The following is a 60,948-nucleotide window of genomic DNA, read 5'->3' as shown; positions in this document are numbered from 1 at the left end:
ACACATTTTTTTTTTCCCCTTTGAAGGGGGCAAAAGAACTTTAATCTAGATGATTTTACTGCAGTCTGCTTACTCTGAAGATTTTCCAACATGGTTACTATTATTTTGACCCCACCCCCCCTCAAAAAAAACCCAAAATTCAGAAATGAGCTGTCAATAGACTATCAAAATAATTAGTGCCAAAATAAAAAGTTTCCTACCAGATTCCAGTGCAGGAATTCAGTGAGATGAGAAACACACACAAAAAATTATCTAGTAGTGCTATCATCACTCTTCTACTGGAAGATAACAAATACAATTATAAATGAAAAGAAATGAAGTAAGCAGAAAAGCTACATGTATAGCAGCACAGTGACTTGAAAGTGTACTCCATTTATGGTTTCCATAGTTCCACTGAGTATATTTACATACTGATATTTTCATGATACCACATACTGTATGAAATGACTGGATTTCTAAGTAACTTTAAAATGGTTACTGTACAAATCACTTGTAAAACTGAGCGATATTCACGGTTTTATTCATCTGTGTAAAAAGCACAATCAGTGCCCTGTGACGTTAAAGATACAGTCAATTGCTCAATTAATCATCACCATTTGGCAAACCGTATACAAAAATGTGCAATCAATTGTAAATGATAAATTTATCTCTGTATGTTACACCACCTGAGCTACATTCTTAACCTTCTGAATTAACCGCCAAGCACGTTCTTCATTTACCATAAAACTAGGGCCCCGTCTTACAAAGAGTTACGATTGATCCGATCAATCTCAAGTATATGGAAATCCATCAATGTCCTAATTTTTTCTTTTGGAAATTTGCTCAATGTCCTTTGGAAACAGAGAGAAGCATACTGAATTGTCAAGAAAACAGTTAATGTATGAATATATGTCATTTCTAGAAAATATTTTGAACAAACATGTATTTCACATGTTGATGATGCTGACTTTTCATAGTTAAATGAAGAATTATAACATTGATGGATCTCAATTGTTGAGATTAATTAAATCAATAACAATTCTTTGTGAATGAAGGCCCTGAATATAAAGACTGTGTATTTGTGTGTACAGTTATCTCCTATCATTTCTATCAAATGATCATTCTACGTACAGGATGTTTCAAATACATCAGATCATATCAACCTAAAATGTAGAAGAGCTGACATTCTGGATTAAAGGTCTATATTTAGATCGACTGGATCAATAATAACTTTCGAGAAACAAGGCCCTAAACATTAAGTCCACTTACCTAGAGGAAACATGATCTCCTGTGCAAAATACTTTAATTGAATAATGATAAAATTCTGTATCTATAAAGTGCTTAATACATCAAGACAATGTCTAAAAGCACTATACAGATATAATATTACTTCAGTCATTGGATCTTTCTATATGTACAGGCTTCACTGTTTCAAATAAATCAAAACATATTAACCTTCAGGGTGCTACATAACTTTTTAGAAGCGCTTGCCCAGTCGGGCAAGTAAACTTTTAAATAGTTGGAATATACTTGCCCAAAAATCTATTTCACTTGCCCGAAAAAATCCTTGAAAAAAAAAGTTTTACCTCTTCAAAAAAAAGTTTTGCAGTTTTATAAACCATTGACCTTTTTCTTTCTTTTGACATCAACTGATCTACCTTGTTACTGCATTTCTTTTTCCAAAGTGATTTTATCTTGCCTGCCATGACCAAAATTAGGGTCAATATCAATATCATATCGACCCTAATTTTGGTCATTCTAATGTGAGAATTTTGCTTTCTACTGGGTGAATTTTGCTTGCCCCATTCTAGAAAGTAGTTTTGGGTTTTTACTTCAAAACACTTGCCCGACTCTTAACTCTTACTTGCCCCTGGCAATCAGTCAAGTGCTTATGTAGCACCCTGACCTTGAAGATATGGTAAAGTTGAAGAACTGATATTCTGGAGTAGTGGTCTATCTTACAAAGTCCATTCTGAAGCATAGGCCAGGAGCAGAGCTCCATCTTATGAAGTCCACATTATTGTCCATCAAGTTTGAAATCTTCCATGGTTGCAATGCTCCATCTGATCGCCTCTCAGAGCACATAATCTAATTCATATCGTAGGTATTGGTTCTTCTCATCGTTAGGAACCCTGGGGAAGCCAGCAACCAGCGAGTCCTGTGCACCGATGTACAGCGTGTTGTATATTCTCCAGTATGTGTCTCGGACCTTACGGGCTGGGTGGAACAATCCCTGAGGGAAAGACAAAAAAACAGAACAGATGGAATTTTAAAGTTCATGTTGTTGCAAACTTACATACTTGGGTTATACCAGACCTGCCAACCAGTACGTTTTATGCATATTTAATACGTTTTTGCAACCAAAATACGACAGTACGTTTTTTTCTTTAAAAATATGTTGGTTTTTTTTTTTTTTTTTTTTTTACAAAATTGTAATTTATTGAGAAAAATCATATTTATATGCCTATTTTTCATAAAACGTACACAAATATGGTTATTGTCACTTTGGTATTGTCACTTGGTATTTTTTCAATCATTTTTTTAAAACCAGGGTGAGATATACACATGTTTCAATGTTTTATTTCCATCTGCAAGAGCAGTGTGCGTTTTAGCATGCATCTTGAGTGCTGCGATGGGCGAGTGCACCAAGCATTTTATTATGAAATACACTTTTTTGGGGAAAAATACATTTTTTTGTATCACAAAATACAGTTTTTCATTCATAGAGGTTGGCAGGTCTGTTATACTATCAAACAAATCAACTTTGTGGTATAGTAGACCTCAACCTTTCCCCATTTTAATTCATTCATTATGTTTGTATTTTCATGATCCACTTCTATTTCTTTATTTCATTATTTATTGTAATTACTTTGTATTGTATTACATGTCAGGGCCAATATTATACAAGCTTCAGCTTCTTTTTTTGGTCCAAACCATTTTGATATATATTATAGTTTTGTGATCGATATATATTTTATATTGGTTGAATAAAATGAATTGAATTGAACTAAAGAGCTATAATATTTAAAATGATCAACTATAATACATACATATTGTGTAAGAATGGTCTGGCTCTCAGCAGCCCCCCTCCCCCCTTCACCAATAAAAGCAAAATAAATATAAAAAGAATAGAAAAGTTTAAGTCTTTTGTTACTCTGATATAAATCTTCATATCTTGACAGAAGGTAGATTACTATTTCATAAGCACAAATTACTATTTGGCTTATAACAAGGACCCATATATTATTAACCCTGAAAGACCAAGTAATTTCAGAGGAGTATGATGACCCCCCCCCCCCCATAATCTCTCCAACACTTCTTTCAGGGTTTAAGTATGGGAAGCCAAAGGTATCAATTTTTTTTTATTAAGTTGTATGTTTCTTATGTTTACCGTGCTCTTTCCTGATTCATCGATGGTGAAGACAATAATCTTTTTTTCCCTAGACAATTATAAATGATTTGAGAGTCAAATGAGATGAAATATTATATCTTTAATGTTAGTGATTTATGTCACAATTGGCTGTACATACTTAAATCACAACTTTAAACCTGAGTTTAAGTTAAACCCGACTTCAGAATACGGGCCATAGTGTTGGCTTTGAGCTTGGCACAAAGAACCACATGTTCTTACCTGTAATGCATACTGTAACATCTTGATAGACCCCACGCCGACCCTTAGACCTTCAATGGCCTCCATGACGGCCTGGATGACATGGGGAGACGTCTCAAAGATGTTTGGCCACACAAAGTTAAGGAGATGTATGAGGGCGTCCTCACAGCCGAACCCAAAGACTCCAAGCGACATGTGCTTGATGGCTGCACAGGCAGTCTGTCGATGGACAAGATCCCTGAGGTAAACAAAAAACAATTGAACAAACAGATGTCAGTTTCACGGTATAGAGTGCATCATGAGTAAATTGGCTTTTGATAGAAATTAAAAGTCTAATTCAAGAAGTTCCAGAGAGCAATAATATAAAGAGAAAGTTCTATACTAATCCTGTACGAATCAAGCATCAGGGATTTGAATTCTTGCATATTCTAGTAACAGATAGACTGGCCCTTTGTGTTGTTTATGGTCTCTTCTTACCAGCTTGCTTTTCTTAACTTCACTTTGTATGTTTTTCATACTTATGTTTGTATCTTTGTTATAGGGCCTCCAAGGACTACAGTATGCAAATTACTCATCTAGCCGCGCTATTAAAACAAGACTTACAGATAAACAAGTGGAACGCCTCTGGCAGTCTCACCTGCATTATGCAATGTGATATAGCAGCAGTGCTTCCCTTGAAAATAGCTATTGAATATTATTCACAGAAGAAAACACTAATATTATAATAAAAAATTATGTCCATTGACTCAAAATGACCTTTGCCCATGATCATGTGACCTAAGACATGTGCAAAACAATTATTCATACTTTCCTTATGACAATATTTCATGAGCTAGATCCATAAACTTCCTTAGTTATGATGCCAATTTAACACATACTTCCAAGGCCAGAGTTCATTGACCTTTAAATGACCTTTGATCTTGGCCATGTTCCTGAAATGCACGCAGGGTATTCATGGATACATTGCTGCTCTTATGTCCAAGTTTCATGAACTAGATCCATAGACTTTTAAAGTTATGATGACAATGCCACAAATACCCCCAACAGTACCAAAGTTTGTTGACCCTAAATGACGTTTGACCTTGGTCATGTGACTTGAAACTCCACAGGATGTTCAAGGATACTTGATTGCTCTTATGTCCATGTTTCATGAACTAGATCCATAAAACTTCAAAGTTATGATGAGAATACTTCAAATAACCCCATCATGGCCAAAGTTTGTTAATCCTAAGTGACCTTTGACCTTGGTCATGTGACATGAAACTGGCACATGATATTCAGGGATACATACAACTTTCAATTATATTTCTATTTTATATGTCATAATGTGGATGTGGACAGGTATGAGGCAAAAATCACTGAAAGAATGACTGTTGCAAAATGAGGTATGACTGAAATCACATAAACCCATCCATTCTTGCTCACCTGTCCATTAGAGCATCTTCTAGCAGCGGTGTAACAGCGTAGATGTAATCCTTGCCCATCTCACCGATGTACTCAAAGAGGAAAGAGAGTGACTTGAGAACACCATTCTGTACGTTGAGTTCCGGTACCCTGTACTCGTTCATCAGGGCGGGGAGGACGGTGAAGGGGGAACAGGTCTCGGCTACGATGGCAATGGCTACGGTGGTACATACACGGTTCTGACGCTCCTGCACCTTGAGGTTGTTCAGAAGTGTGGCTAATACGTCGTGAGGTCTGGGAGGGCAAAAGAAAGATTAGATATATATTAACCTGCTCTGGTAACGAAGATCACATGGCAAAAGGTGAAAAGGGATACCGCCTTATGAACATTAACGCTAAATGAAAGTAGTTGCAGTAAACACTGATTTCAAGAGATAGTGTGTAAAACCAAGCTTAATTGTCACTTTATCGAGGATCTAGATCTGGTACAGTTACATAAACTGAACTTTGTGAAATCTTGAAATCTATGCTGAAAAATGTTTACACTGAAGATCACCAACACAGATAAGCGCACGTGGGACAGTGTATTATTATTGCTTTGAATGTCGGCCTGACGCTTGACCCGAATCCTGTGCTTATTTGTTAATTTCTCAGCAATTGCACAATTTCTTCCAGAATCCTTTCGCACATACTTTTTTATTTATACAGACACCTTGGTGGTCATTTCACTGGATTCTGTACGACTCATTTTGAAATTGATACCACAAGTGGAATTTATCTTTAAGACTGAACAATTTACAAGTTAAAACATACAACACAGAATAAACATTCGTGCGAGAGTGACTATGACTAACTCTGAGAGGAGCAAATGTCGCAGGAGCAAATCATGTTACCTACTATTTCAAGCCATTACAAGATGTCTATCATTAACAAAAAAGACAAACACATAGGATAGGTGTGTACATATGAGATAGGGCTTTTATCTTTGATGATTTGCTTATCTTGAGAACTAAGCAAAAATCAGGTAGCAGCATTCCGTATCATCATAATAGCATTATTATAGCATCATACCGATTTCCTTGCTGCTTTCAGAAAAAGCATACCTAATAATGACAATAATAGTGCCGAGGGTCGCCATTAAGCTGTTATAACAGTTATCCCAAGAAGCCCTGCATAAGTTAGTGTTATTATTACACCTCTATGTCAACGGGATGGTAAATGGAAACCTACTCACCCGATGGCCTTGGCGATGTACCCAAAGGTATTGACAGTAGCTCTCCTGATGGACTTCTTATGAGCTTTAAGAAGATCTAGAAGCTCGAAACAGATCCTCATCCATTCCCTGGCTGAGACATACTCCGCTCCACGGTCAGCGATGCGTCCTACCAAGTCTATGCAGTTCTCTTGTACTTTCTCATGCCTACAAACAAGAAAGACAGATGATGATAGAATTTATACAAGGGAATTACTTCATAAGTCAAAAAGGACTTGTGGTAGGCATGGAAGAGAAAACTCTAGTCAGGATTGTTCACTAGGACAGTTTCCTTTTACAATCAATATTGAACAACTATACAAAGTGAAATCATCTGGAGGGTTGCGTAATTCACTAGGGCTAAAACAACACCGATTGGAGCAAATTCACTCTAAGGCTCAATATCATTCCTAGAGTAAACATGCTTACAGGAATTTTAGGGAATTGAATGAAAAACACCAAACTGAAATACTTTAAAGGGGAAGTTCACCCTGACAAAAAGTTTATTGTAAAAATAGCAGAAAAATTAATAAAAAATATTGCCGAAGGTTTGAGAAAAATTCATCAAATAATTAAAAAGTTATTAGAATTTCAATTATTTGATTTGTGACGTCATATGCGAGCAGCATTCATACATAGCGAATGGTAAAAAATCAAAGAAATGTCATTTTCTCAGAAAATGGAAAATGGTTTTCACTGTACCTTTTGTATATCAATAGACAAATCATTTCACACCCGATCATGAATAGAACACAAAATTAAGTAATCAGGAACCATACAAACTTTGAAATTCATGCATTTTATATTACATAACACATGGGGCAGCTGCTCGTTTATGACGTCACAGATCCAAAACTTTGAACTCTAACAACTTTCTTACTTTTTAACGGATTTTCCTCAAACCTTCACCAATATTTTTTACTAATTTTTCTGCTATTTTTACAACAAAGTTTTCTTCAGGGTGAACTTCCCCTTTAAACCAACTTAAATACTTAAATAGACCAACTCGCCCTAATCTCCATTCATCTAAAGACCCATATTTGCTTGCCATACCCTAAACTCGTAAAAAACAGGTGATCGCACATTTAGTGTTACTGCTTCTAAAGAATGGAACAACATACCCCCTTTCATTAAATCATCAAACTCTTCAGACCAATTCAAGAAACTTCTAAAAACATACCTCTTTTCCGATTAATTTCTTTTCAATGTATTTTTATTGAAATTATTATGTACTCTTTTTTTTAAACTCGTTTGTAACCGCCGAGATATAGATAACTATGGAGAGCGTACTAAATGCTAGTTATTATTATTATTATTAAACGAGTATTTACAAACTGTCTGATAATAATTTAAAATAATGTGATTAAAACTTGGGCAGAGTGACTCAAATGATAGTATTTTTATGGAGTGGTGGGAACGAGTCTTATGTATTTTCATCTATGCTCTGACATGATGTATCACAGCCTTAAAAACAGTTAAGTGGAACAATAAGCTGGGACAATTACCAAACCCAGATATTGCTTTTAAGAATGAGAATTCTCCCAGTCAATGAATCACCCAGCCCCCTTCCCCCCCCCCACAATAAAGGAATAAAAGTCAACAGTAACAAATTATAAGTTGACGATGCACTCCATGATTACTCACCTGTTTTTGAGAATAGGCGTAATACGAGGCAGGAGATCCTTGATGGGTGGGGTCATCTTATGCATACCAATGACATTGACAATGCCTTTAAGAGCCCCTAGAATGCTGCCCAGTACCTCTGGGTATTCTTCTCCAAGATATTCATACAGCACAACACCCAAGTGACCCATTAGTTTCTCCTGTTTGAAACAAAATGAAGTAACGATTAAAAGGGGGTCTTTTTTAATGACACTACATATGTTTTGCAGAAATGAAGAGCTATTTCTAATAGTTGAACGCCATGTAAGGATAAATAAAATATTGTGGTTTACAAAAAAAAAAAGGTCCTACAGCAATGAATCTAGTCTTCATAATCTGCTTATCGTTTTATAATAAAAAATCACTTTATGAGCATAAAATAGAATTTGAAGATATCTCTTAACCTCCTTGTTTTTTATCATAGTTACACTTATATTTGCATATCCTGAAAGAGAAATACAATAATAATACATGTGCTCAAGGCACATAAAATAATTAAGAATTAAAAAGGAAAGGTTTTAAGAATATTTTTGAAAGACTCCACAGAGATGCAATTTTATAAGTTTATTCCATAGTATGGGACATGCATGAGCACAGGATCTCTCCCTTAAAGTGTTTGAAAGTCTCTGAACCGCAAGTGAACAAGATGTAGAAGAGTGTAGAGACCAGGTGGGTGTTTCATAAAGCTGTTCGTAAGTTAAGAGCGACTTTAAGAACGACTGGTGATCCTTTCTTGTGGTAAATGGTATATTTATTGGCGATGGTTTAGCGCGTAAGAAAGGTTCACCAGTCGTTCTTAAAGTCGCTCTTATCTTACGAACAGCTTTATGAAACGGCCACCTGGTTGGTATGTAATAATTGAATTTTTTTTTTTAATTACAGAAACATTACCTCCTGACATGTTCTCATGACGATAGCAATCCTTGAGATAAGATCAGCAGCTTGCTGTCTGACCTTGGCTGCTTTGTTATTAAGACGCCATAGGATAGTACCACAGATCTGAGGCAGGTACGCCTTCACTCGCTTACCAAGGGCATTCACTATGGTACCAAAACCATTCAGCATTACTGAGTCCTGTAGATGAGAAAAAAAAGTGATATTTCTAATTAGTGCAATGGTACATGAATGACAGTTAGTTGATAATATTGTATGGAAACAAGAGTTTTGCGAACTGGTTGTGTGTATTTGGGATGCAAGGGGCATGGATGAACGGGAGATGAATGCGTGGTTTGTAAGATATTACAACAGTTTTAATCTAATGTAACTTGTACCTCCGGATTTTCGGGGAGAAACACTGGGAAAATGGAGAATGTGGATAACAGAGAAAAGAAGAAAAAGAGCAGAAAGAGAAGGGGGAGGAAGAAAGAGGAGAAAGGGAGGACGAAGGAAGAGGAAGTATGAGATAAGAAGGAGGAAAGAGGGCAGAGGAAGGAAGGGATAGAAAGGAGGAATGGTAGGAGTAGGACGGTGGAAAAAAGGATGAGGAAGGAAGGAGCAAGGAAAGAACAGAAGGAAGAAACAGAAAGGGGGACTGGGGAAAGAAAAAGGAAAGAGGAGTATGAAGAGAACCAGGAGAAGAATGAGGAAAAAAAAAGAGACAGGTATGTATTTCACTATACATCTGGTCGAGTGCTACCCAGTTCTTGACTCACCTCTGTAGTCTGTTCCTGGAAGGCATAGAGGATACCATCAATCAGCTGTTCTTCTAACCTTGAATCAATGTCTGATGCACCAAGGTTATCCATCACCTTCTCAATGGTCTCCATCACCATCTTCCTGTACTGTTCAGCTTCGTCCTTGAGGTCGTCGACCACCCTCACGATGATCTCGGATGCTCCGACCTTGTTAGCGATCTCCACGGTGGTGTCTACGAGCTAAGAGAAAATGAACAACAGTGAAATATTGGGACATCCTTGCATAAATTATCATAATCATTCATTAGAAAAAAAGTTACACAGGGGCTTGGGCAATTTCATCCCTAAAATGCTCAAAAGAGCCCTGGAAACAAAAAAAAACCCCAAACTTCCCTATTCACCTCAATGTTCGTGGAGCGTTTTGGCCCAGTGGATTAGTCTTCTGACTCTGAAAACAGAGGGTCGTGGGTTCGAATCCCAGCCATGGCGTGATTTCCTTCAGCAAGAAATTCATCCACCCTGTGCTGCACTCAACCCAGGTGAGGTGAATGGGTACCCGGTAGGAAGAAATTCCTTGAAAGCTTTGAGCGCCTAGGCAGCCCAGCTAAAGCCGGGGTAATAATAATAGCAGGGCCCATTGGGAGAACAGTTTTCAGAACTGAAGTGGCTTCCCTGGGTAAATATACCTATATTATCATTATTATATTATTATGTTCAAGCTTATGTAATGTTGCAGATTTATGCAATCGGTTGTGAAAAGTAGCCCCTGAAATCAAACGATTGATTTTTGCCTTAATATTTTTTGTCTGTGTTTCCTAGGGGAGGGGATGGGGGTATTTTCAGTACTTAGGTTGTATACCACTATACCATAAATTGATCGTAAATTGAAGTAAATTCTTGTGAGACTGAAAATTTCAAGTGATTAAGGAGATGAACAAGCTCAAGAAAATATAATAACACAATCACATTGCTATTGTATGATGTGCTTATCTCCACTCAGTGCAGAAGAGTCACTAATTTTTCACCCCTCAGGTCTGCATTGGGTACAGATTTTGATGTTGATAAACTTGATATGGTATTGCTACAGTCAGAAAAGCAGTGCATATGTTATGATTATGCTACATGTATGTAAGCAGACCAAAACTTAGGAAAAATAGGGATGGACCTAAATACAGATTAGTATTCAATATGTCTGTTCTGTTTGTGGTAACTACCGTAGGAACTCGGCAGGACAGCATTTTGCTGGTAAATGCCAAGCTGGTATATAACCAATTACCTTGGAAACATTTTACGTCTAGGTTAATCAGTCATAGTGGCTGACGTATTAGACAACAGATATCACTCTTGGGCCTTTTTATCAAAGTGGAGACAATGGCAGAGTTTGGATTCGAACACACAACCTTGCGATTATGAGTCCAATGCTCTAACAACTGGACCACACGACCTTTGTCATGTGGTCCAGTATTCAAAGAATGTTTGAGATTAAATTACCTGTCTGTAGTTACGCCTGTCAAGGGCCATCCTGTGTTGCCAGAAATGCTTGAAGAATGATGGCAGAACTTCATCTCTAATGTAGTCCTCTTCTACACCATCAGTGGCACAACATTGTTTCACAACCTTTACAGGGATTACAAAAATAATGATACTAGAATAATTTTGATGGTACAACAATCAGTTCCTGCAGCTTTGGACATTTCATTTTCAAATCTATGTTTAAAATGTGTGTTTAGTCACATAAATGGAGCACATTGTTTCGCCACGGCTTCCACAGGGTCTCAAAAATGCAAATTCTGCAATTTCCTTACGAGCAACCTGAAGTCCTAGTTGTTTCACATGCATTTGAATGGCAATTCCCGATCTCTTGCTCTCTTTCTGTTGACGTAAAAAGGAACGTCATTTTCCCACTGGAGAGTGAATTAAAGTATCAAGAATAGGAATATTGTATCAAAAGAAAGGCATGGAATGTGGAAAATCTTGAATGTTTTCCTCAAAGCCAGAATGATTTGGAAATCAGGTAATTATCTCATTGACAATAAATAAAAGATTTTGTGTGTTTCATAATACATGCACGCAAGATGCACCATTATCTTGGCTCATTCTCCTTAATGTTGAAAGATGTTGGTCTACCACAATGTATCCAATAATCTGTGTTAATCAATGTTTCTCTTCCAATTAAAAGAGATTACAAACCTAACTTTCATGAAACACTCAGCAGTATAAAAACCTATACATGTATTTACCTTCAAGACAATCTTCTTCATTTCTTCATCAGGGGACTGGAATTCACGGATGAGGATCAACATGACTTCCTTGGTATAATAGTTAGCATACTCAGGGTCCATCAAAGGGATCAGGTATCCAATGGCTTTCAGGAAAGCAGCAAGACCCTGGAAAGAAGATTGATATTACGATCATTTATAATGGCAGTAGCAACTAGTGTATTCAATCTAATAATATAAGCTAGGAATGAAATAATAGATATAGTCAACATCTATCTGAATTGTTGTAGTTGATCACTGTTGAATACAATTGTTTTGAGGTTTTTTACAGGAAATCACAGAGGTCGCTTCTACATCTGGCAAAAATTGTAAATTACCACTTTTTTCAGATATAAGAATATTTAATGTGAGGGTCAATTCTGTTGGAAATGCACTTTGCATCAATGAGATACTATATCAAAAACACAAGATGGAGTCACTTAACTTCATATTCTGTATGAGTTATATTTACATGTAATTCTGAGTAAAACAACAATATCATTGTGTGCTTCAAGTAATTACTGCTGCCAAGATAAATTCGGGGTAATAATATCCTAGTACTTTGGAAGCGCATAGAGGCATTATATTCGTAATGTGATATGCACTATAAAAGAGCTGTTTATCATCATCCTCATCCTCCTCATCATCATCATCATCACCACCATCACCATCATTTCCACCACCACCATCATCATCATCATCATCATCATCACCATCAGCATCAGCATCATCATCAGCATCAACATCATCATCATCATCTTCATCATCATCATTGAAAGCAGTACTGTAATAAAAATGCCATCAGAAGCATTGTGTTGCCTATAGCATTTTTTACAGATGAATTATTGCAGCATCATCATAATCACCACCACAACCACCACCATCACATCATCATCAACACTGTCACCACCACCACCATCATCACATCATCATCATCACCACCACCACCATCACATCAACATCAACATCATCGTCATCATCACCACCACAACCACCACCAACCCAATCCCCCCCAAAAAAAACCCCTTATTCTTTGCTAACCTTTCCTCTGTGTTGTCTGATACCCTTCCAAAGAGGCTTGAGAACACTATCAAATGACTCAATACCGTATGGTGTAGCAGCTTCAGCCAGGGCAGCCAGGGCGAGGGCAGTGATGGTACGGACCTTCTGCTGTTCATCAACCAATCCTAGAGAACGGAAGAGAGATATTAAACAGTATAGAATAATCAGAATATCCAAAATCAATCTCCAACCTCTTTTTTCTACAGCTCGGGTCATTCCCCCACCCCCCCCCCTCAAAAAAAAATCAATTATCCCCTAGCGGCTCAATAAATTGATCAATGAAGTTGAGATTGTCTACCTTTCATTTTCCATTCACAAAGTAACCTACATATAGAAATTTGGGTTGAATAGGAGTGTTACCAGTTACATTAGAGAGTACTGAAGCAATGATATCACAAACAATTTTTTTTAGGGGGGATACCAAGTTTAAGGAGCATAAAGAGTTCATCCGGCCTCAAGATTTGGCCAAATGGATTCCTATTTAGCCACCATGAAATAAGTGTAGACTGGACTGGTTTCTTACAGCTGGGCCACCATGGACTGATTCACGCAGAATTTTTATATCATGTCTTCTCAAAATAAACCCATGAATTCATTCTCATTACATAGTTCCCCACAACTCCATTACCATCTTTCAACAAAGAACTAAAAATTTTCTTGAGACAATTTACAACATACTATTGGTTTACATACGTATTTAAGTCATATTGAAAAATGTTGACAACACTACAATATAGATGATTACCATGTTCAATGATTTCTACCAAGTTCCTAAGATGAGGTAGGATAGCACAACCCATGAGGATAGCGATCTGCTGGACGATCTTGATACCAGTATGACGAGCCTGCCAGGACTTCTTACTGCGGCACACAGCCTTCAGGAAGGGCAACAGGGAAGGGATACCCAAAGCCGAGGCTACCACCGCAAAGGCACGAGCTGTGGTGTTACGGACGTATTCGTCCAAGTTGTCGATATCGGGACGCATTGTGGAGATCATGGTGGCCAGACCGGCAGCCTTGGCGAGGTTGGAGATGATCTCACGACCCTCAACACGGGCGTAGTAGTCTTCGTCAATCAACAGGGGTTCAATCACAACCAGGATCTGTGAAAATAAAGAAAGAACAATATCTAAATTAAGGACAACATACCACAGACACTTTTGATAGTGCCATCTCAAGACATAAATTACTCACGAAAATCCTGGATTATTACCCAGGATGCAACAGTCTGATCTGATCATGCAGTTCTATAATATATACCTTACCACAAGGATGATAAATGACTTACCCTACTGTTTACAGCATCCATATAAATATCAGTCAAAAATACAAGATGTTTATATTATGCCTCCAAACATTCCCTTTCTTCACATAAAGATCAATAGTTCACAATTAAATTTCCACTTTTAGGAAAGGGTTTATAAATTAGGATCATCCTAATGCACATGGGCCTATGACAAGATATCCATGCATTCATTCAAAATTTTGTGAAAATATTGTTTTTCTGACAGTATGGAATCAATTATGGAATGGATCTGTTTGTAGATGACTAATTATGAAATTAAATTGCACACTTTACTTTGTTACAAGTTATAACGTAACCTGAACTGAGCATTCTGATGAAAACTTTTTGCTGTTGGCACCTGACAAATCAAAACAAAGAAATCTTACCTTGTGGACGTACGGTCTAACCAAGTCATCAAGTTTGTAGAGGATACGATCGATAACCTTGACCAAAAGATGGCGCTCTTGATCTTCCAGCGTCGGCGACATAAGAAGAGGTAGGATCTGATTGAAGAGAGGTCCAGCACCAAAGTCCCTGGCCTTGTCTGTGATCTGTCTTAGAGCAGCCTTCCTCATTGGTGGAGTACCGTTCTTGATCTTGAGCAGAAGCTTCATGATGCGACGCTCTTTGGCTTCTTCAGGGCTCAAGGTACTCTCATCAACATCATTCTGTGTGAAAAAATATATTACAAGTCATTAAGGGAGTGTTTCATGATCTTGATCACTTAGGAATTTCATCTGAACGAATCAGAAGCAAGAATTTTTTTTTAGCCAGCTTCAGGGGCGGAAATCTCTCCCAAAAGGTAGGGGGGGGACGAGGGGCTGGAAAATTTGACAAGCAAAAAAAAGGTTATAATTTAATTTAAGTTCATTTCGACAAAAATAAATTTGGCAAGCAAAAAAAAAAAAGGTTATCATCCCAAAAGTAAGGTCAACTCATCCTAAAATACATGTTTTATTTCGATTTTGAATGATATATTTCTTACCATCGTAAAAGACCACAAATAGTAGGGGGGACATTTGATATTGTGTCCCCTCTACAATTTTGAGTAGGGGGGACACGTCCCCCCTGGGATTTTCGCGCATGGCCAGCTTATGAAAATAGTGAGCGACATTCACTATTTGTTCATGAAATGTTCCAGGGTTGACACCAGTGGCTTTGCAGTGGTAGAAATTTTACTGCCTGAACACATCACCATGGGGGTTCAGGGAACATTAGAAATATAATTTACATATTATTGTCTATGTCAATAGGGGAAATCAGTGCCAGGCAGGCAGGGGTGATATTGCAATCAGAGTTGGTTGGACATTTCAAGCGATCTGATGGTAGGTTCCAATAAGTGCCTGCTACAGTAATGACAACACTGTAAGTCATCCATACTAAACAATTAGCAAGGAATTATCAAAGCTACACTGTGGTTTGGGTTTATTTCCATTTCATTCCAAATTCTGTTTCATGAAAGTTTGAAGTATGAATTCATTGTAAAAGAAAGATTATGATTATTTTCCACACACCCTAACCCAGATGATGAGAAAAAAATACAACTTTTTTTCATTGAACTATTTGCAACTTGTGGGAACTGTTTTTTTTTCAGATTTGGGTGAATCACTCCTTGCCGCTCTGTATTCCTTCCCATGCTTCGGATTGTGCATTAAAGGTCGGACTCAGATGTTAATATATAATAACAATAGGCATTTATATAGCACCATCTACGTACAAATAATCTATTCCAAGGCGCACAATTATCATCACCCTAGTTTTAGCGCTCAGTGCGTTTCAAGAAAGTAATCTAGCTGGGTACCCATTCACCTCACCTGGGTTGAGTGCAGCACAACGTAGGTTAATTTCTTGCTGAAGGAAAACACCCCATGTAAACCATCATATCTGATAAATACACATCTGTAAAACATCACACACTTACAAAGTACTTACCAGTAGTTTACCAAAGTACTGAGTATCATCTGGTTTGAGGACGGGGAGGTTGCCCGGTGGTTGGGCCAATCCAGCATCCACTAGCCCTCCGTCCTGCTGCATACTGAACCCGCTCATACCTCCCATGGGGGTGGGGGTGGCTGTCAGCTTACGGGCCGGGGTACGGATGGGTACGTAGCCGGCGGGCGGGGTCAAGACCTGGACAGAGAAGGGAGGAAATGACGATACTGTTTTGAAAAGCAAAGGTGGGTCAATGATGTGATCTGTGCATTGGTTTGAATCAACGCCTTGAATCAAAATGTGAATGGCAACAAATGCATTACTACACAAAGAAGATAACGCAGTAAAATGAAAATAGAGGACAGAGGTGAACAGCTCAGTGAAACAATTATTTGACATGGGCTTCCGATTCAAGAGGTTTAGTTGAAAATTTCATACAAATAAAGGAGTCAATATCTTAGTTTTTTGTTATGGGAGTAAGGTAGATGTAGTTGTGCACAATTTTTAGCATCATATCAAATGTTTTCTTTGCACGATCTCATCATTTTTACCATCAGAGTACAGGATAAATGCTTGATTAAATTTCTGTCAAGAATCAGAAAAAACTTTCAGTTTGTCAATAACAAACTATTCTTACAGGACCAGATGAATAATGTCATTTTGTGTAAAAAGTAATAACAGCATCGTTGTTGATTCTTGTTTCTGTTCCCATTGCTTCTGACTAACTGAAAGCAAGAGATCCAATGAAATCACTTTTGAATGGCTAATGAAACTGGAATTGCAATTCAACTTACTTTGTATCCTTCAGGGAAAAGTGTATCAAGTTCATCATCTGATAGAGGTCGGTTCCTCTCATCAATCTCTTTCTCCCAACGCCAAGCTTGCAACTGCTCCGGAGTCATGATGCGTAGAGCTGTACAATGAATAGAACAATAAATAGGATTAGAACTCATGATTGCTGCTTAGAGTCGCTTTGCGGAGTTTCATGAATCGCACGTCTTAAACAGAGAACAAGACCGCTGAAAGACCTTTGAAAGACCATGAATTTTGGTTGATCTTTCAGAGGTCTCTCAATGAACCTACAATGGTCTTTGAGGTCTTACAGAAGTCCTGACCAATCTTTCAGTGGTCTTTGTGGTCTTCATGGGCTCCAAATATTTTTGAAACGGTTCAAAACAGTCTTACAGGAAAATGGTCTTTCAGTGGTCTTTCAGCAGTCTTTCAGCAGTCTTTCAGCAGTCTTTCGATGAACTTTCAAACGTCTTCATAGTCTTTCAATGATTTTTCGGCAGTCTCTCAAGATTTTTGCGGAGATCACTGTAAGACTCATGAGAGATCATTTAAAGATCAATGAAAGACCATTGAAAGACCAGGCAAAGTCCATGGAAAGAATTCTGAAAGATCACTTGTTGCATAACAGATCTCTGAAAGACCATTGAAAGATCTCTATAGGACTAGTCTAAGACTAGTAAGACAAGACATATCCTTCAGTCTTTCAGAGTTCTTTGAGGGGTCTTTCTGAGCCATTCCACAGAGATGACAAATTTCAGTGATCTTGAAGACTGCAGTAAGATCTCACAAATTTTAAGTCTTTCAGTGGTCTTCAATGGTCTCTGTTCTGTGGAATGGGGACCTAATGCTCTTTTCTCCATGGTGTCTAACAGAAGCATACATTTGAATGTATTGTGGTAAAGATTAGAGCAATTGTGAGCTTTGGGATTCTTTTCATGTTATTCAGGAAGAACATTATAGTAATAAACTTCTAGATTGCTTCTAAGATGTCTTCACATTCAAACTAAGACACCAAAAGAGCCTGAACAACTATATGTAGTCCCATTCATGCATTTTGAGTGCTCTAATTGGTAGTAAAATCGCAATGAATTTCATTTCAATTATTTTCTTGGAAACATATGAAACACTTCTCAATCGCTTTTTTCATGAGCATTATTATATGCAGCATTATGATAAACGGCATTATGATCCCAATTTCAATAATGTTCAGGAGCATTATGAGCATAACTGTTTAATCACTAGGAGATATATCCTTTCCTGATTCAAATACATGACCTAAACATCACTTTAACCTTTACAAGAATAAATGAAAGGACCAGACCTGATGGTGTGGGTGTGTTCATGATAGCAGCCTTGGAGCCTACAGGGGTGATACCACTCTGCATCATAGGAGTAGCGGACGGTGTCTGGCTTCCAGCCGGGGTCTCATCCCATCGTGATCGACGTTTGCTGGCTGGGGTAGGAGTCTCCGACGGGGCCCCCTCACCACCACGGTCTGTGCGGGGTGTCTCGGCCCAACCGCTGCCATGGCCAGGGGTTTCTAGTGGGTGAGAGAAAAAAACATGGTTTAAAGAAATGCTTTGAAACCTACGAATCTAACAAAGAACTCCTACTATATTTTTTCATCATCTGAAAAGAAGAACATTAACAAAAAAAAATTGATTTTTTTTTAACAGAAAACATCTGTTGCACATTTCAAACATACAGATCAAACAAACTGTTATAACATTCTTTTTTTTCATACAAAGAAAAATTAATAGAAATTTTCATGACAAAGACATCTTTCATCCAACAAATTAATAGGTGTTCCAATTTTGTTCTCAAAGCAAAAGGAGTTAGTCAGTACAATGATCTTAACAAAATGAATTATCAATGCCTTCCCTATCAAAACACAAGCCCCCTAGAATAAATTCAGTTTTAAAGTTATAATGGAATAAAAATACATACTGACACTCAAAATTGTGTATACTTTATCTTATAACATTCAGTAAACACTTGGAGTGTTCATGAAACAAAGAATCAATAATTTCAACTATTATTAAAAGCTACTGTGATCCTAACATCTGATTGGCTCAGAGGATATTTGTCACTGTTTGTTCCATGAAACCCTCCCCCAATTGACTATTCAGTCATCATCATGCCTGCATTGCCGAATTTACCTCTTTCTGTGCGTGGGGTTTCATCCCATCGATTCCTCCTAGCACTGGGCGTGGCTCTACCAGGGGTGGCATGGCCAGGTGTAACATGTCCGGGTGTAGCGTGTCCAGGTGTGACATGACCAGGGGTGACATGACCGGGCGTGGCCTCCCAGATACGGGTACTAGCACTGGGTGTGGCACCCGGTGTAGCAGCACCAGGGGTTTCCCCTCCCTTATGTCTGCCTGGCGTCTCGTCCCAGCGGCTGATGGATGGAGTTTGAGACTGCAGAGAAAAGCAATACATGGATCAATAAAATAAGTATTAGATAAATGAAATATACACCTGTATAATGCACAAGTTTTCAATCTCTAGAAATCTGAATAAGGAATATGGTGATACACGTATATCCCTGTTCCATGTGAACATGAACATGCACCTAATTCAGACCTGCCAACCACTAGGAATGAAAAATTGTATTCTGTGATTAAAAAAAGTGTATTTTCCCCAAAAAAATGTATTTCATAATAATAATGTGTGGCGCGCATGCTCATTGCAGCGGTCAAGCTGCATGCAAGCTAAAATGCACACTGCTCTTGCAGATGGAAAAAAAAACACTGAAACTTGTGTATATCTCACCCTAGTCTTAACAAAAAAACAAGTTACCTGAAATTACATTGATCTAATAACCATATTTGTTTAAGTTTTATGAAATAGAGACATATAGAAATGATTTTTCTCAATAAATCACGATTTTGTAAAAAAAAATTGTATATATATATACATGCATATATATATTTTTTTATACAAAATTATATTTTTTTAAAGAAAAAACATAGTTACATTTTGGTTGCAAAAACGTACTTAATCACCCAAAACGTACTGGCTGGCAGCTCTGCCAATGGTAGTATGGTTCAACTTATCTTTCTTAGACTGATTTCATTCTTTGCTACAACTCTCTTGCTGGATTACCTTGTTAATACTCAACTACTTGCTTCATTTTCTTGCTATTTTTTTCAATGAAGGGGTGCATTTTTTAATTCTTTGAAATTCGATATAATTACATCTATTACAATATTTCTTTGTATATTTTTAATCTTTAACTTCACTATTTTCATTATATTCACTTTTCCGAATTCCTTTATTTTTCCCCCATTTTATCTTTTCTCTTATTTCTAACTGTAAGGTTCAAGTTTTATTTTTGTTCATTTTTATTATTTTTTTTTTTTACTTGCCTTATATAGCCAGACTCATGGTTTGACCATTCAGATTAGAGGGACACTTATTAATTAACTGAGCATGCTGTAGAAACCGTTTTCAATCCAACCCAATAATAAAACACTCAAGCTTTATGCATGCATATACAGAATACATCCTTTTTCATGCACATTTTATATTTTATAGCTAAATCTAACCTATGAAGACAGGAAGGCAAATACAGCTCCCCCAGTAATAATAATAACAATAATAGGCATCTGTATAGCACCATCTCTCTAGACACAATCTATTCTGAGGTGCGTTGTTCTAATTATTACCGCGGCCTTACCTCAAGCTGCCTTTCAGCGCTCGAGCATCAAGGAATTAATCCTGCCGGGTACCCATTCACCTCACCTGGGTCCAGTGCAGCCCAGAGTGGATGAATTTCTTGCTGAAGGAAAACATGCCATGGCTAGGATTCAAACCCACGACCCTCTGTTTGAATGGCGAGAGAGAGAACCACTAGACCACGACACGCCCACAGTCATTTTATTTATCAAAATAGCCGGGTCTTATCAGCAAAGAATCCCTGTTGAGTTGACTTACCTCTGCTTGGTCCCATGTACTAGCTTTCTTTCTTGGAGTAAGACCTGGTGTTGTACTTGGAGTCTCTGCACCATCTCCACCTCCCCTTGCCATGTCCCATCTACTTCTCTTGGCTATAATAAACATACATGTAAGAAACGTATTATTACCAGTGGCTAGTACACAACAAAAATCAATACAAGACCACGCGCCAACACAGACTCCTGGGGGGTGTTTCACAAAGATTTAAGTATGACTTAGGTCGCACTTAAATGTAGACGCGTACATGATATGCAACGCGCAATCTTATTGATCAATACGCAGTAGTGCGCGTCCCCTTGGCATGATCTGACCAATGCTGTCATGCCTTTTATACTGCGCGCAACAAGACATTTAAGTGCGACTCTAAGTCATACTTAAATCTTTGTGAAACACCCCCCTGGTGGGTGTTTCATAAAGCTGTTCGTAAGTTAAGAGCGACTTTAAGAACTGGTGATCCTTTCTTGTGGTAAATGGTATATACATTGGCGATGGTTAAGCGCGTAAGAAAGGTTCACCAGTCGTTCTTAAAGTCGCTCTTATCTTACAAACAGCTTTATGAAACAGCGCCCTGGGCCCTATCTTACAAAGAGTTGAGATTGATTTGATCAATCACAACTATGGACGGCCAGCAACGTCAACATCTACTATGCATGTGTGTTCAAAATATTTTCTAGCTTTGATGTATATTCATGCATTCATTGTTTTCTTGAAAATTCACTGTGCTTCTCTGTGTTTACAAAGGACAGTGTGCACATTTCCTGTAGAAAAAATTATGACACTGATGGATTTCCATAGAGTTATGACTGATTGGATCAATCATAACTCTTTGTAAGATGGGGCCCTGGGCCATGTATCACAAACTGGGTCCCATTGCATATAAAGAGATACCATTATGGTAACTTTGCCATCCAATGGTCACTCGCATGGAATCTTTGATTACGATTGGCTGTTGTTGAGCATTACCATGGTAGTTACAGTACCATTGGATGGTAAAGATACCGATAACCATAATAGTAAATTTATGCAATGAGGCCCAAGTGCGATTGATTCACATTAAACTAAAATGGTGGTTTATCTAAAAATTCCCATCCATTTCATTCAATTGCAAGTTTAATTTGAATTTACTGCAAATCTTCATCAGACAGGGCCATAATTGATTAAAGTCACAATTACAAATACACAGGTTTAAACAGACAACAGACCACAAACTGAAGATTCTAAAGATTATATTCTTCTTGCACAAAAAAGCAAGCCAAACAACTATAAGGTATGTTCCTATAATCTCGAGACATATGAACACAGAACACTACATTCTAATTCATTTTGTTCTTGCAATAGTGTACTAGTATAGCTTAGAATAAGACGAGTCAACCAGGAAGAATGCATTACTTGTTCTCCTTTGTTATTACTCAGCATTTCTTAGCAGAATATATTCACACATTCATTTTAACCGCTAATACAAACACGTAAGTGGTGATTTTATTCTAGGTCATTTTCTGATTGTTAACACAATCAGAAATACCATTAAATTTGACTCTTCTAATTACTTAATCTCATAATTTGGATAAACATGGAGCAATAATATTATTTAGATCTAACCTGGTTTGGGTTTCTCCACTTCTTTATTGATGAAGAGTTCGCCTGCCTTGCTCTTTTCTTGAATCTGATGCTTGTAGGCCGCCTGAAGAAAAAATATGTATATCAAATGTTACATAAACTATAACATTGAATGCTCAATGAATATAAAAATTAATAGACAAAAAATGCTACCTCTCAAGAAATATACACAAATAGGGTTTACAATATTTCAGACATAAAAAAACTAGATCAATTGCATTAAACTCAGTGATATTGAACAAAACATCCTATTAATCTTACTTTCAATGGTCAAAGGGGAATAGTTAAGTGATTGTCAACCTTTAGGAACGTTCGATGTGATTTAAAGGCTTTTAACTCTGATATGAATCCTTGTCCCTTTACATTATTTCACCATTGCAAAGGACTTTTTTTCTATGATGACATAACCCAAAGGTGACCCCAAATCATTTCATCGATGGCTTCAAAATAAAGGAATTTCACATTTGTTCAGAGCAAGAGAAATAGTTAACTGTCCAAAATATATGCATTTTCTCCTGCTCTCGCCTCTTCTTTGCTCATCATCTGTTGTTGTCCGATTTCAATATAGGTATTAAAGATAACCCCATTCAAGTAGAACAAAAAGCCCCTGTCAAACAATAATGGGGTCTTTAAAAATATAATTACTAATGAAAAGAAACAAACTCAAACTCATAAATATAAAGACTTTTGCTCTCACCTCTTCTTTGCTCATCATCTGCTGTTTTCTGATCTCGGCATAGGTTGCAAGGCTTGGGTCAGGTGTCTTACCGCCTGTAGTGAGTACATGGAAATGGTCACCATGGAAACAAGGAGACGGACGAAGAGGGACGACAGAGGGAGGAGGAGGGGATGAAAAGATGTAAATTGAGCCAAGCAAAAAAAGAGAAATAAAGAGGAAAAGAAATGGAGAACAGTCTGTTAGGAAGGGGACTTCTAAATTGTAAGGCAATTTTTTGAGATATTGCTTAGGAGTTACCAACTGGGCAGAGTAGGCAAAGAAAAGCAGAGGAAGTGTTTGGTTTTCTTTACTATCAATTTTGCACCTTCATGGAAGAACACAAACATTTTCCTTTCTTCACAAAAGAGAAGGACCAATTTGAGTTCATACTCGAATCAAATCCAAGAGCTTTGCCTACTCTGTGCATTGTACTGACAAACATATGACATATCCAAAGGAAAAACCACACCTCAAGTGTTATCTACACCAATATTTAATAGTATCTTTGGTGTTCGATGTTCTCTGTGGAGTAGTTGCTGACCCATGTACAATTGTTTTCTCTTTGTGTGTGACAATCTAGAAAATTGTTTGTTTTTTCACCTCCCAGTGATGATCTTAAGAAAATGATCTACCGGGGTAAATAAAAGAATATCAACCATTACAGATGCTCACATGGGCATTGCAAAGGAAAACATTTTAATGTGTTCACTGAAAAGATCATTCAAATTAAAAAATGGCATCTAATTTACTTGGTTTCACAGAATTATTTTTTCCTCCAGCTTTACACCTGTTAGTGTTTCAACAGCATCTTCTTACTGAGCAGAGTATGAGCACAGCGGTAATGTTGGAGGGGGCAGCAGGCAATTCTAAGGGTAACAACCCGCCAATCCCTTATGTTTCCTTTCATCACCCTGCATAACTCACACTATACAAAGAGAATCTGTCCTTTGAAACCACTTACACTTTTTTTTTCTTCAAAAACAGGATCACAATTGCTTTACAAACTTGAACAATTGAGATGTGGTTGGTTTATGTATTTCATTTCATTGAAAGTGATACATGTATAGTATATATAACATGATAGAACACATATGGGACACAGTATGGTTGGTAGTACATGTAAATGTATATAAATCTAGTGTGATGAAAGATATTACGGATGTCATTTATGTTAATTTTTGTCCGTACATCAATTGTATGTAACAAGACCAATATCTCTGAGAAATTTTAAATTATCGAAATAGATCAAATTTAATATTTTGGCGCCCATGTAGATTTCAATACACATACAGCTCTCGATTGCATTGGATTATGTCTTGGCTTTCAATATTAAAGGTATTCTATGAACTGAGAGAAAGTGATGGAAAGGTGAAGTGCTATGGAAATCCTTTGATAATTTTACAAACATGAAATCTTATAATATTCAGTTTTGCGGGTTAGGGATTTGAAGTGTGTATGAAAATTCAACAACCTCTCATATGTGTCCCATATCTGATCCCAAATCGACTTCAACATAACCACTCATTTTCGTACAGTATATAATAAAACCAAATACCCTTCCAGAAACTCTTTCTCGCTATGCACCTAGATGAACCATTTCTCATCTGAGGTGCATAACACCAAGAATTTACGCCATGTTCTCGAGTCTCTGGAGTCAAACCTTTATACGTACTCTAGCGCCAGGCCTGGTGTCGTTTTCACCTTCCGATGCCATCGCAAAAGAGATGCCGGGCTAAATGAAATCAATCTTTTGTAAGTCATTAGTACACTCCGGTAGCTGCTTAATCTACACATCTTACCGTACACTACCTACTGCTTCAGTCATACCAATGAAACCGGCTCCAAACCGACCGATGATATGCCATATGTAATAGCATTGTTCGGTCTGGGGTCGGTTTCATTAGTTTGACTGTCGCACGAACATATTGCATTCAATGTAATGAGGTACCTAGTCTTAAAATATCACACATTCTATTAGTTTATGAATAAGATGTTTCATCAGGAAGTACATATCAACTCCTTTTTTTAATAGACAAAGTAATTATGCAGGTCAATGCAGTACATGTTCATTTGCCTTTGTTTGCTTATCTTCTTCTCTTTTGACATGATGGGTTGTATCAAGGTAAAATTAATCATTCTAATTGGTTATCAAAGTCAATGATAAAAGTTAAATCTCTCTTGAGATGTTGCAACATCATTCCTACAAAATGCTGCATGCATTCAGCATTACTGACATACATAATCTCTGAATCTGACACCTTCAGAGTCACTAACAACAAGCGTGCTCTTAACCATGTCCATAGACACCTATTATTTACACTGTACCCTTGGTTTATTCATCAGATGACAGAAATGAGATGCGCTGTTTGGAAAAAAGGTAAGAGAGCAATATTAGTATGCGGTATCACAACTTAACTAATGTGATACACATACATCAAGTCAATACCAGTCAAGGGAAACTCCCTACAGACAATACCAGTCAAGGGGAATTCCCTTTCTTAAGTTGAAAAAAATGTTGTCTTCTTTATTTAAGTCAAGTACATAAGCAGGTGACAGGGAATTGCATGACCCTTCAGTGCCCCCTATTGCACAAAATTTGAAATCAATTACAAAATGGCAAAGATCAATTGAGATCACTGTAGCAGGCGTATTCTGGTCTACAGATTGGCCGGTAACAAATCAGAATTGATCTTGCAAAGTGGCAAATCAACTACAAGTACTTGTGTTATAGGAGCATAATAAGAACACACCAGATCCATTTTATACACACAGAGCTTATCAATTTTTTAATTGGCAGTTAATTCTTGGATATGGACTTGATTTTCTACTAAAATATATGTACATATATAGGAGAAGAGTTTAAACAACTGTTTTAATATCTTAATGCTGTCCTGTCAGACAAAATGTGATTCTGCTCTAGCTTAGTTTAAAAAAGCAGGTGCAAACTTCCTTTTCACTTAATATAAATACAGTTTTGTTATTGTTCCCTTAAAATCAATTGACGTGTGTTTGCAATATTTTGGGAAATTACAGAACAATACTTGAGAACAGGCATCAGTTCCCCAACACAAAGCTGTCAATTCCTGGGTCCCCTATATCTGATAGGACTATGCCACAGTTCGGAATCGAGGGGTTAGTGGCATCTTTAGACACCAAGAGTCCATCAACAGCATGACAGAGCTATATATTTTAATGATAATTCAAGTCTTTTACATGAACCTTTCAAGATTCCAGGTTTACAAGTCTCCCTTTCCAATATTGGAAAAAAATAGAAAGTTATTTGAAAACATAAAATATTCCAACAAGAACTGAATTTGCTTGATATACTGCATGATCTGTATTTAAATGAGCAAAAATGTAGATTGCACTTGCTTTAATACAAGGTTAAATACCAAGTAAACAGAAATATAGTTTTCTTTCAAAGATACACAAAAATAACCAAAAGCAAAGATGGAAGAAACATTTCTCTTATAACAACAAAATACAGATTGTATGCAAACGTAAGATTTTAGAATGAATGAAAATACAAGAAAGATGAAGCTATGAAACCTACCATCTGCAAAAGGATCGTTTCTCTCGGGCGACATCTTTTGTCTGAGTCTAAGTCTCCGGTACTCATCCTCCCTGTCCATGATACGAGGTATACGATGTTCCGCCATTGGGTCATAGTCCTGCAAAGTCAAAGAGAATATAGAATAATACATACCGGCCAACATTTAAAAATCTGAAATAGGAACACCCTTGGCCAGGGTCCAGGTTTAAGGGTTCAGGGGCAGCGTCTCTGACGGGGTTTTCAAGGGGGCTGATCCCCCTTTAAGCTGGAAGGAAAAGAGCATTCTGGGGGGCCATTAGAGGCTTTAAATGATTAATAGAGTAGTTCCAAGAAATAATAGTAATTTTGACATTTCATACATGGATTACTTAGTTTTAAGCAACCATTGTTTTGTTTTAGAGTTAACATGTAAATAAAATCTTCTGGGGGCCTGTAACACAAAACTTAGCAATGATTGCAGAACATTTTTCTATGATTGATTGCATTAACTACAATGTACAATCAATTTCAAAAATGGAGTATACGATCAATTGTTAACCTTGTGTTATGGAACCCATATCATCCCCTCCACCCTTACCCTTGTCTCTGTTAATATCATTTCACAAATAGTACTGTAAACAAAACTAAAGCAATACCTCCTTCCATCCATACCCCCCCAAACAAAAAGGTACATATTGTAAATGTGTACAAGGAATAATTTGCTTTACAAATTTGAATAGCATTTTGGGCCATAAGAGAAAAGCTCTCAACTAAGTCATGTACACTCCTATGTAAAAATATGCTATACAAAAGACTTTAGTTATAGCAGTCTTTCAAAAATGTGGAGCAAATTGCGATGCGATACCAGGAAAATTATTCCCTGATGTATCATGCATGTATGAGTTAGATACAAGTTATACTTTTTATAACGTCAGCAAGATGCAAAACAATAAAATCATTATATAAAAATAATTTATCATTTCGTATTGTGCAAAGTCTACAAATGCATATTACTTTAATAACTGCTCACTACAAATGTTCATCTAAAATTTACTGGAATAAAACAGAGCATTATATTTCAAAATATAATGGGTAATCTAACGGTTCATACTGCTAGAAGTTGTGCATGTGAAAGAAAGTTAGTGTATCTATGAATTACCTTTCCGGCTTTCTGTGCATCTGAAAACAATGAAGAGGGCGCTGTGTAGGTATTCTTCTGCATAAGAGTACTGGAGCCATAGTCATCCTCATCCTGGGGTTACAGATTTAAAACAACAGCAATGTATCGTGTCATTTCAATGTTTTTAAAGCAAATGCTGCTATTCATTCATTTATAAGTCTGACATATTCAAGGATTCTTATACACGTTACTAGTTTAGACGTTTTGTCAGTTAAGCTACAGTTACTTTGGCAGAGCAAGGGCACATAGTGCCATCTGTTGCCCACAAGGGCACCCCTTAAAATTTTGATCTGAAAAATATGGTTGACTTTATAAAAACTAAAGCTGAATTTAGTGAAAATTCTATGCATTTCTTTCATACAAATTACATCCATTCAAGGGAACAACAATACAAGTACCAAGTCTGGCCCTGGTCTACTCTAGTCCATATAGAGATTATAACTAAACAATAATTGAGGTGTATTGAAAAATAATTTACTTTTGACAACACACTGCCACAATTGCCTAATTTCAAGTTGTATCTATGTCACATGTTCATTTATAACATATCCCTTCACCTATTAAAAAAAAAATCCACAAATCCACCCATACCTCTATTCTTTCAGATTAATGAAAATAAAAATGGCTGCTGCATATACCATTGCAATTTAAAGCACTTAAGCATTAATGAAATATAATTTATAAAAAACATAAAATGAATATGAACTTACCTCATCTGCTTCATTTGTAGGGATAGAGTAAACGTAGCCATCATACTTTCCATGTGCCTTGCCACCATCATAGATCTCATTATCAAAGTGACCAGATTCTGCAAACCCTATCCTTTCTCCATTTTCATTCTCTTTGCCAGGCCCTTCATCGTTGACCTGATTGCGCAGTGACGTGGTGCGGGACTGCAACTCCTCTATCTGACGTTGGAAATCTGTGGAAAAAACAGATTATACATATATTATCGCATAATATGCTGACAATCACCCATCAGTAGGGTGTTACCTTGCAACAGGCAAACAGCATGGTTTGATGGCATGGCCTACACCTCTACATGTAGTGAAGGCCCGTTTTGAAAGTCCATTTTTGATGCACGTGTACACGGCGTGTTTTTCGGTCGTGTACACGTTGTAAACATTGTGAGAGCGAGTTATGTTTTCATGTCGACATGGACCCGCATCAACATGTCATAAAAAGGGGTCTATAAAGCCTAAGTCATGGTTTTAAAGCTTACCTGAGAAGTCTGAAGTATCAATCCACAAAAATTGGTGCAAATTAAAAGTTTACTCAGCTTAGCAGCGCATTAAATTAATAAAGAATGCAAAATAAATCATTGCAAGGCCCTAGCTATCGCCGACGCTCGTTGGATGCACATTTTGTATACTGTAACGTACATGCATGCACAGATCGCTGCAGAATTAAATTAAACCGAAGTTATCGATTGATTTTCATTATATTGTTGCCAATTTGAGGAGCTTTTGTTTGTAGGCTTGTAGCACATGTGTACGAGCGTACAACACGTAAGTTGTAGCAATTATCGCTGTCGCAATTGGTGATTCTCAAATTGGCTCTGAGCGTGATTGAGCAACGCTTTCGAGCTTTCGTGACCGGAGCAGACCCTTTCATTGTACAAAAACTTGAGTATCCAGAATGAACGTGGGTTAAATCGGCGATTTTGGAAGTGAACTCACTCTAGATTAATTGAAATATATTGACAAATATATTGACATATATTAGTAATTAAAACATGTGCAGTGTCTGAGAACTAATATTTAATGTGAGGCTGTGAGCTTGTTCACTGACTTTAGTAGTCCCATGCAAATATGCAGATGCTACCGTGTACACGGTGATGGAATTTAGTACACGTGCAGTCGTGCACTGACTTGACCGTGCGTGTACACGTGTATCCGAAACGGGCCTAGTACAGTGTATATTCAGGAGTCAAATTGGATGTCATATATTTGTGGCACGACAAAGACATTCCTGCAAATTTGTATTTACTAGTGCTGTTGTCGATAGGCCTCATATCGACATTGATGTCGACATACGAAGGATTTTCAATGTTTCCGACATGTCGACATGCACGCACCCACATCGACATGCAAACATAAAATAAAAAGGGGTCTAGCCTAAGGTCACGAGTATAAAGCTTAGCTGAAAAGTTAGAAGCTTTTATCCACAATAAGTGGCGCGATTAAAAGGTTTATTCAGCTATAAAGCGGCACATTAAATGAAAAAAGAATACCTGCGAGCTGCACGGCAGCAGAAATACGTCAGTGCCTGAGTGTGGGCCGGCCTGCCCGATCGAGCTGCCCCTCAACGATCGCTCTAGATCTAGCTAGCGAATAGCGAGCGCGTAGCGTAGTAGCATTCACCGTACCCATCCATAATGTACCCATCGCTATTCACCGTGCTTGATAATACGTTGCTCCTCAATGCATTACTTTTCACATAAACGTTTTTATCAAAGTTGTAACCGCGGAAGTGATACTGAAATTATCAGTCGATTTTCATTATTTTTTTACTGTCAATTTGAGGAGCTTGCATTTGCAGCACATGTGTACCAGCGTATAATACGCAATGATTACTATTGGTCATTTTCAAACGTGAGTGACACGACAATCGGAGAGGTTTAAGGGATCATATCTTCAAACTTAAAGGTTATGAATCAATCATGACTACTATATTATATACAATGTAGGACTGGCATGGGCCACTACGAGTTTGATTTGAATTCAACAATTCGTTTAGTAGATATGATTAAAAAACAGTGCGTGAGTGACACGACAAATTTTGGACATGGGTTTCTGACCACTAACACATATGGTTGGATTCGTGCCCAAGTAGGTTTCATGGAGTACTGTGAGTACCAGTAAATGGACATACATAGTGTACCTATCTAACACATATAGTCAAAATCAATCAAACCTTCTCTCTTAAAAATGGTACCCTCCTATATACCGTGAGTGACACGACATCCAAAACGTGAGTGACACGACAAGTGCAAAAATACAACATTTATCTCAACATTGAAAGTATTTTTTTCATGATGTAGAAGAGTAAAATACCATTAACCAAAAAACAAGCTTAATAACATAATAACTGCTTTCTTTAAAGGTCATAATATGTCATCCTGATGTTTTATTCTTGGTTTATGGTCATATTTGCCCATCAACTCACATTCCCTATACCATACCACATTGTCACACTAGGGCTTCTACCACTCTCCTTTTTAGAGGAGGAGGGGGCACTTGAAGGAGGTGTTATGAGGTCTTGGCATTGACATCAACTCAAACATAATTTTTGTGGCCTGATATCATTCAAAACTTTAACTTTTTCTCCCTATCTGTATATGAAAGTTTACAGGTTTATACAATTTAGCATCCACAACGGATGGAATATTTTTTCCTTGTACATGTAAGAAAGGTATTCTCAATAGTCACATCATCTGGCATGGTCTTGTAGCCAATGATGTCATGTATGACTCCTTTTTCTTGAAATATTGGATTACATTATCCTCCTTTAATATTTTAGGCATTGTCCAAATAGGACATGCAGTTTCAATGTCTTTTTGGTACCAAACCACAATCACGTTGCTGCTTAGGTTTTCTCCTGAACACTGCTTGTATGTGGACCCTCCCAAGGCAGTACATGTACAATGTAGGCACTGACCAAAATTCAGAGCTATGCTTTTAGCTGGAATTTTGTAAGCACCTTTTCATTGCTAATTATTTGATCATATACCATACCACAGGAATCCAGGGAAAGCCACAAGGTGAAAGACGCAGTCAGTACCTGATTCTTGCAGTCTGCTTCTATTACATAAAAACTACAAGTCATTAGCCTTTCCTTTTCTAAGCCCTTGGATGTCACACTAAAATCTAATTCAGCATCCCAACCAGGCTCCCTTTATACCTCAATAGATTTTTCCCCTCAAGGTCCAGCTCTGTTCTTATCAGGGTACCCCCCCCCCCAAAAAAAAAAATTATCTACTGGTACATGGCAACCCATCCAAAGTTGCTCAAATCAAAATGCGGTCTCGGTTGGGACTTGTTGGGACCTACATGAACATGCATCATTTTGTTGTAATGAATATGTGTAAATACAAATCTGCTCTGAACACACATCGGCCCGCTTACGGTAGTTTGCTGTTCAGATCCTACATGTAGTTAATCACTAGCGGTATGAATGGTGGCCGAACAAATAATGATTTTGAACTTGGCATGTAGCTGCTTCAAGCAATATCCAAAATGTTCTATCAAATCTCAGTACATTCTCACCTGAAATGTTTATGTTTTCTTGCAAATTTGTTTATTTCATGTCCTGGAATACAAGCTTTATGGCAAATGAAAAGGTTGATTTAATCAATCAAATCAATCAGAAGGAAAAGAAAAATATTTCCTTTTCCGAATTTTGAAAAAATTTTGGTGTTCATGGTGATCTCTTATATCTCATGTACACTACTTTACCACTAAAATTTCTGCAAATTTCAAAAAAAGGATCCCTGACTTTTCTAGCTATGAGTATAACAAAGAAATAACATTGCTCAAAAGAAAGATGAACTTTCTGCTCATTTCTGTAAATGGAGACATAGAATGTTTGAGTAATACCTAGGTATGACTTGAACCATCACCAACCCTTTATGCATTGTAAATATGTCCATTGCTATAAAAGTATAGTGGTTTATCTCTTGACACATTCATAATTTTGATTGATTATGTTGTTATATTCTTTATAATCACAGTACATTCACCAAAATATGAATTAGGATCCGAGTCTTCACACCAATGGAAAATTGTCAGGATTTTTTAAACCAAGGCAACCACAGAGAGAAGAGAAAATAGATGAACTCAATGTCAAATTCAATATTTCCTTAAAAAAAAGAGTAAAATTAGGAAGTTGGAGGAAATTATTAGCCTAAAATAGGCCTAAATGATTTCAGGAACAACATTTTGACTGTATCCCTGGTAAAATGCTTCAAAAATTACTGGATGTCCTTTCTTATACACAATATAATACCGTGAGTGACACGACATTTCGTGAGTGACACGACATTGTGAGTGACACGACACAACTTTAACAGTTAATTTTAGCTTTACCTTAACACATTGGACCAAGTTACTTCATATACAATAAGGTACAGATAAACTGTATTTGCTCCAGTACTGGGATAAATTAATTTTCAGAATACACAGCTCTAGAAAACTTTTTGCATTTAAAACGTGAGTGACACGACAACCCGTTTTGACAACTTCGAAACCCAATTTTTTTCAGAAAAACACTTCACAGAATTTTTTTTTGCTATTTAGAAGTTAGATACAATACACAGCTTGTATCTTGCCAACAAATGCGCTTCTAATACAAATTTTATATTGTGATAGGCAATATGTGAATTTTAATGCAAAAATCAACATTTTGTAACATTTATTTTCCCTTGCATAAAATTCACTGTATCTCAAGACATAATTAATAATTTCATGTAAATGAAATGGAAAAATATACTTTAAGATGTCTAGTTTCAAAAAACATTGAAGCCTAATGATTTCTAGCAAGTTTTAATTTTCACCCCCATGTCCACTTTTGTTTGAAAATGACCTAGTGTAATTGGTGATTCTCAAATTTGCTCCGAGTGTTATTGCGCAATGCTTTCGAGACCGGATCGTGGTACAAAACTTGATTCTCCAGAAAAAGATGGGATTAAATCAGTGATTTTTAAAGTGAATTCACTCTAGCTTAGTGAAAATATGTTTTCCCGAACTGAGCCTGTATTATATAGATCTAGATCTAGTGTGGGGATATCACTCGTGTCAAGGTGAATACATTTGATTGAGAGTGTTATGTTCCACGATCGAATGATTTTTTTGTTAGGGAGCCTAGGCTAAATTACGGTCCCTTTTTCATGTCGACATTGTCGATGTCGGGATTAATTTTTAAGCGACATGTCGACATGGATTTTTGTTCCCGACAACAGCACTAGTATTTACACACCAGCATTACAGTATTCAAATGCTCAAGTTCACCATCAGCAATTCTCTACTGGTGCGCCACTGTCCGGTCACTGCCTGACACAAATCAAAATCTAGAATTTAATTTGCAAACTTAGTTTAAGGGTGACTTTAGGCCTACCATTTTATAATTTTGTTCTCTAAATCTCTATATTTTCCTAACATTTTCTACTAAAAATTTGATGAAACTTCGCTTGTAAATTTTTCCAAATGACTTTCTAAAATTGATCGTCCGTACACACAACCTGTCCGGACTTACAACGACTGATCTCTCCCCTAACTGGATATGCGGGGAGGGTCCTTTGTTTGAAGCCCGCGAGTTCTATTGTCCGCCATACCAGTTCCCCCAAAAGGAACGCGATCGCTCCATTAGCATGTGCATTGTGAGCGATACGCTAGCTGTCTGCACACTGTAGCACTCATTGCTTTTTATACAAAACTTCATATATTTAAGGTGCCAGAATTCGCAATTTTCTTGAAACCATGGTACTTTCCCAGTATACAATTTGGAAACATAATTTTGAAGGGGTTGGTGTTTTTCTCACCTACGGAAGAATGGATGAAATCCTTGACTTAATTGTCTAGGGGTATTTTGGAGGTTTTCCAAATAACCATCTTAGGATCGATATGGCGAGGACTTTCTAGGTTATGAAGGCTTATAACACTGGGCTTGAACCCCCCCCCCCTTTAAGTCTACCCCACCCCCCCCAAAAAAAAAATCAAACAAGTGTAACATACAGCGAAAAAATTCATCGCTTAAGTGAAACTTTAAAAATATAACTTTCATATTTTATTTCTGATTTTGATTAAATTTTGAGCATTATTGTGTGTTTTTCTCTCTATTCAAATAATAATTTAATGAGGTGGACTCGCCCTTTAAAGAACAAGTCCACCCAACAAAAACTTGATTTGAATAAAAAGAAAAAATTCAACAAGCAGGCCCTGAAAATTTCATCAAAATCGGATGTAATATGAAAGTTATGGCATTCATTTCACAAAACAGTTATATGCACATCTCGGTTGGTATTCCATTATTTTAACATTTTGTGCTTCCGGCATGCACGGAGGTCCTAAACGTCAAATTCGTAAAAATTGAAATATTGTATAATTCAAACTATAACTTCACAAAAGAAATAGTGAGTAAAATCATTGACTCTCTCATTTGGATGTAACTGACTCGTTCATATCACTATTTTTTTAAATAAGCGAAACTTTGAAATGTCATAACTTTTTATTTTACATCCGATTTTAATGAAATTTTTAGCATTGCGCTTGTCTGATTTTTCTCTATTGATTCAAATCAACATTTTTCTGAGGTGGACTTGACCTTCTCTCTCTCTTTCCTTCTGTCACATCGATCGACGCTCTTCAATTATCCTCTACACAGTATACACTGTAGGAAGCGGGGGGGGGGGGGGGGTCCTGTACCCCTAAATTTTAGGTGGGGGACAGACCCCCCAAAATTTATGTTGACAACTTTTTTTTGGTTCTTTTTGCTTGTCAATTTTTTCCCTGCATCCCCCCCTAAATTCAGGTGGACCCCCCTAAAATCGTTGTGGTCTGCCCTGAAATTCTGGTTGATAACCCTTTTTTGATGCTTGTCAGATTATTTCTTTTGTTTTGCATCCCTTCCTAAATTTTGGGTTGATAACCCTTTTTTGCTTGTCAGATTATTTTTATTGCGTCACCATCTAAATTTCTGGTTGATAACCCACCCCTTTTTTTTTTGCTCCACCGAGACATTTTTTCTTTGAAGACATTCGGCATCTCAAAATAAGTTCTGTGAAATTTCTGAAGTCTGTAAATCCATCTCTGTAGCTTAATGTCTTTTTTACGTACTTAAAATAAAGAGTTCTTGGAAAAAACAATTCGATCTATTCTTGACAGAGAAATATCAAAAATTCACATGCCACAAGTTACATAAGCCCCCTAAAGTCCTAGTCCTATACCGTACATGTACCTATAGCTTGTAAATTTTATTGTCCTTTCACAAATAAAAGATAAAACAATTTTCAGAATACCTTGTAGATCCAGTCCTTGTCCCCAAAATCAGTCTATTTCGGTCAGGATCTATATGCTTTGCAAAATTTTTTTTTTTTTAACTCCTCCGAAACGGCAGATTTTCAGTCTTAACTTAAGTTTCACGATACATGCTATACACGGTCAGAATTTTCGTGTCTCAGTCGTGATATGCGAAGCATGATTGATAAACTCAGAAAATTTGGTGACATTTGTGAATATGAATAAACTGAATATTTATTTGAATAATGGTTTGAATTCATCACGCTTCCAGAGAAATCACAACAATCGATAACCCCCCCCCCCCCAGAGTTTCAAAGTTTTGGAAACTTGCTCTGGTAATTTAGAATTACCACACATGTATTTGAGCACATGGGACTACATAAAGTCTACAACTATGCAGTTCACCAGCTTGTCTTATCTGTTGTGATGTATGCCAATACATGTATCATTGCCTAACTACAACTGTAAGATATTTATGCCTAACTATATGAAACCACTATGACTCAACCAACTATTGTCATGATTGTCAGAAAATAATAATCACTCCTCATCTGTACCTCAACCAAGTCAGACGTGTATTTGAGCCTCCTTGTTTCCTCTTAGTAGAAACATCACATGGTGTCAGAAGTGATCACATTTTGAGTGAACCTGTTACACTGAATTGAATTTGAATTTTGAAATCGTCCGAGTTCTGATTTTGAGGAGTCACCATGTCGGGATTAAAACCCCCAGGACCCCTTTCCTTTGAGGGAAATGTGTCCAGAAACTGGAAAGACTGGTTGAGAGCCTTTGAATTTTTTGAGACGGCTTCCGAGCTGACAAGGAAACCGGAAAGTGTGAGATACGCAACATTTCTTCATGTTGCCGGACCCACAGCCCAGCAGATCGTTGAAACTTTTCAATTCACATCTGATGAAGACGGTAAAGTGAGTGCATTGAAAACAAAGTTATCTGGATATTGTGAACCGCGGAAGAACTTATCCGTTATCCGGTATCTTTTTAACTCGCGGAACCAGAAGACAGGAGAAAGTTTCAGTGCCTATGTAACCGACCTGAAAGCCCTGACTAAGGACTGTGAGTTTGGGCTGCTTGGAGATGACCTGCTAAAAGACAGAATAGTGTGTGGCATCAGAGACACGAACTTGAGAGAAAGGCTGCTTCAAGTTCAAGACCTGGATCTGCAGAAATGCCTTGAAATTTGCAATGTAGCCGAAAACAGTGCAAAGCAGATGGAGGAACTCCAAGACGCTAAAGGATCGCCCTCCAACGCCGATATCGACTTTGTGCAACGTAGACGACATTATGATAAAGAACAGAACCGAGAGAAATGCCCTTATTGCACATACGTACACCGAGGCAAGAAATGCCCAGCAGAAAATGAAGTGTAGGGAGTGCGGAAAGATAGGACATTTCTCAAGATCGTCGAAATGCCATCGACAGCAAAATGATCAACGCCAGAGATCAAAGGATGATAATGACCACCGACAAGTTCGACGTCAGCGACCACACCAGCCTGGACGAAGCTACCGACGACGAGAGGTAGAGGACCTCGAAAGAGATGACGAGGATGGACGCCACAATAGACCAACCCGTGAATCGACAAAGAAATATCGATATAAAGATGAATCTGATGATGATGAATTAGTTTACATTGATTTAGTTGTTGATAAACTAGACAAGGAAGAATGGAAGAAGCAGTGTTCCATTGATGGAGTGAACGTTAACTTTAAGTTAGATTCTGGAGCACAAGTTAATATTCTTCCTGAGCATATTTTCAGAAAGACAAAATTGATTCTGGAAAAGACGAGAGTGAGATTGCGCTCATATTCTAAGCATTTGATGATTCCACTGGGGAAGACAACCTGCAATGTGATGGTGGGTAAGCATAAATACCTCATTACATTTCAAGTGGTTGATGGTGATGTGACACCATTATTGGGATTGAGAGCATGTGAAAACATGAATCTAATTAAGAGAATTGATGATGAAGTTGACGAAAACGTTGATGATGTGACAAAGAAAGCGAGCGATCGAGCAAGCAAAGCGAATGATGATGCTCCCAATCGCGCACGCGAGCGAAACAATGACCCTACCGAGGCGCATGCTGATCTATTTACAGGATTAGGGAGACTAAGAAATCATGAGTATAGTATTGCTATTAGTCAAGATGTAGAACCTGTTAAGTGCCCGCCGCGAACAATTCCACATAAGATTAGAGATAAAGTTAAGGAGGAATTGGCACGCATGGAAGAATTAGGTGTTATAGAGAGAGTAGACAAACCCACCGAATGGGTTAACCAAATGACAGTAGTTCATAAGCCGGATGGTCGAGTCCGAATTTGTTTAGATCCCCGTGGTCTGAACACAGCCATCCGAAGAGAGCACTTTCCGATGCCTACTTTTGAACAAGTAGCCGCCCGAATGGCTGGAGCGCAAGTTTTCTCGAAATTTGACGCAACAAGTGGATATTGGCAACTTCCACTAACTGAGAAGAGTTCGTATTATACGACATTTAATAGCCCGTTTGGTAGATATAGATACAAAGTCATGCCATTTGGTATATCATCTGCCAGTGAAATTTGGCAAAGAGCAATGACAGATGAGTTCGGACAACTCAAAGGAGTAGAAATCGTAGCAGACGACATACTTGTCTGGGGAAAAGACGAAAAAGAGCATGATGCGAGACTAGAAGCACTGTTAGAGAAAGTAAAAGCATCAGGGCTCAAGCTGAACAAAGCGAAATCAGTAATACGCAAAGATAGAATTGAGTATGTTGGACACGTTATCTCGAAAGACGGTGTCAAACCGAGTGATGATCGAATCAAATCGATACTTGATCTACCCTACCCGACTAACAAGAAGGAGGTTGAAACCCTTCTTGGCATGATGACTTATCTCGGAAAATTCATTCCGAACCTTTCTGAAATCACAGCGCCATTGCGACAATTAACACAGAAAAATATAGCTTGGCATTGGGAACCTGAACATGCAGATGCAGTTGATGCTTTAAAGAAAAAGATAACATCAGCCCCAACGCTTAAGCTGTATGATGCCCAGAAACCCGTTTCCTTGGCAACCGATGCCTCGAATGAAGGACTAGGTGCAGTATTGATGCATGACGAGTCCAACCCGATAGCATACGCATCTAGACGCGTAAATGACGCAGAAAGGAATTATGCTGCAATTGAGAAAGAAATGAGTGCGATTCTATTTGCATGCCGTAAATTTCATGACTATATATTTGGACAGAAGGTGACGATATTCACCGATCACAAACCATTGATAGGGATTTTCAGCAAACCATTGCATAAACTTAGTCCCAGACTACAGCGAATGAGGCTCCATCTCATGTCATATGACATAGATTTGCGATGGAAGCCAGGCAAAGAAATGTTTGTGCTCGACGCACTAAGCAGACTGCTGCCGATAAGCAACTCAGATTTCAAATCTGAACAAACCCATGACATCGCAATAGAGACAGTCGATTGCATAATGCAAATGTCAGCCCCTAGACTTGAACAATTCAAAGTGCAGACGAAACGTGACCCTATTCTACAAAAGATAAACACGTTCATACGCAATGGATGGCCAGAAAGTAAGCGCGATATTCCGAACAATATCCGTCCATACTACTCATTCCGTGATGAGTTGACAGAAATTGATGGCCTTATCATGAAAGGTAACAGACTTGTAGTACCATCTTGTCTACAAAAGGATATGTTAGATGTCCTGCATTAGTCGCACTTAGGAATAGTCAAGATTAAAGCAAGAGTGCGGCAAGTCCTATTTTGGCCTGGGATGAGCGCACAAATTGAAGACAAGGTAGCAAGATGCATTACATGTCAAACTACACGAAAAGCCCAACAGTCTGAACCGCTAATACCGCACCCAATGCCTAACCGACCTTGGTCTAAACTTGGGATGGATATATTTCATTTGGATGGAGTCAATTATCTTCTTGTAGTAGATTACTATTCAAAATATCCCGAAATACAAATGCTCACAGAAATGACGTCTCACAAAGTTATTTCTTCTGTGAATGAAATCTTCTCAAGAAACGGTATACCTGATACCGTCATATCAGACAATGCCCGTCAATTTGTTTGTTCTGAATTTAGGGAGTTCACAAAAAAGTGGGAGATAAAGCACATAACATCCAGTCCCACATACCCACAAAGTAACGGTCAAGCTGAAAGGTGCGTTCAGACAATCAAGATGCTCATGGAACGAGCAAAGATGAGTGGGAATGACCCCATGTATGCATTGCTAGAATATAGGAACACACCCATGGATGGTTTAAGAGGATTTGCACCATCTCAAATCCTGAATGGGAGATTATTAAGAAGTTGCATTCCAGTACAGTCATCCCTTCTCTGCCCTCAGGCTATACCCCCGTTGCAAACTGAGCTAAAAGAAAGACAAAGAAAGCACATGGCAAACTTCAATTCAAGAGCCAGACCCAGTTCCCTTTCCCCATTGCGAACCAATCAAAAGGTTATATTTCGTGCAAAGCCAGGCACGTGGCAATCTGGTTACATAACCAGCACAGCGCAGACCCCAAGAAGCTACAATGTAAAGACAGAACAAAGAGAGTATAGAAGAAATAGAAAACATATTCGACCAATGCCCCCTTCTCCTTCCGCATCCAGCGCCCAGAGCTGCAGCGCGCCTTTGTCACGTCAACAACGCGATCAACAAAATGATCAACGATCACAGAGACATGAAACAATCACACTCTCAAAGCCCACAACCACTCGAAGTGGAAGGGTATCCAAACCACCTGAGCGTCTGCAATTGTAATACCCATAATATTGTTAATTTCATATGTTTCTATTTACTTTACTTTGCTCTCACTCACTATCAAATATTAATTCTGATCAATTTCTGCATGAACATTGACGTCTCATTTGTGTAATGAATACTTCGTTAATAATGATTGATAACTGTTGAATAATTATATTAATTGTAACAAATAACCAGTTAGTATTGATGCAATACCAACAAAATATATATCACCAAGCCTTTTATTCTTAGATTTAAATCTTTGTCATACCCATCATACGGAAGTGATGATAGTAACACAATAGAAGTTCGAACAGAACCAGAACTAGATATTTAGTGAACAATAGAACCTATTACAGTCATGAATAGACCAACTCTCACTATGCGTGTAAATACATCTGTAAATAAATCAGTGGTAATTGAAGAAAACCACATAAGTAGTATTGATGATGGAAAGTAACCATCAGTAACAATTGTAGATTAACACAACTTTGATCAATTGTAGAAGTAGCGGTAACTACCAAAGCAATTCTTGGAAGATAGGAAGAAAGGAAATTATTGTATCAAAGAAGTTGAAAGTACATGTTGATTAATTGACTAACAGATAAACTAACCAAATTCATTAAGAACTTGTAATCATCTAGTACAGAAATAGACTGGGAATAATGAAAACTGTTATCTCTGAAAAGAATCCAATTAGGACTTGGGAACAATTGATACCTCAATTATAAAAGAGTTGTTATTCACAATTCTATTGAGCATTGTTTGTAAAAAGTTTCTTGATCTGAAGGTTCTTGAACTAAGGGGGGAGATGTATGCCAATACATGTATCATTGCCTAACTACAACTGTAAGATATTTATGCCTAACTATATGAAACCACTATGACTCAACCAACTATTGTCATGATTGTCAGAAACCTTTGTAACTTGTAAATAAAAATCACTCCTCATCTGTACCTCAACCAAGTCAGACGTGTATTTGAGCCTCCTTGTTTCCTCTTAGTAGAAACATCACAACTGTGAAAAGTAATCCCATTTTCTCTGTTTCCACGGTCGTCACAATAAGTGAAATTATACGTGGCACAGGACGACATCTTAAACTTTGTATCAGGTATAAATTCACATTGAAAAGTGCTGTTATAAGAGTTGATTTGGTAAGTATAATTAAGAATTAACACTATCATGACTATTGCCGTGTACCAGACTCTACTCCGATTTTGGCTTTTTTGGGGGAACTCGGCGTGCGGAGGTACAACTTCCGGTGCTTCAACACGGAATAGGCCAATCAGCGTTATTGTTCCCATCCAGGTAGGGGAGAGATCAGTGGTCCGGACACACAACAACTGGGTATATGATGGTGGGCCCCAAGTCTGCGCACCTAACAATTCGAGTTAAGATTTAACATGAATTTCTTCTTATTTCACAAAATCTTTCAGTTGATAATGTTCCTTACATCATTATTCATAATGAGTTAGTGTGCCAAATATCTCATAAAAATGTGAAAGAAATATATGATTTTCTTGGAAAAAACCTCGGGCAGTCATTTTCAAATTGAAAAAAAAAATGGTACCCCATGTCTGCGCACTCATTCACTTTGCACACGATTCGGGGATTTTGATGAGAAAGGCTGCATTTTGAGGCTGTCACATGAAATGCCCTGAATTCATTATATTTCCACCATTTTGAGTCGGATTTTTTAATGAATACCTGTCTATGTATTGCATGTGTAAAGTTCGTGTTCGTTGCGTATCTTCTTTTACTAGAATCGCGCAGATACGCGGGTGCGCAGACTTGGGAGACCGCGCAGACATGGGGGAACTGACCATACAATTACTCACTATACTTGTAGCCATATCACTATCAGCATAATGACACCAGTACCACCACACGAATCAGTCAACAGTACACAAATGACAAAATAAAAAAAATGATCACCGAAGTTCCAACTCTCGTCGGCAACAACACTGAAAATACAACATAACAGACAAGTAAAACAGATTTTTAAACAATCAAAGTTGTCGTCTCAAAATCTACGATCATTCTTCTTACAAATTTGTATCAATAGAGTGAATCATAGCACCAAACAAGAAACATTTCTAGAATCATACCTTCACGAGTTGCATACTCTGCGGCCGCCATGTTTGATGCTTAATGAAAACGATTAACGTACGCGCGTTCACACGCGCTCGTCGAACGCGCGCGCCGTGCGACCTTTATTTGCTCCACTGCACGCTGATGAGGGCTCGTGCATGGGCAGGATCGAAGTGATGGGGGCGTTTACTCTGGGGGTAATTGGTTATTATGCTCTCAAAAAATACCCCCATACCCACACACTCAGGGGAGAGAGAGAAGAGAAGAGAAGATCGAGAAGAGAAGAGAAGATCGAGAAGAGAAGAGAAGAGATGAGAAGAGAAGAGAAGAGAAGTGAAGAGAAGAGAGAAAGAAGAGAAGAGAAAAGAAGAGAAGAGAAAATTCAGAAAATCCAGGAGAGAACTGAGAGAGGGGAGGATCATATCGAAGAGCAGACAAGAAAGTGAGAGGTGGGCATATTTTTTTTAGGTCGACTATCAAAGTCTGCGTGTAGTAATTTACTAGCACTGTAATGTAACAGCCTTAAAGGTCAAGTCCACCCCAAAAAATTGTTGATTTGATTCGATAGAGAAAAATCAAACAAACACATATACGCTGAAAATTTCATCGAAATCGGATGTAAAATAAGAAAGTTATGACATTTTCAAGTTTCGCTTATTTTTCACAAAACAATTAAATGCACACGCAACTCAGCGATATGCAAATGAGAGAGTCGATGATGTCCATCACTCACTATTTCTTTTGTTTTTTTTTCTTGTTTGAATAATACAATATTTCAATTTTTACAGACAATAAGGACCAACTGAATTAACCATAAACTATTAAAATAATGGTAATTCCACGTGTTCAGGGAGAAATAAAACTTTGTTTCACTTGACAAGGAGGAGAAAATTAGAATGATATTTCATATAATAAAATACAAAAGAAATAGTGAGTGGGTGACGCCATCAGTACTCTGCCAATCTGCATACCGACCAAGATGTGCATATAACTATTTTGTGAATTAAGCGAAACTTTAAAATGTCGTAACTTTCTTATTTTACATCCGATTTTGATGAAATTTTCTGTGTATTGCTTGTTGGATTTTCCCCTTTTTTCAAATCAAGTTTTTGTTGGGGTGGACTTGTCCTTTAATGAATTGCTCATCTTTTTCCCCCAGTGTCAAATATTAACATAAGAAAGAGATTTTCCAGATACACAAGAATGAATCTTTAATAAAACCTAAAACGAATTGAAGCCATCGGCATTTTTTTTAACCCATCGCCTCGGCATCTTCACTCAGATAAGTTCAATCTCAGCAACAAACTCAGCCCTGGACCAGTGTTGTAGTGCCTTGATGCAAATTGGCTATGTCAGTGGCATGATGAACCAAAGGTATTGAGGGGCCAAGCATAAGTTCTGCCAAAAAAAGTTGAAAGCGGTTGAATTGAGCGAGCGAGCAAAAATTTTCACCCTCTTACTATAAAAGCTAATTTTGTGATAGATTGTGACAATATGTTAAGAAAATAATATCACATTTACTCCTTTACCTTTCCCTTTTTTCCTTGTCTAAGTTAATTCTTGGTGGTGGAACTTGCTAAATGCAGTCCTTAACAGCTTACTTTGCAGACCTGTCAGTATATCAAAAATTTCAGCTCGCGCTTAATTCTTTAGTTAGATACACATCTTTTTCATGATTACAAAAACAGCCCGGAATATCTAACTTTTATGTCTCAATGTCAAAAAGTTTTTGCTCATGATTCGCGCTGGCAACATCTCCTAAGGATGCCCTTTTAAAAGTGATAAGGACTGTAATTGACCAAACATCGAGTTTTTCAACTTCAAAATTGAACTTTTTTAAACCACTAAATCAAAATATCTATCTTATCAATTAGAAATCACTAAAAAATGTTTGGTCAACTTAATTTCCACAAAATACTCTACTTCACGTAGTTAATAATCTCATTCTGAAAATATCTGTTTGCACCAAATGTCAATTTTGACATATAAGTGCCCTTTTGGCTTTAACCCCCCAAACAAAAATATGTTCTGCCGCCCCTGTCCCAGGGAGTGGAGAAAGACATACGTAGAGAATGGGCATGCCAGGATCAGATGACCATGGTAATAATGATTAATTGCAATGTAAATCACATGAAAAAATAATAAATTATAATAATAATTTGATAATAAAAATAATAATTATATGTACAAAGGTATATATCATCATTTTAATATGTCTAAATCTACCATGAAATTATTTTTGTTTTTCATGTACAAAGATCAAAATTTTTGCTCACTCGGTACGCTCGCTCGCACCTATTATACATTTTGCCCTATGTGCCATGTATGCTGCCTAAGCATTGTTGGCTCATTGTTCCATGTATCGAAAGTTTGAAATGCCTTGGCCTTGAGGTTTTCAGTCCTTGGTCTTGGCCTTGGGTTTCCATGCCTTGGCCTCGGGTATTGAAGCCTTGGCCTTGGGTATTAAAGCCTTGGCCTTAGAGGTTTATGCCTTGACTACAACACTGCCCTAGACCCTACCACCCCCACCCCTCCCTAAAACACCCACATCCCCTATCCGGGGGAGAACTGGCTCTGGGTTCCAATTAATGCCCAGGACCAAAATCCAATTGAAACCAGTTGGATTTCCAACTGGTTTCAATTGGTTTTAACTGGAATTTAACAATTTCCAGTTGAAACCAATTGAAACCAGTTGTGCAACTGGAAATCCTAACTGGAACCAGTTGGTAACTGTAAATGACTTACAACTGGAAATAATTTCTAACTGGAACCAGTTGGGCAACTGGAAATTTCTAACACGAACCAGTTGGGTACTGGAAATCCTAACTGGAACCTTTTAGGTAACTGGAAATCCTAACTGGGATGGAAGATGCCTGACATTGTGTTTTATTGTAACACTTAAGGAAAAAAGTGTTAAATTTACGAGTTGTCAAGGTATTTATCAATTTGTAAAGACATCAAACTTCTATTTGTTATATGTATTTTATGAATTGAAGTTGTCAATAAAAACTACTTGATACAAAAAAAAAGCTCCACAAGCTCCAGGAGTCTACGTACACAGTACTGGTTGAATTGAAAATTTTTGTTGAAAAGGTAAAGTTGAAAATGTTTGGAACTCAAGACTCTAGCCCTCTCGTGGTATCAAAGGGTGAAATGAAAGAAAAAAAGAACATATAAACATTAGAACACTTTACAAGTTGCATTGTAATAATGATTACAATGTAATAAAATGAACTACTACTAATACTAAATAACAATATTAAGAAAGAACAATATTGATAAAATTAATAATTATTGTGATGGTAATAACAATATAATTATGATAATAATAATACATAGTAATAGGAGAAAACATATGATATAGCCAGTGTATTTTCTTTTGCTTGGTTTGTATTTGTTTTGTGTTTGATTGGCAGAGAATTTTTTGTATACCACTGCCCAGTTTCCAATTCAAAGGGGGGGGGGGGGGTGGGCGTTGGTGGAAGATGAAACATTTTATGGGATATAACAGTAATATTTATTATTCAGACAAACAATGAAGTTTGAACCAAAATGAAGCGAGACGACTTTGTTCTCACCATGGTCCATGTTCTCACACTATCATGGTAGGGCCTATTTAGTTTCAATACTTTAATGTCCTATGTCAAATCTTTCTTAATGAAAGTGCAAAAGTAACATGATCCTTCAGTATGTGTTACTCACTATATATCAGACCAAATTATTATTCTGTGAAAATGCGATATGAGTTGTTATGTTACGATGGATATGGTTTATATAACAACTATGTCCCCCACTTCAAATCCCCACAAAACAAAAAAAAGATATATAGCATATTAAAATAATCTTAGATCTGTAAGTTGTTTGCATGTTTTCGAAAGAAAATATACTCCTATAATTTGTAATTGAATTCTTTTATTCTGATCATCAATATTCCATGACGTCAATGAAAAAAATGCACAACACAAGGTAATCAATTTTTAATACATTTTTGAAAGTCTTTATTGCATTAAATAAACAATAATTCACGACAATTAATGTCTCGTAATTGAATAATAAATTATTTCTGAACTCATTTTAAGTTCTACATTCTCATGAAAATAGGGTATTACATCATTTGGTTTCACAGGCACTTATACAGAGAAGTTGAAAATAAACCTACATAAACCACTTCAATTATCCCTTAGATTGGACCCCTACGAAAATCTGCATTTGCTGGTAGGGCGTTCCATCCCACGAGTGGTAAATAAATGTAGAATAAGTAAACTCACTTAGTTTGCTCATGACTACACAAAAGGATTTTATCCATTAGCCCATTAGCTTTGTTATTGACTAAATTTAAATAGTTATTGACTATTCTTCTACTACTGCTACTACTAATACTGTATATCAACAGAACATATTCTTCAGTTATGCTTATGGCTACAGGCACTTAGGGCCTGCAACACAGTACTGATTGACCATACATCTTTGATTCATATAACTGGGTCCCGTCTTACAAAGAGTTGCGGTTGATCCCATAAAACACAACTATGGAAAGCCAACAACATCAACATCTAAAATGCATGTTTATCTAAATCATTTTGTAGATATGATGCATATTCATACATTCATTGTTTTCTTGACAATTCAGTGTGCTTCTCTTTGTTTATTAAAGGAGATTGTGCAAATTTCCAGTAGAAAAAAATATGGAATGGATGGTTTTCCATAGAGTCGAGATTGACTGGATCAATCGTAACTGTTTGTAAGACAGTGCCGTGATTTCACATAATGATGAATGTAATCAATTGTAAAAATCAATCCTATGCTCAAGTGTTAGGCTTTGGGTAACAGACACTTGATCTTAATCAAGGAAAAAAAATATATCGCCATGATAGTAATAGGAATCTACAACAGTTGGAATAAATATGTTCTCTAACAATATATGTTTGTGTGGTCCTGAAAACAAATGATACAAAACATCATCAAATGATCAGCATGCTCATGAATTGCACTTTTCATTGTACAAAAACATTGACTAACATACAATCTGAATACAATTTAAGAATATGATTCAATATAATAATACAATTTGTACCCATTTTTACAAACTGACCCTGAAGTCAAGCAAACAAATTTATGGTTAATAATAATAATAATAATGGGTATTTAGAGGCGCTAAAAACAAAAAGTACCATAGCGCGTACAAAAGTAGGAAACATTTAATATTTGCAATGATTACTATACAATATTCAAGATAAAAAGGAAAATATTAATTATTGAGGAAAAAGGTATGTCTTAACCCTAAATAGACTGGGCTATTTCGACGCCTAAGAAGACTGGGGGGGGGCTGATTCAGCCCCCCCTTATGATCTCGGCCGTCGATCGCGCGATCGCGACGAAAATTGGCACATGTGTTACCCATGGCATTATCTACAAAACTATAACATCAAATTCTGCAAAAAACTCATGTTTGATTAATTATGCTAATTTATGCGTAAAATCATAAGTTTGCTGTAATTAATAAAATAATGCCCCTGAAATGCTAATTTTTTGTACTTTTGGGTCACACAAGTAAACAGCATGGACTATATCCGGGAACTTGAGGTTACTGTTGAGAATTGTATCATGTGCTCTTAATATAATCTTGTTTAATTATATCTAGCTCGCTGACTTTTACTTTCAAGTCTTGTGCATCTTTTAAAACCAATTTTGCGACGCCCGGGTATGTGGTTACGAAATTAAACAACATTTTGTTTTCACCCCAAAATCATAAATGTAAGATTATTTTTAGTTTGGCAGGTCTAAACGGACTTATTTTATGATGTTTATGATTTAAAAAGAGTCCCCGACAAAGTTTATCAGTAAAACAATGAAAAAGATTACAATGAAATACACAAGAAATTGCAAAAAAAATGCATAAGAACTTGATCTGATATCACTATTTTATTCACATACATTTGCTAAGAATACCACAAAGAGTTTCTATGCCAAAAATTAGAACATTTTAAGTTTAATTTAGGGAAAAAGAGGAAAAAGTATGATTTTGCTCACTAATCAGCATAATCACTTAATGGCAATTTGCATGAGATAAAATACTCGACAATTTTGTAGATTATGTCCCAGGCAACCTGAATGCCAATTTTTGGCATGATCGCGCATTTGACGGCCGAGATCCCCTGGCCATATGACCTAGATAGGGTTAAATGGGATTTCTAGGAGATCATTGTTGTTTAAGGTTGGCTTTATTACCTAATCCAGCAAACCTGCAAGATTACGCTAACTACAGCAACACCAACATGCTAAAAAGTTAATGCAAATCTGTTGGATTGCTCAGTGTATGGTAGGCTCTAAACGGCACAGGTAGCTAAAAGTTAAAGGTAAATATGACGAAAAGGCAGAGCTGCAGATGCTGATAAATATGCACCAGCAGCAACAAGGATTGAGTTGTTAGTTACAAAGCTAGGGCTGTTGCTTGTGTTTCTTCAGGCAAGGCATAGAGCAGAACTTGAAATCCATGTACGAAAAAGGAGTTTTTCCAGCAAGAGAAGAACCACAGCTCCAGCATCGCCTGATGCAAAAATAAATTGGAGAAAAAAATGTGTTTATCACAAGAGTCCTATTCACCCTTTTGCAAATACATACCGTATCTTAAAAACATGTAGATGGATCTTGTCTTATAATTTTTTAAAAGATAAATACCAGTAGTGATAATGACCTCAAAATGAGTTTGAACAGAATCCTATGAAATTACCGCCGACATGTTTGTATGCATAAACAAAAAATATGTCCCAAATATCTCTGGAAGAAAATGCGTAAAATGCTGAGAATGAGCAAAATAAGGATAGAATTCCATGAAAATGTCAGGTATTTTTCTAACACTGTCCCACATATGCTTTTCTGTGTAAGTTATCATCAGAATTATCGATTTTGAGCAAAGATTTCATGATTTTACAAAGATAAGTTTACATCAATATATGTATGATAAGATCTTGACAATTACGGTAACCTTGATTTAAAAGACTTTCTCATGAAAAAATTGTTTGCTGCAGCTACTGGTTTTTACCTTTAACATGGACATGTGCTTTAAAAAAAACACCATCCCACTGATTCAAATACTTTGTCAAGGCCTTTCTATGTACTTCTTAACTATCCATCCTATCCAATATTCATGATATTCATATCTTTTGGTTAAAAAGTGCTACGCACACCCTACTCCATGTTTTGGCCACTAAAACAATAATTGAACACCTCAGAATGATCAGCTTAATCTATGAGCCTTGACCACTCTACAGAATGGAATTGACGTTTAAAGGTCATATTATTATTGTTACTATTCATAATATTATCAACATATTAGTATCATATCATAAGTAGTAGGAGTAATTATTATTGTTCTTGTTGTTATAATTATATTATTATTATTATTATCATTATCATCATCACCAATCCTTATTATCATTATTATTACCATAGGCAGTTTGTAAATGAATATAACAGGCAAATAAAAATTCTGTAATTTTCTTACACAATTTTACTTGATAAAGACTTGTATTATAATACTCAGTATATACATAAATACAAAATGTTTTAAAATTAAGGGTATACATATGGAAAAATGGTGAAAGAAATAAATTATTCTCATCCACATTCAACCTGGGCTATTTGATTGTGAATTCATGAAAGGGATATTATCCCATCAAGTACTGAATCCTGCGATTCCCTTATACTTGGTACAGAGACCAACCAGTTACAGCAGACAATGGGTTAAACTATACTTTGTAAATACCACCAAAGTTGTTTCAATACTCACTGCATATCAGATGTTGAAGAGACCTGTTGAGCAAATCTCTTCTCAGCAGCGAGTGCTCGCTTCTCTCTATCGCTCAGCTTTGCATACCATTCTTTCTTCTCATTCTCTTTCCTCTCTGCTTCTTTCACTTCCTTCTGCTCCTAAAGTTGATATGAATATATATTCAAAGTGATTGGTTGAAATTCTCAATTTAAAAACAAACAATTAGAATTTTCGACATTAATTTTTTGTATGGAAACAGCATTCCCTATGTTTGTGGAATTATTGGGTTACAGTTAGAGGCAGTGAGATGTGAGGCAGTTTTCCATACTCATTTTTTTTAATTTTTAAGGTAATTTTCCTTCCTAAAATCAGTTTGTCAGTTGCAAGCTTTCAGTAACAGGATGGTTGCTCAGCTCAGAACTCAAACTATCTTTATCCAGAGTTGTAATCTCCATCTCATACTACATCAGCTGACATTATAATAAAAAAAATCCCCTTATATTTTCATTCATGAAAAAATAAAGAAGTTTTTCCCCTAAAATTGGAGGTCATTTCTTCCGCGGAAAATTTGAAAAGCCTCACTTTCAAATGGGGAGGAGGCACACTTGGGAAAAAGCGGTATATTTACATTACAAATTTTTATTATGGCTCTCCTGACCCCCCCCCTGGATACGCCAGTGTCACCATCACCTAATCTCCCCAGGGTAGGCTACTTCACGAACAGAATTATGATGTTTTCAAGTTAAAATCAGGGATGTTACCAGAGCTGCCAACCTGAAAAAGAACATTTCAGTATTTTTAAAGCTGAAAATCAGTATTTTGATGATGATATCAGTATTTTCAATGAAATACCATAAGACAACACATAAAACGCAAACTTTAGAAATCAGTATTTTGCATGAAACCTTCAGTATTCTTCTTATTCTCCAGTACTAAATACTGAAAATCTGTACTACTTGGCAGCTCTGTGTTACGATGGCTTGATTAAAAGGTCTGAAAGCCATCGAGAATTACCCCTTTCCTAGGTTTTGTTTTGGCAGCTAAATACGCTTAAAAATCTGAATTCAGACTTAGATTTAAGTCTGAAAAGTGGCATCTAAGTATATTCAATCTGTACCACATGTAACAATGGGAAATGAAGGAGTAGATATTCTAAGATTGAGCAAAGACTGAATGACATACCTTTTCTTTTAAACGCTTTGCTTTCCTCGCATTCCTCTTTCGCTCTGACTGTTTTGCTGATTTTTCTCTTTCCTGCTCTTCTGTGAGAGGAACTGGAATCTGAAAATTAAAAAAAAAAATGATTTGGAAAAATAAGAAAATACAAAGAGATCAGTCCATGGTACTTTCATTTTTTTTCTTCAAGGTATTAACAGTATAAAGATCCATGAAAACTGACAAACAATTCATGCATTTCATAATACATCGCTCCTTGTTTTATTGTGTTGAATAGAAATAAAAAATAGATATCCTCCGAAAATTAATTTTACCCAATTTATTGTGGGCCCGGCAATTACCTGGCAGTGCCAGATCAACATTGCTCTATTCCTTTAATTGTTGAGTGCTAAACAAGATAGCAGCAACTCCAATCTTTTAACGTCTTTTGGTCCGACGTGACCAACTTTTCAACTCCCAACCTTTCAGGTGTGAGACAGATGCTCTACCAACTGAGCCCACTCACTGGTTGAGATATGTAAAAAGTGTTCTCAACATCAAGCATTTATCACCGTTTTTGTTAAAAGTGACTACAGGCCTCATTCAAAACCTAGTTTTCCTGGGATCTCCCTCTATGTTCTGCTAATTAATCCTTAGCAGAGCTGCCAACCTGAACAGGAACATTTCAGTATTTTTAAAGCTGAAAATCAGTATTTTGGCGAGGAAATCAGTATTTTCAAAGAAGGACAATACATAAACTGAAACTTGAGAAATCAGTATTTTGCATGAAACCATTAGTATTCTTCTCATTTTTCAGTACTAAATGCTGAAAATCCGTACTACTTGGCAGCTCTGCCTTAGGTTTCCCTGTGTTTGGGATTCATGGGTCAGTTTTGTTTTTCTTCCTTTATTTTACCTGAGCTCTGTCATAGTCGTACCGGTCGGGGTGATCGGATCGAAATCTTCTGAACGTTTCTCGTGTCTTCTTATCAAAGGAACATCCATATGCTGGCTTTCCTTTCTTGTTTCTGAATACGAAAAAAAAATAATCACATATGTGATAATTACTCAATGCTAAACACTATATACATGACTTTAAGTGATGTATTCCACTTACAACTTGTCAATATTAAACAAATAATCAGCTTTTTAAAAAATCAATATACCTCACTGTACTGTTATGTACCGAAGACAAAGCAAAGACGAATAATAATTATTATACAGTAAGTGATGAGCATCTCTATATACTGTCAACTTGTCATAAAACTTTCCAAAGACAAGAGATGTGGTCTTTAGTGACAGGTTGTTTTATTAATGCATTAATGGAGAAATTTATCAAATCGAAACTAATATTTAGGTCTTTATACATAAATGGTCTTTTCATAAAGGTCAGGCTGATCGCAATCACTTTATAATGAGTCATCTTTGGAGGTCAAATTTATGACAGATTTCTTGCTTGAACCACTACCTAATGTTTAATTCAAACAACAAAAAATATATATCTGTTTCTTCGTGTTCAAATCTCAAATTTTCAATCTTCCCAAAACCAGCAAAGTAATATTCATCATTGAACATCACAATAATAATAATAAAGCAATATTGACTGGCCTCGTGGTGATACAACATATATGGCCTAAACTAGATTTATATCGCTCGAGTCGCAGACAAGGGTGATATCAATTTAGTGAGGGCTATATATGTCCTTTCGCCCCCATGCCAGTCAATATTGCTATTATTAAAATCAGGCATCTGGAGCAAAAATCGTTAAAATTTTGATATTTTAAATTTTTAGAATGAGAATCTAGTTTATCATGTTGAGCAGACTGGGCCTCTGAACTTTAGCATTGTGACGTAATTGAAATGACGCGTTCCTGGCCTAGGGACGCAGTATCCAGAGTTGTCTTAACTTGATTACCATTATGATGTATAGCACTGCGCGGTTCAAGGACACGTGCAAAAACGTTTACAATACCCGGATGTTAGCGCAACTTTTTATTGCCTGCTACATTTCCATGCATTTTCTCATTGACTTTCCTGAGCAGGCAATAAATTGACCGGCCATTTGATCCCAGTCTTACGCAGGCAACAATGTTTCAAAGTTGCCCTGCTCAGATGTCTGATATGGTTCATAATAACAATTACTACATGACTACTCTTAGTAATACCGAATAGGCAGGAGTGCAATAGTACTTGTTTTCATGAGATAAAAGAAAGATGCTCTATTCAACGAGGCATAGCCCTGTTGGATAGAGTGTCTCTTTCACCGAATGCAAAATGTCATACCATTATACCAATATGAATATTCACTATTTCTGTTGTACAACACCTCTAAGTTAGCCAAAATACAAATCATAAATGTATTCCTACGTTAGTCCATGAAAATGATGTAGGAATTATTGAAATAAAAATCAGTGATTCAAAAGCCAGTAGACCCTATGCATATTGCATCTGCATTTATTTACTGAATGCAATGAATTGAAACATATTTAGATGTCACCTATCAAGCTGGTACATTTTCGATGGTACATGTATAACGGTACGAATGTTGAACATTCAGCCTTCCATTTGCATTCGTAAAACAAGCTAATAAAGAAGATGTTCTAGAACATAAAATTATCTTGCTTACTTGACACCAGGGTCAGCACCAAACTCCATGAGATGGTAGATGATATCGCACTGGCCATCTTCTGCAGCGACATGTAGAAAGGTATAACCCAGGTCATCGAGGGATTTGTTTAAGAACCTGAGGACGCCAGGGCAATGTTTGTCTTTATCCTCTGCATCTCTCGCTGCTTTGTCTTCCCCTCCTCCAGGATTGCCTTCAGGAAGTTGTTCAGGTTGTTTCGGCATGTTGGTAGCATCGGTGTTGGATTCCTCACAAAGGTCCGGTCTGGATGATGTTCCTTCGACAGCATCCACTCTATCTGTGTTTTCTTGTGTCTTAGTTTGGACAACTTTCATGACACGGTCCCCAGGATTGTCCAAAGACTCTGGAAGATTCGATCCACACTCTACTGAGTTCTTGTTCCCTGAGATATTGTTATGACTGTGTTCAAGAGTGCCACTACTAGAACTTTGACAAGAGTTATCAACGGCATCAGAGGGCGGTATACTTCTTTTATTGCCAATATCCGGATGCAGGTTGTCATTGTCAGGTGGCAGTCTATTCTGTATTTCCCTGGATATACTGCAGTTATCTTCACAGCCAACACCTGGACTTTGATCAAGGTTATCAGGTGACACCTTCTCCCCTTTGGTCTTTTCCTGGCCAAGGTTTTTCCTGGGAAGGTTTTTAGAGTTGCTGGAAGGGGTAGTACTGAAATGCTGATGAATCTTCTGAAGAATTTCTTCAAGCTTTTCTGTGTCGCATGTCCGGCATATTGTGTAGAGTTCAATGGTCAAGTTCTCTTCCTCTTTATCTGGAAAACAAAAGGGAAAGCTGAAATTTAATGTTGAGTAGGTTCAGATTTTAACTAGATCTGGAAATCACTGTTAGGTTTGTACAATATAAAACTGAAACTAGACAGATTTTCAACTAAATCTATTCCATATCTGATCTTCTACAATTATCAAAAAACCTCTCTGACCTCTTTTACACTGTGACCCAGCCATCTAATGACCTCTTTTACACTGTGACCCAGACATCTAATCAGATCATCGTCATACCCATTTTCATTCATGATAAATTAAACCCTCACATCGTTTTGGAACACCATAAAGAGATTATTTACATAAATACAATTGTGACCTCCTGCCCCCATAAAGCCATTGAGCAGCTTCACCATGACTTTGGAGATTACGTTTCATTTGTACTACTGATGTAGGCCTACCTTTTTGTGGTATATGTCTTTCAGGTTTCTTTTTCTTCTTTCTCTTCCTCTGTTTCTTAGAAGCTACGTCATAATCTTTGAGGTGATCGGTTGAAGTGACAACAACTTCCTCCACAAGGTCAAAATCTCCTGCCTCTTCCTCCTCGTTAATTTTGTTCTCCTTCAATTTCAGACTGGTGGAGTTGTCTAACTGTCCCTCTTTGTGTTCATCTACAGGCACGATAGTATTGAAAATGAGTGTATATGATTAAGGGTTTACATACCGGAGGATATCAAATATTTGATTGTTAAGTAGGACATGTTACATAAATAAAGATCATTATTTTGATTGCCCCAAAACTAATCAGATCATTGTCATTGCTATGGGCATACTTGGACCAAGTTTGAAACTGATCAATCAAACGGTTCTTCAATCATCATGAGAAAGACAATGGGACTGATGGATGAATGGATAGGCAACCAGAAAAAATCTGGTTGCTTATAAAAGCACTTAAGCCATACATTGTACATACATGTATCTTTTGATTTATATTTATAATTACACCTGTCATCAGATTCCATCAGTCATTCCAGAACACAATGTTGGCACATTCTCCACTTCCCGGGGAGTACTTCAGCTAGTCGCCATTGAGCCACAAACAATACTGGACAAATCACAATAAATTTCACATCCTATCTTTGTACCCACTTAGCACCTGGGTGGAGAGTGGCAAAGTGTGGATTCATGCCTTGCTGAAGGATGCTAAGTCGCACTAAGATTCAAATAAATGACTTTTATTTTTTTTTACAAGGCGAGAGTCAGAATCACTACACCGTGGCTGTTCTATGCCCATGGAAATCACACCTACAATGGGCGGAAGCACATAAAGAAGATAAATACGAATGTTTCCTAACCTTCTAGAGACTGTTCCTCTAATCGACTCAAGATGACCTCAAGCGATTCTCCATCTTCTTTCTCTTGACTTTTGGAAGGTTTCTTCCCCTTCTTCCACTCCTTCTTTTCCTTGGGGCTGGCCATGATGACTGAAACATCAGGAACACTACCTGTTAATCAAAGCAGTTCAAGGATCAAAACCTGATAAATTGTGTCATAACCAATTTTGATAATTGAAGTAATGCATCTATTTCTCCTCCTCTTGCTCCTTTCCCTCTTTTCCTTCTCCTTCTTGCACTCCTGTCTACACATTACTATAGTTCCTGTGAATAAATGATGATAGAAAAATAAATTTCCTACAATACTTCCAAACTCTAATAACCAATTCATTTAATTTCCCTACTTTATTACAGAGTGACATTACTTTCCTCACAGAGAGACACTTGGCAAGGTGAAAGGTACACTACTTATCAATGCTACCTAAAAGAATGTTGGCTTGCAGGTTAAGAATTCATTGAGTCCATGACATATGTTCCTGCAACAATAGCTCTCGGAAATCCACACATTAACCTGAATATAGGCTATTGCAGGAGCGAATGTTGCGTTACCAATTCATTGCTATGAAAAACGTACCATGACACTCAACAGTAGCCAGGACCTCCCACACCCTCTTGAGTTCCTTGAAGGTTGCCCTACGGGTGGCGAAGGGGATGGTGACCACCCTGTCGTCCCCCTTCATGAGGGCAGGGCACTTGCCTCCGTAGAACATGGTCCTGTTATAGGGGGGTACTCTGAGGAAGATCCTGGTGCAGGCGTCCAAGTGGTCCTTCCAGGATGCCAGAAGGTCCTGGACTTCTTGGTTCAAGGCCGCTTCGTTGTGCCTTCTGATGGAAGCTCCTGCTGATCTACAAAGAAAACAAAGCCATTAGACATATACTTGTAAATAGAGCTGCTAAGTAGTACTGATTTTCAGTTATTAGTACCCCCCCCCAAAAAAAAAAAAATACTGATGGTTTCATCCAAAGTACTGTTTTCTAAAGTGTCAGTTTTATGTGTTCAGTGTCCTATGATATCTTTTTTTGAAATACTGATTTCCTCAGCAGTATATACTGATTTTCAGCATTTAAAATACTTTTTTTTCAGGGTGGCAGTTCTGTGTGAAATAAATGAAGTACATTCTTCTTCAAAGAAACATTTTCAAAATACTAAGTGACCTCCTCTTCATCCGTGTCCGACATCTACGCACATTGATCAAATACCAATTCAAGTCTTTGCTCATCTCAGATAATGGTGACTTTTTAAAACTCAAATATTATAAGAAGATTAAGTCTTGGACAACCCCCATCTATACTCACTTTGCAGCACTTCCCTGTGCGTCTTTCACAGACTGGACAGTTCCTCTCTTGGCACGCACAGTGTACCTATGAAAGGTCTTGTGAACGATGACATCAGGTCTGTCAAAAGGTAAGAAAATTCAAAGTAAAATCAATCAACTGCTGATATTTCAGTGAAAACTGCCTTTCTGTCAAATATTTCATTTACTGTATATAGGTAAAGATGACATTTAACTGTGAGGGCATTGTGGTCTGATCTTGTCTTGTCTTTCCAACAGAGGGTATTGGGTTTATATTCAAGCCCGGGATGTGTTTTTTTTTTTCAGCAAGAAATTTATCCTCATTTTGCTGCACTCAACCTTGATGGGGTGAATGGGTACCTGGGCCCCGTTGCATAAAATTACCTTTATGGTAACTTTGCCATGCAATGGTAACTTGCATTGAATACTTGATTTTGATTGGCTGTTGATCAGCGTTACCATGGTAGTTACCATTCGATGGCAAAGTTACCATAATAGTAACTTTTATGCAACGGGACGCCGGTAGGATTAATTCCTTGTACAAAATATGACATCATTGAAATTTACATCTGTTAATAAGCATCTATGTTTGATATTTGTATGCAGTGCTATATGTGGAGGTTATATGACTACAAGGAAAAGCTATTTATGTTTTTACCACCCTGACCAGAATGCAGTGCTGTTTATTCTGCTGAGTTTGTTCATGCCATGCAAAAGTCATTTATGTTTTGTACTACATATTACAAATTTTAATAATAATTTGATCAAATAAGTAAATAATAATTAAAATAAAAATGATAATAGAGTGAAATAATTTACCCATCATACACTGCAGCAGCAAAATGGCCACCACCAGTCATTATGATAGCCCACTTCTGATTGGTCAATAAACCAAGCGCCCTGGATATCAGCTCTGTGTGATTGCTTGGTGCTTCCTATAAACATTTAAAAAGAAATTAAGAATTATTTCATATTTTGCTAGCTCATATCCCATTACTTAAAAATCTGAGTTGCTCAAAAGGCTCAGGAGAGCCTATGATAAGCCCCACCTCCCAAAAAAAACCCCAACTATTAGGATATACAGCATCAAGCCTTACAACATATAACAATATATCGTCGGCCTTATGCCAAAAGGGCCTTAACTGCTTTTGGCCATTCCGAGATAATGGCGTTTATAAAGGTTTTGGCCTCTCTAATAATCAAAAGTTTGTGGTCGTTTTTTTGCTTTTGAAGCCAATTTCGATAAACGTGTTAAGTTATAAGTTTTACATGAAATATGTTAAATTTATTATAAAATATTCAGAACCCCTAAAATCGGGTTAAGGCCCTTTTGGCATAAGGCCGACGATATACAATGTAACTGGTACATTAATTAGATCGCTTTGCCAAGACATCATTACATGATGACTCCTTTCCAAAGCTCATAGGAATAGGAATATGTGTGCTAATACTCTATAAAACGCAATTTCTATGGGTGATAAAAAAAATAAATTTATATCAGCTTTTGAAAATAGCTCCTAGATGCATATCTACTTTACCTAACAAAAAAGGTTAGACCTCTAACATTTGTGAAAAAAAACCATTACATGCACATATATTTATGGGTTATCCAAACAATTACCAGTACACTTATGACAATTTGTGAAAATGACCGACATTGCATATAATAGGTTATCAAAACATTTGGACATATTACAGTTTGTGAAAATGGCCTTCCTTACGCGGTTCCACGACATTAGCTCTGGCGACAATTGCTTCGCTCTAAATTCCACACACTAATGGAATGACCAACTGCACCCCTGGGTTAATCACTATACCCTACCCTAAACCTAACCTGAAACCCTAATGTAACCCTAACCCTACATCTTAGACAAAATGATGCCCAGAGCAATTGTCGCAGGAGCAAATGTGACCCCCATGACTAACCCTCTTCCCATGGATGATGCAGCGATAAACAGACACCACCTCTCCGTCATCGTTATCAAAATAGATTCTTGGACATCGTCTACCGTTTCCTCCTTCCTTCCCTCCATCCACCCCGTCGTCGTCGCTGTCATACTTGTGGATAGAACTCCCCTTCTTTCTCCTTCTTTGGACTTGACGAGAGGTTCGTGAGATGGGAGACATGTCCATGTCTTCGTCCGATGACGATGAGGAAGAGTCACCGCTGCCAGAGATACTGGACAGATCATCTAAGGAATGAAAAAGAATGTGTTTATCTACATTTGCCACTCTCTACCCAGGGCCCTGTTGCATAAAGTTACCATTGTGTCTTCGTCTGATGATGATGAGGAAGAGTCACCGCTGCCAGAGATACTGGACAGATCATCTAAGGAATGAAAAAGAATGTGTTTATCTACATTTGCCACTCTCTACCCAGGGCCCCGTTGCATAAAGTTACCATTATGTCTTCGTCTGATGATGATGAGGATGAGTCACCGCTGCCAGAGATACTGGACAGATCATCTAAGGAATGAAAAAGAATGTGTTTATCTACATTTGCCACTCTCTACCCAGGGCCCCGTTGCATAAAGTTACCATTATGTCTTCGTCTGATGACGATGAGGAAGAGTCACCGCTGCCAGAGATACTGGACAGATCATCTAAGGAATGAAAAAGAATGTGTTCATCTACATTTGCCACTCTCTACCCAGGGCCCTGTTGCATAAAGTTACCATCATGGTAACTCTATGGTAACTCTATGGTAACTTTGCCATCCAATGGCACCTTCCCTGAAATCCTTGATTCTGATTGGCTGTTGATCATCCTTACCATGGTTGTTACCACTGGATGGCAAAGTTACCATAATGGTAACTTTTATGCATCAGGGCCCAGGTGTAGAAAAATTGTATTTGTGATGTTAGAGTGTGAGAGTAAAGGATAACAAATTGATTAGAACCATGGCAAGAAAACTAAGATTCCTAAAACAACCCATCCTTAGACGATTTATTTAAATTTCATTTTTCATGCAAATGATAATTATTCAGAACAATGAAAATTAAAATATTCTTCATAAACCTGCGAAGTTAACAGCAGCAGAAGAAGACTCAACAGTCAAATGACTCTTTGTTAGAATTTAAGATGCCTTTTTTCAGAATCAAACTTTGCTTGTCATAAGTTATTGTATCTTTCTTCTCTAGTTCCATCCAGCTTTGATTTTCATCAGGATCGATCAGTTGAATATTTCACAATTTTTTA

The 60,948-nt window shown here is 37.3% G+C and overlaps 2 protein-coding genes across 3 annotated transcripts in view; both read right to left on the bottom strand.

Moving 5' to 3' along the window:
- Window positions 1–2,039: 2,039 nt before the first annotated feature.
- LOC121425881 (splicing factor 3B subunit 1-like) lies at window positions 2,040–42,868 on the bottom strand. 2 transcript variants are annotated; one of them, XM_041621968.1, is made up of 23 exons: window positions 42,784–42,868; window positions 28,588–28,799; window positions 27,857–27,949; window positions 26,719–26,836; window positions 23,145–23,218; window positions 22,430–22,511; window positions 20,810–20,922; window positions 19,030–19,291; window positions 18,192–18,410; window positions 16,873–16,991; window positions 16,079–16,276; window positions 14,533–14,814; window positions 13,607–13,964; window positions 12,841–12,986; window positions 11,782–11,928; window positions 11,033–11,158; window positions 9,560–9,781; window positions 8,799–8,981; window positions 7,890–8,068; window positions 6,228–6,413; window positions 5,015–5,287; window positions 3,611–3,827; window positions 2,040–2,212 (listed from the first exon to the last, which is right to left on the bottom strand). In XM_041621968.1, exons 1-23 carry the CDS (start codon window positions 42,812–42,814, stop codon window positions 2,054–2,056), a joined length of 3,999 nt encoding a protein of 1,332 aa, XP_041477902.1. In that variant the 5' UTR covers window positions 42,815–42,868; the 3' UTR covers window positions 2,040–2,053. The 2 variants fall into 2 exon arrangements, with proteins under 2 accessions (XP_041477902.1, XP_041477903.1); XM_041621969.1 differs by lacking the exons at window positions 26,719–26,836; window positions 27,857–27,949; window positions 28,588–28,799; window positions 42,784–42,868 and adding an exon at window positions 24,838–25,500.
- Window positions 42,869–48,306: 5,438 nt separating this feature from the next.
- Window positions 48,307–60,948, bottom strand: part of LOC121426447 (ankyrin repeat and zinc finger domain-containing protein 1-like) — a 15,134-nt gene continuing 2,492 nt past the window's right edge. Inside the window, exons 5-15 of the mRNA XM_041622749.1 lie at window positions 59,677–59,942; window positions 58,570–58,685; window positions 57,752–57,850; window positions 57,030–57,301; window positions 56,417–56,566; window positions 55,523–55,732; window positions 54,319–55,111; window positions 52,609–52,720; window positions 51,720–51,818; window positions 50,556–50,695; window positions 48,307–49,313 (exon numbers count right to left, since the gene is read on the bottom strand). Of these exons, the coding sequence (XP_041478683.1) occupies window positions 49,205–49,313; window positions 50,556–50,695; window positions 51,720–51,818; window positions 52,609–52,720; window positions 54,319–55,111; window positions 55,523–55,732; window positions 56,417–56,566; window positions 57,030–57,301; window positions 57,752–57,850; window positions 58,570–58,685; window positions 59,677–59,942 (2,366 nt within the window). The 3' untranslated portion in view covers window positions 48,307–49,204. The remainder of the gene's footprint in view (window positions 49,314–50,555; window positions 50,696–51,719; window positions 51,819–52,608; window positions 52,721–54,318; window positions 55,112–55,522; window positions 55,733–56,416; window positions 56,567–57,029; window positions 57,302–57,751; window positions 57,851–58,569; window positions 58,686–59,676; window positions 59,943–60,948) is intronic.

Source organism: Lytechinus variegatus, chromosome 13 (genome assembly GCF_018143015.1).
Source record: "Lytechinus variegatus isolate NC3 chromosome 13, Lvar_3.0, whole genome shotgun sequence".
Lineage (NCBI taxonomy): Eukaryota > Metazoa > Echinodermata > Echinoidea > Temnopleuroida > Toxopneustidae > Lytechinus > Lytechinus variegatus.
The sequence above is the reverse complement of the archived record's forward strand: the minus strand, read 5'-3'. Positions and strand labels throughout refer to the sequence as shown.

What these genes read in the sequence shown, in the direction of transcription:
- LOC121425881 (XM_041621968.1), bottom strand. Translation starts at nt 42,814, where the DNA reads ATGGCGGCCGCAGAGTATGCAACTCGTGAAG. An exon ending in AGTACTTTGGTAAACTACTG is followed by an intron (nt 14,815 to 16,078) that starts GTAAGTACTTTG and finishes TTTTTCACACAG; the next exon opens with AATGATGTTGATGAGAGTAC. An exon ending in TCAGACAACACAGAGGAAAG is followed by an intron (nt 11,929 to 12,840) that starts GTTAGCAAAGAA and finishes TCTTCTTTCCAG; the next exon opens with GGTCTTGCTGCTTTCCTGAA.